Source organism: Phyllostomus discolor, chromosome 3, assembly GCF_004126475.2.
Source record: "Phyllostomus discolor isolate MPI-MPIP mPhyDis1 chromosome 3, mPhyDis1.pri.v3, whole genome shotgun sequence".
In the NCBI taxonomy this organism is placed as follows: domain Eukaryota; kingdom Metazoa; phylum Chordata; class Mammalia; order Chiroptera; family Phyllostomidae; genus Phyllostomus; species Phyllostomus discolor.
In genome coordinates this window covers 213,348,824-213,415,429 of record NC_040905.2, presented here as the reverse complement: position 1 = coordinate 213,415,429, position 66,606 = coordinate 213,348,824, and the positions used below count along the sequence as shown (strand labels likewise).

Below are 66,606 nucleotides of genomic sequence, written 5' to 3'. Positions count from 1 at the left end.
CCGCTGCCTCTCCCTCCAGCCTCCCTCTCCCATGCCCCAAATCTCTTTCCTTCGTTCCATGACAGTTTATCGACTGCCTGCTCAGTGTCGGGCACTGCACCCCCCCAAAAACTGAGGGACGGGGGCCTCACATGGGCACAACTGGGAAGTGCTGGTGTGCAAACGTGGACACGTGGACACGCGCAGTGAGGACATGTGTCAGGGCTCCTAGCCTCACCCCACGCCTGTGCCCCCAGCAGGCCCCCCGGCCCACAGCGAGAGAGGGGACATGGACCCGGCAATAGAGGTCCTCCAGACGGGCACGCTCAGGGAACACGGCCTGGCCGGCACGTCCTGAGGCCTGGATGACCCCCCTCAGGCCCAGCTGTGTGGCCACTCCCCTCGCTCCTCAGCCTGAAGGCACTGACGGGGCCTGGGGCCTCCTTCCCACTCGCCCTCCACGGCAGGGGAGGGCTTGCAGCTGGCGGCGCTGCCGCGGTCCACCAGCTGGTCCGGGCACGAGGCCCGTGTTTGTGTCCAGCCAGGAAACAGTCACTTTCCAGTGACCCCCAGGGCAGATGCTTCAACAAAAACCACCTGCACAAAACAACCTGTTTTTTCTCATCTTCCCTTTTTTACTCGACAAATGGGTATCACGTGGACCTCGGGGACGCCTAATGATTCTCCCGCACACGTGGGGAGCACCGGCGTTTGAGGGTGCGGGGGCGTCGCTGCCCTTTGGGGCGCCCTCTGACCTGCTGGAAATGAGACACCCCCAGGCCGAGGGGCCTTGGTGGCCGGGGGCATCACACTCACTTTCACGGGGGCCACGTCAGCCTGCGGGGGCCCTCAAAGGGCCGAATGTAACTTCAGGGCTGTGTACATGTAACAACCACCCCGTAACTAGGGGCAAGGAGCTCGGCCCTGCCGCCGGGTAGGAACCAGGTGCCGGGCGGATAAACCAGGTGGAGGGCATGACTCGGCCCACGGGCCTTGTACTTGCCACCCGTGCTTTAAAGGGCTCATTAAGGGAGCAGACGGAGTAAAAAAACCTGCCAGTGCCCGTGTTACGTGTTGCTGCAAAACAAGGTACTCGAAAACAGAGGCTCAGAAGGACCCACACCTGTTACCTCACGTGGCCGTGGGCGGGGAGGTGGGACACACATCACCTGGGTCCTCGCTCAGGGCGTCTCCCGAAACTTCCAGCAAGGGGTCGCCTGGCCAAGGTGCCATCTGGAGACCGCACTGGCCAAGCACGCTCGATGAGACGAGCGTGCGTGAGTGCGTGTGTGTGTGCGAGCATGCATGAGCGTGTGTGTGCACAGTTGCATGTACAATGAGGGGTGATGCTCCCCCCGGCTCCGAGCCTTCGGCACGTTCCCGGCCGCTGCGCTCGGGCAGGCCGGAGTGAGGCGCCAGGACCCTGTGAGCGCCACAGAGATGTGCTCTGCACGGGGCCTCTGCCTCTGAGTCCTGGGAGAGCTCTGCGTCCCCAGTGTCCAGCGACCCCGTGCCGCCCCCACGGTGCCGGCGCCCCACCTCTGCCGCAAAGCATCATGGAGCAGCCTGCAGTGGGGAGCGCCCGCTGGGCGTGCGGGTGGGCCGGGAGGGAGGCACCCTGGGTGGGGTGGCACGCCCAGAGCCCGGGTCGCATGCTCAGGCTGGGGGCCGCGAAGGCTGGAGTGGTGGGGGAGGGGCAGGCAGCAGGCAGGCCAGGGATGGGGGGCGGGGCATGTGGAGACGCACGGAGACGTCTGGGGAACGCGTCCGAGCCCTACTTGGCATCAAATTCCCTCCGGGACTCTGAGAGATAAGGAAAGGCTAAAAATAAAAATAAAAATAAAGCAGTGACTGTAAATGTGTGAAATAAAAAGCTCTTTGGCTGGACCACACGCGAGGACTAGCGACTGTGAACGCGGGCCGGCGCGGTCCCGGGCTGAGGGTGGCACACGAAGTTTATGTAAAACGGGGAGGAAGCCTTCGTGACCAAGGGGAAGGCGTCGCGCCGACTCCAGGGCCCGGCGGCTGCCCAAAGGCAGCGAGGCAGCAGGGGGAGGCGAAGCGGAGGCACGTTGCCCCAGAGCGTGTCTAAACGCGCCCGGAGCGTGGCCCCGCGGGGCCGAGCAGCGCCCCGGGGAAGGAAGGCGCGGGAGGAAGCGTGGGGGCGTGGCCGAGGGGGCGGGAGCCCGAGAATGGGACGCACCTGGGACACCAGGCGCGGCTCCCGACAGCGCCCCCTCCTGGAGCCTGGGCCGCAGGGCTCCGCAGCACCGGGGCCCCTCCCCAGTCACCAGCAGGCGGCCCTCCCCAGGGTCCTGGGGTCACTGGGGCTGAGTCCAGGGCCGGCCAAAGGGAAGTGGGGAGGGCAGGACAGAGCAGGGCAGTGACTGCCAGCCCCGGCCGCCCCTGCAGGTCTCCAGGCCTTGGGCCCCTCGGGCGGGCCGGATGGCTGGCATGTGGCTGGCCCTGAGGACAGGGCCGGGAGCCCACACCCGGGCCCGCTGGGGCCTTCACACGGGAAGTCACAGAGTAGGTTTCAGGTCCGGGCCTGCGGGGCCTGGGCTGGGACCCTCTGCTGCTGTCCCGAGCTGGGGCTCTCTCACCCGGCCATGCCGCATCTTATCTCCATTCGGCTCTGCATCTGCCTTCCCTCGGTGCAGTCGGCCCCACGGGCTCGGGCCCTGTCTGCTCCGTCCCCCACACGTCACCGGGCACTGCCCCGTGCCGGGCACCCAGCGGGTGCTCAGAAAACACCCCCCTCTTGCTCATGAGGCCGGCACGTGAGGACGCTGGGTCACCGTGCCTTAGCCCTGGGGATGTTTTTGGAGTGCCCGAGGAGAAGAAACCCTGAAATTCGGGAGCAGGGACACCCCCATGTGCAAGGCAGCCGAGGACAGGCCTGTCCTTTTGGGTCACCGTCCCCTAGTTGGCCCTTCACCTGCTCCATGAGCCGTCTTTCAGCTCCAGGGGACCCTCCCGAGGGCTGGAGGGCACGTCTGATTCCCGCTCCCGCCCGTTAGAGATGACCTCGGGACCTGGACTCCATCTCCGGGGGCGGGGGCGGGGGGTGGCCAGCGGGCAGGTGTGGGCGGCGAGGCAGAGGGAGGGAGGGGACAGAGGGCGGCCCGAGCGCCCCGGGGAGCTGGGCTCCGACCCTGCCCCCCGAGTCCAGGCTGTGAGGCCCCGCTGCCTCCCTCCTTCTCCGTCCCCCCAACCCCGTGACCCCATCAGTAACCTGCGGTGCCCCCAGGGACACCTGAGCTGGGCTGGGCCCAGTTCTGGTCCACCCCTCCCCGCCCCCCGGCATGTCCTCCCCCAAGTCTTGTTCTGCTCGGGGCTCAGAGAAGACTCCTCGGCCCATCACCGTCTTTTTAAACGAATTCAAATGCAGCCCGTTCGGTTGATTGAAACGTTAACTTCAAAAGTCCGGCGATCCCTTCCCTAAGCTTTTCAGTCTGACGTGTAAACTTCAATCCACACAAAACAGGCAGACTCTAATCACCTCCTTCCAGAGGCCTGTGAATAATTCTTGTTCTGCTCGCTGACACAGTCCGTGCAGCAGCTACAAGCATGTTAACTGCACTGACGAAACGAGCAGATTGAGACCAGTGTCCCACATTCCCCCTGGGTCACCCGGCGACTGCTCTCAGGGGCCCCTGAAGCAGTGTCAACCCTCGAAACACCAGACCCGACCCCCCCCACCCACGGGTGCAGGCGCACCTGCCTGCCGCCTCAGGGGCAAGTCCCCAGAAGATGGGGGCCAGTGGGAGGAAAGGGGCTCTATTCCCCCACCGGCAGCCTGAGAGATGGGGGGGCGGGGGCTCTCGTCCCCTAAGACCATCTTAACCACAGGAGCGAGGGCGGGCAGTCGTGAGGAGGAAGGAAAAAACACAGCAAAGGTCTGGGAAGGAGGGCGTTGGCACAGTCCGTTCAAATAACCCGTTGGGGGCGAGCAAACATCTCAGAGCCAGAACATCTGTAACACAGAGCTGGATTCTTTGGAAGTCACTGCCCCTAAGTAAGGCTTGAGCAAACAGGCGGTTGTCACCACTTCCAACAGATGGTTATCGCCCGTTAAAACCAGCGGTTATCTCCACTTCCAATCGGCGGTGAGCAGGTCGCCGTGGACGGAACCAACGTGAAAGAGAGTGCGGGGTGGGGTGGGCTTCGGACCCCTTCAGGCTAAAGCTGTCACCCTGCGAATTCCAGGCTCCGGACCCGTCCTCCCCCCACCCCCACGGTGGGAAGTGCGGGAGCAGACAGACAGACTGCCACCGACCGTCTTCCTGGTCCTGCGAGGCCCTCGCCCCCTCCCTGTGAGGAGGGTGTCATCCTGAGTTCTGTACCACCCAGGGGTCCCTGGGACCCCCGAGCGTGTCCTGTGGGCACGCAAGCCAGGTGTGTCAATAAGCTTCTTTGCTTTCTTTGCTAGTGTCAGGCAACCGGGTCTCTGCTAAGCACTCGGTGGGGACAGGAAATTACTTGTCCTCTCTCCGATGTCCAGCTGTCCCTTTCTCAGGCCCCCTTATCACTGGTAAGAAGGTGTTTCGGTCAAGGGGGAGCCACAAGGAAGCTCGTTACGTGGGGCGTGGGGTGTGGCCCCTCAGGGTCCCATGAGGCCACGCCACCTTCGGGGGACACCACGGGAGGGGCAGGAGGTGCCATGCCCCCGAGGGTGACAGACGGAGCCAGGGGTGGGGCTCTGAGCTCCCCATAAAGGCGGGAGCTGCCCACAGTGGCCAGGACCCAAGATGCAGGTGAGCCGAGCAGCTGTGGCCTTGGGGCCCGTCATCCTGGCCATGGCCTTCCTGTGCCCTGTGGCCTCGACGGAAGACACCTGTCCAGGTGAGTGAGACTGCAGGCGAGTAGGACCCGACAGCCTCCGCTCACCGCCCCTCAAGGCGTGCCCTCGAGAATATTCTTCTCCAGACGGTCCCCCCCTCACTGTCTGCGGGGGGACCTGCCTCACAGCCCTGGGGGGGGGCGGCAGCATCCCATCCCAGTGCACAGGGAGTGCGGGGTGAGGAGGGTACCCCTGCAGGGCCCAGTTTTGCAGTACCACCAGCCCTGGGAGGCGGCCCAAGGACTCGCACCCAGCACTGTGGGACTTCCGAGGCTTCCAGCCTTGGGGACAGGCGGACCCTGCTGTGCCCCAGGGGTGGCAGAGGGAGGGACTCGTCATTCCCTCCCGACCTCCTTCCCTCACCCAGCAGGGCCTGCCGAGGGTCGGCCTCTCCACCCCTGGGGGGCTTTCCAATCAGGTGTGCCTTGACCGCCCCCCCAGGGGGAGGGCACAGTGCCCTGAAGCCAGGCACCGCCTCCCAGGGTCCCAGGTGTCCTGCGGTGACACACCTGGGCAAGGTGGGACTGGGAGAAAGAATTCCGCCCTGTGCATGGACAAGGGCCCGGAAAGAGCCCGGAGGGGGCACCCGGGGGCCCCTCCCCGGGAACAGCGCGCTCGGGGGGTTCACCGTCTTCTCGAATGTGCCTCGTCTCCGGACTTCAGCAGTGACCGACGGCTGGCTTTGATGAGCGAAACCTAGGCACAGGTGAACGTGCCGTCCGCACCGGTTCCGGCCGGCGAGGCGGGGGCAGACAGGCCACCCTCAGGGTGAGGGCCTGCGTCTCCCCGAGTCCCAGGCTGTCTCTTCTGAGATGGACTCGGTTTCGGGACCCACGCACTTCAACGCGAAGGAGCAGACGGACCTCCCTCTCCAGTTCCGCCGGGCTGGCCCTGCGTCCTGGGAACCCAGGGCGCTACGTGGACCCCTTCCAGCTCAGGCAGGAGGCTGAGGCCACCGGCCCAGAAATGGGGTGACGCAATCCCCTCACTTCCTAATAAGTGTTTGCTAGTTACTGAAAGAACCCGCCGTGCATGAAGCTCTGTCTAAAGGTCGGGAGCGGCGCTGACACTTGGGACGCTTCCAGGTCTAGCCCGCTCCTCCCCAGGGCCTGGTTCCCACGCCGCAGCCCAGGCCAGAGGCCCAGGGGCAGGGCGACGAGTCCGACAATGCCGCCCTGCACCACTGCCCTGCCCACCTGCACCCCAGGGTGGGAAGGGCCCTCAGCGGTCTGCTGGGGCCCGAGGTCGCCGTGCTGGCAGGTTCCCTCGGGGGTGGGGGGGGCACGCACTGACAGACAGGTGTGCTTGTCCGCAGAGGTGAAGCTGATAGGACTGCAGGGCTCCGACAAGCTCAGCATCCTCCGGGGCTGCCCGGGGCTGCCCGGGGCCGTGGGGCCCAAGGGAGAGGTGGGCGCCGATGGAGTGAGAGGTGAGTGCTCCGGGTGGGGGCAGGGTGGGGCACTGGGCTCCCACCCTCCCCTGGTTGGACCTCCAGTTGGTCCGAGGCCCCTCGGGTCTCGGGGGGACCTGCACAGCGCTGGTGTCCACCCAGGCCTGAAAGGAAGAGCCATCCCCTAAGAATGTCCTGAGCTCACGCCTGGGCCTATTTTCACGGAGTATCTGAGCCCGTGCCGACTCACCGGGCCCGGGGTGAGCACGTGAAAAGCAGCTGGGTGGTGGTGGGGGGGGGGCATCACCTTGGAGGCAGGACGCATGTGTCAAGCGTATCCAGGCTCAGGGGCCTCCGTGCAGGTGACCCGGGAGGCCAGGGGCCCCGACATCTCTCTGGAGATGGAGTACAGCCGGCTTGGAGGCCCAGCCCAGGGGATTGGACACAGTGCAGAGTGGACTCCTCCCGCGGGGGACCACGGCGTGGGGGAGTCACCGTGTCCTGTGGAGACCTGGCGACAGGGTCTCCGAGGACATGGAACTTGTCCCAGGCCCATGACTAGGTAGAGGAGCTCCGTGCAGGCTCCGTGCAGGCTGGGCCGGCTGCCAGCATCAAAGGCTGGAACCCAGGAGGTACCCCAAGGAACCTGAGTTCCAGGTGCCACCCTGCTCTGCACCACACAGCTGGCCGCGGGGTCACCACCAGCCACGGTCACCACTGGGCTGTCCCGGGCGGTGATGCTGAGGACCACTGGGGCTGAAGGGACGGGTCAGGACTGCACCCCGGGAAGATCCCCAGTGAGAAGTGTGGGGGTGCATTTTCCTCAGTGCCATGTGTTTGGAATTCACAGGAGAACGGGGTGTCCCAGGAACACCTGGGAAGGCGGGGCCAACGGGGCCAAAAGGTAACCACGTGACAGAGAGCAAAGACCCCTGGGCAGGCCCCAGGTCTGCCTGCAGGGAAATTAGAGAGAAAGGGGGGGGGGGCTGGGGGCGGGGAATGAATGAGCAAAGGGAGGGGCAGGCGGAGGGAGGCGGCCAGAGAGACAGAGGGACCCAGAGGGCTCCTGCCACATTTTCCATTTCTGAGGCGCCTGGGGTGGGGGGTGGGAGAAGGAACCCGTGCTGAGCCCTGGGCCCAGGGACTGGGTGCCAAGCCAGCTCCCCTCACCGGGCGGCCCCCGGGCCCCAGAGTGCCCTCCCCTGCAGGAGGTGCCCGCACGTTCCCGCCTTCCTGAGCCCACGGCAGAGCGATGAGTCCCACGGCCCTTCCACGCACCTGCTGGAAAGCAGAGCAGTTGGGTGGGTTCCGGAGCAGGCGGTCCGTGCCCCACCGACCCGGTGTCCTGGCATCAGGGTCCCGTTGTCCCGTCTTCTCCAGGAGACCGCGGGGAGACCGGGGCGCGCGGAGAGAAGGGTGAACGCGGACAGAAGGGTAAGTCCCTCCCACCGTCCGGGGGCTCCCGGGCAGGCTCTGTGCCCAGCGAGGTCTCCGCAGAGGCCTCCGCGACGCCCAGCACGGTCCCCTGGGGGAGGGTCTCCTGTCCCTGCCCCTCCAGGCAGCCGGAGGGGGGCTGGGGGGCGTCTGCACCACGTGGTGTGGTCGCAGTCGGGGAGGGCCCCGAGCCCAGCGAGGACCCACGTGGTGGGCAGGCTGCGCTGCTGCATGAACCTGGACGATGACCTGCTTGTTTTCTGATTGACGCTCATCCTAAACATATTTATAAAAAAATCTAAAACACCAATCCAGAAGAACCTGTGCACCCCGATGTCCACAGCAGCACAATTCACAATAGCCAAGTGCTGGAAGCAACCTAGATGCCCATCAGTGAGTGAGTGGACCCCAAAACTAGGGTACATTTACACAATGGAATTCTATGCAACTGAGAGAAAGAAAGGAGCTCCTTCCTACCCTTCCCAACAGCGTGGATGGAGCTGGAGAGCATTGTGCTGAGTGAAACAAGCCAGGCAGTGAGAGACAAATACCACATGATCTCACCTTTAATAGGAACCCAGTCAACAAAACAGAGAAACAAGCAAAATATAACCAAAGACACTGAAATAGGGGACAGACTGTCAGTGACCACAGGGGAGAGAAAAGGGAGTTTCAGGGGAGAATGGGAAGGGTTTACGGGAACAAACTTAAAGGACACATGGACAAAAACTAGGGGGAGGGTGGTAATGGGAGGGAAGTGGGGAGGGTGGGAGGGTGGGCTGCAATGGGAGTAAAAGGGAGAAAACTGTACTTGGACAAGGATTAAAATAAAATTTTAAAAAATCTGAAAAGGCAACAGATCTGCCCACAAGTACAAAGTGCAAGGCCGGGGCACAGAGCCACATGCCCGCCCCCGGCACTGTCCCCCCCACAGACTCTGGGGGAGACGGGGCTGAGCTCGGGTGGACCGGGACAGCCCCGGACGAGACGGCCGTACCGAGGTCCGGTCCCTACCTTGAGGGGCAGGGCTGACCGTCAGCCCCAGTCCACCTGGGACTCGGTGGCGCCGAGCTCACGCAGGCGTGGTGGCCTGACACCCCGGAGACAGCGTCTGAGACCCGCTTGCTAGGACAGGGGCTGCGTGTCCGGGAAGAGCTTTGTCTGTTTGGGGTCCGTGGAGCCACGAGGGCAGAGGAGGACGGGGACCTTGATTTGTAGGCGTGTGACATGCGTGTCCTCTCTCACAACCCACAGGAGAGTCCATACAAGCCCTGTCCTGTGCCACAGGTGACTGACCCGGCCCTCACCTGGTATCTGAGCTGGACCTGCTCCCGGCTGGGGGCGGGCGACCAGAAGGCAGCCTCGCAGGGGGGCGGGGCAGGACCCGGAGGGCCCACACTCACGTTCACTCCTTGGCCACTCGAGGGGCAGGCAGCTCGTGCTTAGAGAACCTGGTGTAGCCCAGGGAGTTTTCCTGGTGGTAGGGACCCCGTTCCCTGGAAGGTCCAGACCCTGGGGACCAAGATGGGGGCGCCTGGGGGTAGGGGTGCCCTTGGGTGCCAGGCTACATCAGTCCCAGGCCTTGGAGCCCTCCCCGCCCGTGCAGACACCCACCCCCCCTGTTTCTCCCCCCGCCTCCGTCCCCCAGCCCCACCCTGCCGGGGCCCTGCCCCAGCACCCACCTCCCAGTCCCCTCCCAGGACCTCGGAACTGCAAGGAGCTGCTCACCAGGGGGCACCTCCTCAGCGGCTGGCACACCATCTACCTGCCCGACTGCCAGCCCCTGGTCGTGCTCTGTGACATGCACACGGACGGCGGGGGCTGGACGGTGAGTGTCCTGCGTCAGGGCGGCTGCACAGGCCGGGGTGGGGGGCCGCTGTGTTGGGGGAACTCCCGCTCTCTAGCCTCCGTCCCACTGTCCAGCTCCCAGCTGTCTCGGCTGCTGCCGCCTATTCACCAAGGACGAGAGAGCCAGACAGTGGGGCGAGGCCCGGGAGAGGCCCCAGCTGCTCCAGCTGTGCAGCTTGGGGCGTGCTCCCCACCCTCTCTGAGCCTCCACTTCCTCCTGAGTCACCAGTGGGCACCGTGTGAGCGCCCCGGGTCTGTGCTGAGGCGCAGGTGGCCTCTTGGTGGCGGTGGGCGGCACCGACCAACTGCGGGCCGCCCCTGCCCTCCCGCCCCACAGGTGATCCAGCGCAGGAGTGACGGCTCCGTGGACTTCTTCCGGGACTGGGCCGCATACAAGCAGGGCTTCGGCAGCCAGCTGGGGGAGTTCTGGCTGGGCAACGACAACATTCACACCCTGACCGCCCAGGGTAGGCCCGGGGCCGGCCCTTCGAGGGTCTGGGGCCCCGAGACCCCCCTGCCCCTGCCCCTCAGGCCACCTGGAGCGGGGGACAGCCGCTCCCCCGACACACGTGCCTGCTGGGATCCGCTGGGGCCCACGTTGTCTTAGACGCTGAACGCCCACGTCAGAGCAGGTGGATTATCGGGGTTCAGCCCGACACCCAGCCCTGACCTCACCCCTGCTGCTGCATCAGGTCCCCTGAAGTCGGGGCTCAGGCTCGGGGAGGCTGCCCCCATCCCGTCCTGCCAGCCCCCAGGCGACCCACCTGCCCGGTCTGGGGCCAGGACAGCGCCTTGGCCCGCTGGCTTACCTGCTGGGGCCACCCTGTCGCTGGGCCCGCCCTCTGCTCCCTCCCTGCCGCCCCGCGGCCCTGTCCCAAGCCGGCGCTCCCACACAAAGGGTAGAGGAGAGAGTGATGTCACAGCCCGCTGCTGGCCGGACGGGGGTCGGCCCGAGCCGTGAGCCCGAGTAGGGCCCTGGGGGATGGACGAAGGACCTGTGGGAAGGGCGTTTCCATGCCCCTGACTAGCCCAGGACTTTCTCTGTGACCCTGAGGAGCTTCCCCTCGGATGCCGAGTGCCCAAATTCCCTAAAAGCGTAGCCAAGGCCCCAAGGCAGAGGGTCCCCGCTGCTGGCGCCTGACCGCCTCTGTCCACAGGAACCAGCGAGCTCCGCATCGACCTCGAGGACTTCCAGGGCGGCTACCAGTTTGCCAAGTACCGGTCGTTCCAGCTGGGGAGCGAGGAGGAGAAGTACAAGCTGCTGCTGGGTGCCTTCATCGAGGGCAGTGCCGGTGAGCGCCGGCCGGGCAGGGGCGCTCGGGGGTGGGGGGGGGGGGTGGGCCTGCTCACTCTAGAGGCCCCGGTCCTCCGGGCGATGAGGGGCGGTGGCTTGTCCTCACCGCGGTTCCTTCACCCACACGTTGGGACAACACGGCCCCCACCTGCTCATCCCCACGAGGACGACACAGGTGGGGAGCCCAGTGAGTGGGGGTGCCGTTCTCAGCCACCGTCGGGGTGGCGGTGGGAACGGACCAGGAGTCGGCCCATTCTGTGGTGGTCTCGGGCAGTGTGGCCCCTCCTTTAAAGTGGCAGGGTGTCCACCAGCCGGCGGGAGGTCGGGCTGGGGGGCTTGGAGGCCGCCGTGTCAGCAGAGCGGGGGGATCCCTGGGGCCACATCAGCGGCCCCCTTGGACTTTGTGGGGCTCGGCCCGGTGCCCAGGAGGCCCCTCCCACCCCAAGCTGTGTGTGACACCCCCGCCCTCCCCTCTCACAGGCGACTCCCTGACGCAGCACAACAACACGGCGTTCACCACCAAAGACCAGGACAACGACGAAAATACTTCGAACTGCGCCCAGCAGTACCAAGGAGCCTGGTGGTACAAGAACTGCCACGTGTCCAACCTGAACGGCCGCTACCTCGGGGGTGGGCACAGCAGCTTTGCGAACGGCATCAACTGGCACTCGGGAAAAGGGTACAATTACAGCTACAAGGTGTCGGAGATGAAGGTGCGGCCCGCCTAGGGCCAGGGGCCGCCCAGCGCGGCTTCCACCGGGTCCCACACCCGCACGAGGGAGGGGAGACGCATCCCTGGTCATTATCCACGCAGAAACGAAGAGCTTCGTCCCGTTCCCCGGCCCCCCTCGGGGACCCTCAGCCTCGCGCCTTCAACCAGCGCCCAGCCCTTCTCCCCCGCCTGCCTGCATCAGAGCGGCCGGTACAACCCCCCCGCCCCCCCGCCACCCCGCGGGCTCGCCCACAGCACCAGCCCTCAATAAAGGCATTGGCTCCCTGCACCGGCCCCGTCGTGCATTGCATCGGCCGGTCCCTGGTCATGGGTCCCTCTCTGCGTACCTATCCACGCCCCTCTGTGACGTGGCCTAAGGCCAGGTGGTCTCAGCAGGAGGTATCTGGTGGTCTAAGGCAACAGCACAGCAGGCCCCGTGGTACCTGCGTGCCAGTGAAGTTCAAGGACACACAGCCACCGTTGCTACACTGTGGCCTGCGGCTGCCTTCCAGCTGAGGGCAGAGCAGAGCTGCAGACACAAGGCTGATGTGGCCATCGGACTGGGGTCCCCACTAGCCTGGCGTCCAGTCCCCGGCCCAGCCTGCCAGCCATGCCCGCTCTTCCCGTGGACCCCCGCGCCCAGGCCCTGCTTCCCCGGGGGGCCATTGGGCAAACACAGTCACTCCACGAGAAAGGGTGGGCTGCGTGCAGCTGCCTGAGATGTCGGCTCACGGTGGTGGGCTTGATCTCCAACCTCGAGTCAGGGCAGGATTGGCCCTGCTGAGGCGGGCCTGGCGGTGGGTGGGATGCATAAAACCAGTCCTAGTCGGGCGTTGCTAGGGGAGGACCGCTGGGCGGGAGGAACAATTTACCGCATGCAAGCACCTTCTCCTACCTCCCCCACCCCGGGGCTTCGCCTGGTGCACCAGGTTCTCTGCCCGGTGGAGGGGACACGGGGCCCGGACACACGGAGCTTCCTTCCACCCTCCCAGCACCCCGGATCCCCGTCATCCCAGGGACAAGAGGCGGCCGAGGGCAGGTGGGTGGGTTTGCAGGCTTTTTCCATCATGGTCCCCACTGGGTTCCTTCTCACCTTTTACAGAGGACAGCTGTCAGGCAGGCAGGGAAACCCAACCACAGTCTCAGGGGAGTCCCTGCCACCCTGCCCTGTGACTGGGGAGACGAGAGAGCACGACCCAGCAACTGCGAGCAACGAATCCCAGGGAAGCTCCTGATTGGCTGGGCACTAACCAATCATGATGGAGGGAAATGGGGGTGGTGCTGCCGGGCCAGCACAGGGCACCTTGAGCAAGGCTCAAGCAGGCCGGTCGACAGGTCCCTTCTGCCTGGAACTGTCCCCACGTCAGCAAAGTTCCACGTCCCAGAAACCCTTCGGTCCTTTGCAAACCAGATGGTGGGTCACTGGACAACTCAAGGCTCCATCTAGAAACTTCCAAGTTGAGCGAGTCGGGTGGGGAAGTTAGAACCTGCGTCTCCAGCATTTCACCGGGTGGTTCCCCACGCGGCGCCGTGAGAAGAGCCGCTGCAGGAAGGAAGGACCAGAAGGAGGTGCCACAGGGTCAGAGGGCGGCCCGTGGTTTCTCCGCAGCGTGGGAACCCGCCCGAGTTCCCGGTGAACCAGGAACCGCCGCGGGGGAACCGGAGCCCCTGCCGGCCTGGCCTCTCAGGGGCGCCAGCTTCCTCGTTCCAGGGCAGCCGGCCCCGGGCAGCCCAGCTGACATTTGAGGCCACACATGCTTCGATATCGGCCACCGCAGTGTCCCCACTCCGACATCCTGCTAAGGGAAGTGGGGAGCCGTCACAACAGCCCACCCCCCACCCAGGGGAGGTGGTCCCGGGTCCAGGGCAGCCCCGATGCCGGGCGCCTCAGTTCCTCCCCCGCCGGACCGGGACCCCGCAGGCCCCGGCTCCCCTCGACCTGCACAGACAGCAACGGGAGGACGTCTCGGCCGCCCTGGTCCCCGGGAGCTTGCTCATGGCAGGAGTGGCCCCGGGGGTCAGCTGGGTACGCTTCGGACACGAGGGGCTGCGGAACCAAGGCCCCCCCAATCCCACCGACCGCACCATCCACAGGCAGGTGTCGACCCCGCAGCAGAAGGAACACCCACAATGACGCGGCGGCATGAGCTCTCCGCCCCCCGAGTGCCGGCTGGGGCGGCACCGATACCCTCACCGTTTCCTCGTCCTGGAAAGCTGGGGGGTGAGGGGGGGTCTTCTTTCTTCCTTGTTCATTCGAGGGGCCTGAGACAAGGGAAGGGCTCCGACTGCAGCTTTGCAGGAGGAAGACCCTGCCTTCTCCAGGTCGAGGCGCTGTCCCCCCACCCAGCACCCAGCACCCAGCACCTTCCACCCTCACCGGGCGCTCTCCTGGGAGGCTCAGATTTCAAATTCGTCTTGCTTCCTCCAGCGAGATCTCTCTCGTGTGGCTGGGCTGAGGGGATGCCAGAGGTCACTTGATCAAAATAATTTGCATTCCCTCTCAAAGATCGCTGAGCTTCACCATCCTGGGAGGGCTCCCCCTCCTTTGGAAGGCACATCGCCACTAAATGGGGGGAGACGATGGGGGATGCCCCCCCCCAGGCCGATGGCCCCTCCCCTTCAGCTGGGACAGCAGGGCCTGCAGGGGGTGTTCGGGGGTCTGGGACGCCGCCCGGCCTCATCCTGCAGTGTGAGCTGGGGGTGTTGCTGGTGGTCCCGGCGGGGTTGGTCCTGGGGGGCCCTCCCCGTGGTCTCCCCGGTCTCTCTAGGGTGGGCCACTGTGGGTGGGGACCTGGGCCGCACTGAGCTACCCCGGGTTGACAGGGACGGATGCCGTCGGAGCTCGCACCGGACGGGGACCAGCTGAGGCCCCGCCCATCACTTCAGTGCCTCCCCGCCCCGCCCACGGCGGCCAGTCCGGTCCTGGAGCCTCTTCAGCTGCCACGGGTCCACCTGCCCCGGGGAGGCCCCCGGCCCTCCGGAGAGGGGGCGGAGCAAACTCACAGGGTCGCCCCGGGTAGTCAAGTCCCCGCCCAGCCGGGGAGCAGACGTCCTGGGGCGGTTCGTCTCGGGGGTGGGAAGGTACTGCTCATTGTCAAAGCTCCTCCTGGCTGACGGTTAATCATCTCTGCCCCCTGCACCCACCAAGCCGGAAGTGCCGGCCCAGGGAAACTGAGTCAGGCGTGCCTCCCGGCCCCGGCCCCCAGTGCAGACCAGCAGCAGCCAAGTGAGACCCTCCTGGTCGCCTTCGGCGTGCAGCCTCATGGGGCCAGACCGCCGCAGCCATGGACAGGTGGGCTGGGCATGAAAGGAAGTTCTCCTTTCCTCCGTCCCCCCATCCCCGCGTGCCCGCTGGCCGCTCGCACCCTCGGACGCTGACCGCCTCGCTGAGCAGGAGAAGCCCAGACCGCTGGGCCCCAGCCCCGCCCTTCCCGGGGGTGGGCAGAGGGCGGGTGACCCACGCGGCAGGTCCTGCTCAGCGTCCACACGGGGCGGCCGGGTGAGGCTGTAACTAATATTGTCCCCCGGCACGAGACGGGATTCTTACTACCCGTCCCCCCAGTTCTGGGACCCGGCGACAGAGCAAACGTTTCCTTTGCTCCCCCCGCCCACCAGCTGACACGGAGGGCGGGGCGCACACCCTGCACTTGCCGCCAGGGGGACCTGTGTGGGTGGCCAGGAGGGAAGTTGGGTGCCGGGGGAGGCACCCCGGGGTGGGGGTGGGGGTGCGGGGAGCCCGGTCTGAGGCAGGCCTCTCTCTGCCGGCCCCTGGGGGTCGTGTCCCAAACACGAAGAGCTCACCCTCCCTCCGTGCCCGGAGGTGGGGTCAGTCAGGCTGGGGCGGGGAGGGGCTTTCTGGGTGGGCCTCTCTCCTCCCGCACTGCGCCCCGCCGCAGCCGGCCGCGGGCGGACCTGGACACCCCCCGCCCCCCCGCCGGCCCACCCCGGGTCCCGGGGTGCTGCAGGAGGCTCTCCGGGTGGGCGCAGCGCCGGCCCCAGGCCCCTGCCAGGGAAACAGAGGCCGTGGGCAGGCCTAAGGTCTCATCTGGACCTCAAAGAACAAGGAGGTCCTCCTGCACCAGGGGGAAACTGAGGCACAGGGTGAGACAGGGACTGACCCAGGCCCCCTGGCGGGCGGAGTCTGGCGCTCCTCACTTCCGCCGGGGTCCCCTCCCTCCACTCCCTCGACGGCTGAGGAGCCGGCCACCAGCGGGTCCAGCACCAGCACAGCCCGGTCCCCAGGTGCCCACAGCCCCCCACTCGGCCCCTGGTCCAGGGACCCTCCTCCAGGCCCGCAGCGGCAGGGCCCTCCCCTGCAGAAGTCCGACGCGGTCCCGACGGCCCTTCACTCTGAGGCCCCGCCTCCATGGTGGTGCTAAGACGTCCCGACCAACGACCAACGGAGGGACAGGTGGGAACACCGCCCGGACTTCCCCTGGGCGGTGGGTTCGAGCCCGCCAGCACCAGCGGGGGGCGGGGCGTTGTCCTGGGGTGGGCGGGGCCTGTTGCCGGGCTAAGGCTCCGCGGCCCCTCCCACAGGCAGGGCCCTGGCCCGGGGGCGGGGGCGGCGCCCTGCAGGGCAGCCCGGTCCTCTGAACTGCACGGGGAGGGGGGGCCCTCGCCCGTCTCGTTCAGTGGCGGGTCCGGCCGGCCGCGGACAGTGTCACCACCCTGCTGGGGACCGCCGCGCAGCACAGACGCCTTCTCTGTTGTCCTTGGCCCGGGGACGGGGCCTCGCTGCGCGGGGCCCAGGCTGGCTCGCGGCTTTGATCAGGGAGCAGCGCCGCCAGGGATGGACTTAAAGAGCTGGTTACAGGGGCCGGCCTGGCGCGGTGGCTGGAGCCAGCCGCACGGTCCGCGGGAGCCCGCCGCTCCTGAGCCCGCCGCGGAGCCTGAGGTCAGCCGGGCAGCCGGCAGGTCGGGAGGGAGGGCCGGACAGCAGGAGCTGCTGGGGCCGAGGCTTCGCCCCACAGCCCGTAGTTCCCACTCGGGCCATCCTGCCGGTGCTGCCTGGCCTCTCGTCGGGGGCACGCCCAGCCCAGGAGGGGGAGACCCTGGGACGGAGCCCGGCGGGTGACGCAGCTGCAGCCCACGCGACACGCCAGCGGACAGGTGACAGCGGGCCTGAACTGCCACCCCACCCGTGCCGGTCCCGGGCATCAGCAGTCACCCCACGGCCTCCTGCCTCCCAGCCGCCCACACAGCCCCCCTGGGAGGCCCGACTGACCCAGGGCCCGGTGCTGGAAGGCCGGTTCCGGTCAACGACTCGGCCTGGCAGGTCGCCGACAGAACCCCGCCACAGCCCGCCCCGGGCAGCCCGGCAGCGCTGTCAGGCCCGTTTAAACCAGCTCGGAGCCCCAGGAAATGCAGAGTCCCGGTGTGGGCCCCACGTGGGGCCCTGTCCTTTTCACCAGGGGACACCCTCGCCCTCCGTCCTCCCTCCCAGAGCAGTCCCAGGGCCCCTGGATCCCGGGTGGGCCTGAGGGCTGCGCTCCGGCCAATGGAAGGTGGACGCCACGCCCAGGATCGGGGGTGTGGGCTGGGAGTGATGAGGCTCCTGCCAGCCCCCGTCCTTCCAGAGATCGCGTGAGCGCCCCAACTTCTCTGTCCACACAGCCCCCCAGAGCCTGCGAAACCCGCTCCTCTAGACCCCCAGAGACCCTCACACGCCAGCACTGGCAGCAGGGGGCTTGGGGACAGACCAGCTGTGTGGCCAGCGTGGGGGAAACTGAGGCAGGTGTACCAAGGGACACCGGGGGGGTTACCCAGGCGGCCAGACCCTGGGGAGGGCCTGTGTTCCCCCCACCCAGCCAGGCCTGTGCCGGGCTCAGAGCCTCCTCCTTGGGTGGAAGTAAGAGGTGAAGGGGCGGGAAGAGGCCCTGACCCTCCCGGGGACCCTGTTCCTGGGCCTGGCCCCGAGGGGGAATAGCTCTCCAGCCTGCCGGGGGCCTTGAGAGCCGAGGAAGGGAAGGGCCTGCCCACACGGGGCCACGGAGGAGCCACGGGCTCTCCCCCTCCTTCCCCTGGCAAGGCGGGGTGGAGGCCGCCACGCTGCAGGATGAGGACTCCGGCCCACGGAGCCGGCTTTAATCAGTAATTGGGCCTTTTGTGCAGAGCACGCTGAGCAGGCAAGGGCACGGCGACCTTCCTCCCGCGAGGCCCGGTGACACGGCCCGGTTCGCCCGCCAGCCCGCCCCAGGCTGCCGTCACAGCTGCCTGACGGACCGGACACTGACCAGCGTCTCCGCTCCCGGGCGCGGCCCCCGACGGGGGTCCTGCTGACCTCTGCTGCCCGCCTGCTTCCCGCCCGCGTCACCCTGCACCGCGGACCCATCCACGTCCGGGAGGTGGACACCGAGGCAGCCTCCCCGGAGCCAGCGCCCAGCCGATGCCGTGACGAGCTGCCTGGAAAGTGCTCGGAGCCTCAGAACAACCTCCCTGACCCTGACCCTGACCCTGACCCTCCCTGGCATGCAGGGAGCCAGGGAGAGAGCCGCCAGCAGCGCCCACCCCCCCTCCAAAAAACCAGGGCTGGGCTGCCCTGTCCTGTCTAGCGCCTCCCCCACCCCGTGTCATCCAGCTATAGAACTTTCCATCTGGCCCACCCTCAGGGCCCACTGCCCCAGCCTCCTGGTCTCCTCCGTGGGCAGGTGAGGCCTCGGGTGGCTGCGGCCAGGGTCACCCAGAAGAGGCTGGTGGCCGAGCTGAGTCACAGCGCTTGCCAACAAAGACAGGAGAGAGATTTTCCAAGAGGATGTCTTTGTGGCTTTTAAAACAGTGATGTTCAGCCCTGGCTGGCGTAGCTCAGTGGATTGAGCGCGGGCTGTGAACCAAAGTGTCGCAGGTTCGATTCCCAGTCAGGGCACATGCCTGGGCTGCAGGCCACGACCCCCAGCAACCGCACATGAATGTTTCTCTCTCTCTCTCTCCCCCTCCCTTCCCTCTCTAAAAATAAATAAATAAAATCTTTTTAAAAAGACATGATTTATAGCAAAGATACACTATATTCAGTGTTTAAAAAAATTAAAAGAAAAAAACAACCAATGTTTGTAACACCCAGAACCCAGTCCAGGCTAGCAGCCGTGAACGTCCCAGGGACGCCGCCCTCGCTGCCACCACAGCCCCACACAGCCCCACGCAGCGGCTCGCCACTCAGCCCCAGGGGTGGGGCGGTGCCCAGCTCCGGGGCCCCTCCTGCAGGCTGCCCGGGCCTCTGGACCTGCCTCCTTCCCTCTGCCCCCGGCACCTGCCCGTGGACACGCAGTTCCTGGGTGGCCTGCCCGGCCCGGCGGCAGGCCCCAAGGACAGGCCTGGACCTTTGTCTTTTGTGTGCACCTCGCAGGGGGCTCCACCCGTTGGGGGGGCCCTGCTAGCTCCCCCCCCTTTACAGGGAGGGGCCTGCCGCCTGGGCCGGCTCCCGGATGAGGTGCAGCTCAACGGCGTCGGGGCCTGTTGTGTGAGCCGAGTGAGTGCCAGGGATGGGGGTGCGCCCGCCGTGCCCAGCACATGCGTGCTCTTCGCAGTCCGTGACGGCGCAGCTCCCGCGTGGGGTGTTCTCGCAGGCACAGGAGAACACAGAGAACTGCACAGCACACACCCAGTCTCACATGCTTGCACACACATCCTGTGGTCTCACACACAGGCAGTGCACACACCCAGTGTCACATGCTTGCACACACATCCTGTGGTCTCACACACAGGCACTGCGCACACCCAGTCTCACATGCTTGCACACACACCCCACAGCCTCACCCACGTGCGCTCCACACACCCACAGCCCCAGACGCGTGCACCACGCTCTCCCCCTGACTCACCCTGGGGCACACCCCTGCCCGCGGTGCCTGAAATGGACCGAGGAGCGTTCGGCACGAGGCCCTCGTGCTGAGAACTGCACTCCACGTGGGGCGCCACTGGCCGCGCGGCGCCGGGTGCTGGCGGCGGAAGGGAGCACGCCGCTGTGTCAGGTGCGGGAATGAAACTGCTGAAATGTTTTGTCACCGGGCACTGCCCCGTGCCGGGCACCCAGCGGGTGCTCAGCAAACACCCCCTCTTGATCGTGAGGCCGGCACGTGAGGACGCCGGGCACCGTGCCTTGGCCCCAGGGATGCTGTCGGAGTGCCCGAGGGGAAGGAACCCTGAAATTCAGGAGCAGGGACACCCCCGAGTGCAAGGCAGCCAAGGACAGGCCTGTCCTTTTGGGTCACTGTCCCCTAGTCGGCCCTTCACCTGCTCCGTGAGCGGTCTTTCGGCTCCAGGGGACCCTCCCGAGGGCCGGAGGGCATGTCTGATTCCCCCTCCCGCCCGTTAGAGATGACCTCGGGACCTGGACTCCATCTCCAGGGGCCGGGGCAGGGGTGGCCAGCGGGCAGGTGTGGGCGGCGAGGCAGAGGGAGGGAGGGGACAGAGGGCGGCCCGAGCGCCCCAGGGAGCTGGGCTCCGACCCTGCCCCCCGAGTCCAGGCTGTGAGGCCCCGCTGCGTCCCTCCTTCTCCGTCCCCCGCCCCCTGTGTCCACATCTGTAACCTGCGGTGCCCCCAGGGACACCTGAGCTGGGCTGGGCCCAGTCCTGGTCCACCGTCCCCCCCCCCCCGCCCCCGGCGTGTCCTCCCCCAAGTCTTGTTCTGCTCGGGGCTCAGAGAAGACTCCTCGGCCTGTCCCGTCTTTTTAAACGAATTCAAATGCAGCCCGTTCGGTTGATTGAAACGTTAACTTCAAAAGTCCGGCGATCCCTTCCCTAAGCTTTTCAGTCTGACGTGTAAACCTCAATCCACACAAAACAGGCAGACTCTAATCACCTCCTTCCAGAGGCCTGTGAATAATTCTTGTTCCGTTCGCTGACACAGTCCGTGCAGCAGCTACAAGCACGTTAACTGCACTGACGAAACGAGCAGATTGAGACCGGTGTCGCAGCGTCCCAGGTGCGTCCCTGTCTGAGACGATCCTGCGTGTGAGCGGGTTTCTAGAAACTGCGGAACGCAGGCCTGGGATGAACTCAGGGGTCCCCCAAACGATCCACACAGCGGGACCCGCACAGAAGTCACCCCCTTGTTCCGAGACTCATGCCCACATGCCCCCTGGGTCACCCGGCGACCGCTCTCAGGGGCCCCTGAAGCAGTGTCAACCCTCGAAACACCAGACCCGACCCCCCCCACCCACGGGTGCAGGCGCACCTGCCTGCCGCCTCAGGGGCGAGTCCCCAGGAGACGGGGGCCAGTGGGAGGAAAGGGGCTCTATTCCCCCACCGGCAGCCTGAGAGACGGGGGGGCGGGGGCTCTCGTCCCCTAAGACCATCTTAACCACAGGAGCGAGGGCGGGCAGTCGTGAGGAGGAAGGAAAAAACACAGCAAAGGTCCGGGAAGGAGGGCGTTGGCACAGTCCGTTCAAATAACCCGTTGGGGGCGAGCAAACATCTCAAAGCCGGAATGTCTGAAGGTCAGAGTTGGCCTCTTTTGAAGTTACTGCCCATAAGGCTTGAGCAAACAGGCGGTGAGGTAGCAGGTCACCGCGGACGGGACCAACGTGAAAGAGAGTTCGGGGTGGGGTGGGCTTCGGATCCCTTCAGGCTAAAGCTGTCACCTTGCAAATTCCAGGCTCCGGACCCGTCCTCCCCCCACCCCCATGGTGGGAACCGTGGGAGAAGACAGACAGACTGCCACCGACCGTCTTCCTGGCCCTGCGAGGCCCTCGCCCCCTCCCTGTGAGGAGGGTGTCATCCCTGGGACCCCCCAAGCTTGTCCCGTGGACACACGAGCCAGGTGTGTCAATAAGTCTTTGCTTTCTTTGCCAGTGTCAGGCAACCGGGTCTCTGCTAAGCACTCGGTGGGGAGAGGAAATGACTTGTCCTCTCTCCGATGTCCAGCTGTCCCTTTCTCAGGCCCCCTTATCACTGGTAAGAAGGTGTTTCGGTCAAGGGGGAGCCACAAGGAAGCTCGTTACGTGGGGCGTGGGGTGTGGCCCCTCAGGGTCCCATGAGGCCACGCCACCTTCGGGGGACACCACGGGAGGGGCAGGAGGTGCCATGCCCCCGAGGGTGACAGATGGAGCCAGGGGCGGGGCTCCGAGCTGCCCATAAAGGCGGGAGCTGCCCACAGTGGCCAGGACCCAAGATGCAGGCGAGCCAAGCAGCCGTGGCCTTGGGGCCCGTCATCCTGGCCATGGCCTTCCTGTGCCCTGCGGCCTCGACGGAAGACACCTGTCCAGGTGAGTGAGACTGCAGGCGAGTAGGACCCGACGGCCTCCGCTCACCGCCCCTCACGGCGTGCCCTCGAGAATATACTTCTCCAGACGGCCCCCCCACTCTGTCTGCGGGGGGACCTGCCTCACAGCCCTGGGGGGGGCGGCAGCATCCCATCCAGGTGCACAGGAGTGCGGGGTGAGGAGGGTACCCCTGCAGGGCCCAGTTTTGCAGTATCACCAGCCCTGGGAAGGGGCCCAAGGACTCGCGCCCAGCACTGTGGGACTTCCGAGGCTTCCAGCCTTGGGGGACAGGTGGACCCCGCTGTGCCCCAGAGGTGGCAGAGGGAGGGACTCGTCATTCCCTCCCAACGGGCTCCCGACCTCCTTCCCTCACCCAGCAGGGCCCGCCATGGGTTGGCCTCTCCACCCCTGGTGGGCTTTCCAATCAGGTGTCCCTTGACCTCCCCCCCCAGGGGGAGGGCACAGTGCCCTGAAGCCAGGCACCGCCTCCCAGGGTCCCAGGTGTCCTGCGGTGACACACCTGAGCAAGGTGGGACTGGGAGAAAGAATTCTGCCCTGTGCACGGACAAGGGCCCGGAGGGAGCCTGGAGGGGGCACACGGGGGCCCCTCCCCGGGAACAGCCCGCTCGGGGGGGTTCACCATCTTCTCGAATGTGCCTGGTCTCCGGACTTCAGCAGTGACCGACGGCTGGCTTTGATGAGCGAAACCTAAGCACAGGTGAACGTGCCGTCCGCACCGGTTCCGGCCGGCGAGGCGGGGGCAGACAGGCCAGCGCGAGGGAGCAGACGGACCTCCCTCTCCAGTTCCGCCGGGCTGGCCCTGCGTCCTGGGAACCCAGGGCGCTACGTGGACCCCTTCCAGCTCAGGCAGGCCCAGGCCACCGGCCCAGAAATGGGGTGACGCAATCCCCTCACTTCCTAATAAGTGTTTGCTAGTTACTGAAAGAACCCGCCGTGCATGAAGCTCTGTCTAAAGGTCGGGAGCCGCGCTGACACTTGGGACGCTTCCAGGTCTAGCCCGCTCCTCCCCAGGGCCTGGTTCCCACGCCGCAGCCCAGGCCAGAGGCCCAGGGGCAGGGCGACGAGTCCGACAATGCCGCCCTGCACCACCACCCCGCCAGCCTGCACCCCAGGGTGGGAGGGGCCCTCGGCAGAGGCAGGTAGCAGCAGCTGCAGCGGTCTGCTGGGGCCTGAGGTCACCATGGTGGCAGGTTCCCTCGGGGGTGGGGGGGGCACGCACTGACAGACAGGTGTGCTTGTCCGCAGAGGTGAAGCTGATAGGACTGCAGGGCTCCGACAAGCTCAGCATCCTCCGGGGCTGCCCGGGGCTGCCCGGGGCCGTGGGGCCCAAGGGAGAGGTGGGCGCCGATGGAGTGAGAGGTGAGTGCTCCGGGTGGGGGCGGGGCGGGGCACTGGGCTCCCATCCTCCCCTGGTTGGACCTCCAGTTGGTCCGAGGCCCCTGGGGTCTCGGGGGACCTGCACAGCGCTGGTGTCCACCCAGGCCTGAAAGGAAGAGCCATCCCCTAAGAATGTCCTGAGCTCACGCCTGGGCCTATTTTCACGGAGTATCTGAGCCGGTGCCGACTCACCGGGCCCAGGGTGAGCACGTGAAAAGCAGCTGGGCGGTGGGGGGGGGGCATCACCTTGGAGGCAGGACGCATGTGTCAAGGGCGTCCAGGCTCAGGGGCCTCCGTGCAGGTGACCCGGGAGGCCAGGGGCCCCGACATCTCTCTGGAGACGGAGTAGAGCCCGCACGGAGGCCCAGTCCAGCGGCTTGGACGCAGTGCAGAGTGGACTCCTCCCGCGGGGGACCACGGCGTGGGGGACTCACCGTGTCCTGTGGAGACCTGGTGACAGGGTCTCCGAGGACATGGAACTTGTCCCAGGCCCATGACTAGGTAGAGGAGCTCCGTGCAGGCTCCGTGCAGGCTGGGCCGGCTGCCAGCGTCAAAGGCTGGAACCCAGGAGGTACCCCAAGGAACCTGAGTTCCAGGTGCCACCCTGCTCTGCACCACACAGCTGGCCGCGGGGTCACCACCAGCCACGGTCACCACTGGGCTGTCCCGGGCGGTGATGCTGAGGACCACTGGGGCTGAAGGGACGGGTCAGGACTGCACCCCGGGAAGATCCCCAGTGAGAAGTGTGGGGGTGCATTTTCCTCAGTGCCGTGTGTTTGGAATTCGCAGGAGAACGGGGTGTCCCAGGAACACCTGGGAAGGCGGGGCCAACGGGGCCAAAAGGTAACCACGTGACAGACAGCAAAGACCCCTGGGCGGGCCCCGGGTCTGCCTGCAGGGAAAGGAGAGAGAAACACCTGGGGGGTGGGGGGGGGATTGAATGAGCAAAGGAAGGGGCAGGCGGAGGGAGGCGGCCAGAGAGACAGAGGGACCCAGAGGGCTCCTGCCGCATTTTCCATTTCTGAGGCGCCTGTGGTAGGGGGTGGGGGGTGGGAGAAGGGACCCGGGCTGAGCCCTGGGCCCAGGGACTGGGTGCCAAGCCAGCTCCCCTCACCGGGCGGCCCCCGGGCCCCAGAGCGCCCTCCCCTGCGGGAGATGCCCGCACATTCCCGCCTTCCTGAGCCCACGGCAGAGTGATGAGTCCCACGGCCCTTCCACGCACCCGCTGGAAAGCAGAGCAGTGGGGTGGTTTCCGGAGCAGGCGGTCCGTGCCCCGCCGACCCGGTGTCCTGGCATCAGGGTCCCGTTGTCCTGTCTTCTCCAGGAGACCGCGGGGAGACCGGGGCGCGAGGAGAGAAGGGTGAACGCGGAGAGAAGGGTGAGCCCCTCCCACCGTCCGGGGGCTCCCGGGCAGGCTCTGTGCTGGCCAGGTCTCCGCAGAGGCCTCGGCGACGCCCAGCGCGGTCCCCTGGGGGAGGGTCTCCTGTCCCTGCCCCTCCAGGCAGCCGGACGGGGGCTGGGGGGCGTCTGCACCACGTGGTGTGGTCGCAGTCGGGGAGGGCCCCGAGCCCAGCGAGGACCCACGTGGTGGGCAGGCTGCCCTGTTGCGTGAACCTGGACGATGACCTGCTTGTTTTCTGATTGACGCCCATCCTAAACATATTTATAAAAAATCTAAAACACCAATTCAGAAGAACCTGTGCACCCCGATGTCCACAGCAGCACAATTCACAACAGCCAAGTGCTGGAAGCAACCTAGATGCCCATCAGTCAATGAGTGGACCCCAAAACTATGGTGCATTCACACAATGGAATTCTATGCAGCAGAGAGAAAGCAGGAGCTCCTTCCTACCCTTCCCAACAGCGTGGATGGAGCTGGAGAGCATTGTGCTCAGGGAAACAAGCCAGGCAGTGAGGGACAAATACCACGTGATCTCACCTTTAACAGGAACCTAAACAACAAAACAGAGAAACAAGCCAAATATAACCAAAGGCACTGAAATAGGGGACAGACTGTCAGTGACCAGAGGGGAGAGGGGAGGGAATTTCAGGGGAGAATGGGAAGGGTTCACAGGAACAAGTATGAAGGACACATGGACAAAAACTAGGGGGGGAGTGGTAATGGGAGAGAGGTAGGGAAGGAGGGGAGGGTGGGCTGGATTGGGAGTAAAAGGGAGAAAACTGTACTTGGACAAGGATTAAAATAAAATTTTAAAAAATCTGAAAAGGCAACAGATCTGCCCACAAGTACAAAGTGCAAGGCCGGGGCACAGAGCCACATGCCCGCCCCCGGCACTGTCCCCCCCACAGACTCTGGGGGAGACGGGGCTGAGCTCGGGTGGACCGGGACAGCCCCGGACGAGACGGCCGTACTGAGGTGCGGTCCCTCCCTTGAGGGGCAGGGCTGACCGTCGGCCCCAGTCCACCTGGGACTCGGTGGCGCCGAGCGCACGCAGGCGTGGTGGCCTGACACCCCGGAGACAGCGTCTGAGACCCGCTCGCTAGGAGAGGGGCTGGGGGTCCGGGAAGAGCTTTGTCTGTTTGGGGTCCGTGGAGCCACGAGGGCAGAGGAGGACGGGGACCTTGATTTCTAGACGTGTGACATGCGTGTCCTCTCTCACAACCCACAGGAGAGTCCATACAAGCCCTGTCCTGTGCCACAGGTGACTGACCCGGCCCTCACCTGGTATCTGAGCTGGACCTGCTCCCGGCTGGGGGCGGGCGACCAGAAGGCAGCCTCGCAGGCGGGCGGGCAGGACCCGGAGGGCCCACACTCACGTTCACTCCTTGGCCACTCGAGGGGCAGGCAGCTCGTGCTCAGAGAACCTGGTGTAGCCCAGGGAGTTTTCCTGGTGGTAGGGACCCCGTTCCCTAGAAGGCCCAGACCCTGGGGACCAAGATGGGCGCGCCTGGGGGTAGGGGTGCCCTTGGGTGCCAGGCTACATCAGTCCCAGGCCTTGGAGCCCTCCCTGCCCATGCAGACGCCCACCCCCCCTGTTTCTCCCCCCGCCTCCGTCCCCCAGCCCCACCCTGCCGGGGCCCTGCCCCAGCACCCACCTCCCGGTCCCCTCCCAGGACCTCGGAACTGCAAGGAGCTGCTCACCAGGGGGCACCTCCTCAGCGGCTGGCACACCATCTACCTGCCCGACTGCCGGCCCCTGGTCGTGCTCTGTGACATGCACACGGACGGCGGGGGCTGGACGGTGAGTGTCCCGGGTCAAGGCGGCTGCACAGGCCGGAGTGGGGGGCCGCTGTGTTGGGGGAACTCCCGCTCTCTAGCCTCCGTCCCACTGTCCAGCTCCCAGCTGTCTCGGCTGCTGCCGCCTATTCACCAAGGACAGAGAGAGCCAGACAGTGGGGCGAGGCCCGGGAGAGGCCCCGGCCGCTCCAGCTGTGCAGCTTGGGGCGTGCCCCCCACCCTCTCTGAGCCTCCACTTCCTCCTGAGTCACCAGTGGGCACCGTGTGAGCGCCCGGGGTCTGTGCTGAGGCGCAGGTGGCCTCTTGGTGGCGTGGGCGGCACCGACCAACTGCGGGGCCGCCCCTGCCCTCCCGCCCCACAGGTGATCCAGCGCAGGATCGACGGCTCCGTGGACTTCTTCCGGGACTGGGCCGCGTACAAGCAGGGCTTCGGCAGCCAGCTGGGGGAGTTCTGGCTGGGCAACGACAACATTCACGCCCTGACCGCCCAGGGTAGGCCCGGGGCCGGCCCTTCGAGGTCTGGGGCCCCGAGACCCCCCTGCCCCTGACCTTGGCCCGGGGCCACCCTGGAGCGGGAGACAGCCGCTCCCCCGACACACGTGCCTGCTGGGACCCGCTGGGGCCCACGTTGTCTTAGACGCTGAACGCCCACATCAGAGCAGGTGGATTATCGGGGTTCAGCCCGACACCCAGCCCTGACCTCACCCCTGCTGCTGCATCACGTCCCCTGAAGTCGGGGCTCAGGCTCGGGGAGGCTGCCCCCATCCCGTCCTGCCGGCCCCCAGGCGACCCACCTGGCTGGTCTCGGGCCAGGACAGCGTTTGGCCCGCTGGCTTACCTGCCGGGGCTACCCTGTAGCTGGGCCCGCCCTCTGCTCCCTCCCTGCCGCCCTGTGGCCCTGTCCCAAGCCGGCGCTCCCACACAAAGGGTAGAGCATTGAGCGACGTCACAGCCCGCTGCTGGACGGACCATGCCATGAGCCCGGGTAGGGCCCTGGGGGATGGACGAAGGACCCGTGGGAAGGGCGTTTCCGTGCCCCTGACTAGCCCAGGAATTTCTCTGTGACCCTGAGGAGCTTCCCCTCGGATGCCGAGTGCCCAAATTCCCTAAAAGCGTAGCCAAGCCCCCGAAGCAGAGGGTCCCCGCTGCTGGCGCCTGACCGCCTCTGTCCACAGGAACCAGCGAGCTCCGCATCGACCTCGAGGACTTCCAGGGCGGCTACCATTTTGCCAAGTACCGGTCGTTCAAGCTGGGGAGCGAGGAGGAGAAGTACAAGCTGCTGCTGGGTGCCTTCATCGAGGGCAGTGCCGGTGAGCGCCGGCCGGGCAGGGGCACTCAGGGGCGGGGGCGGGGGGGGCCTGCTCACTCTAGAGGCCCCGGTCCTCCGGGCGATGAGGGGCGGTGGCTTGTCCTCACCGCGGTTCCTTCACCCACACGTTGGGACAACACGGCCCCCACCTGCTCGTCCCCACGAGGACGACACAGGTGGGGAGCCCAGTGAGTGGGGGTGCCGTTCTCAGCCACCGTCGGGGTGGCGGTGGGAACGGACCAGGAGTCGGCCCATTCTGTGGTGGTCCCGGGCAGTGTGGCCCCTCCTTTAAAGTGGCAGGGTGTCCGCTAGCCGCCGGGACATCGGGCTGGGGGGCTTGGAGGCCGCCGTGTCAGCAGAGCGGGGGGATCCCTGGGGCCACATCAGCGGCCCCCTTGGACTTTGTGGGGCTCGGCCCAGTGCCCAGGACCCCCCCCCCCACCCCGCGCTGTGTGTGAACGGCCGCCCTCCCCTCTGTGCAGGCAACTCCCTGACGCAGCACAACAACACGGCGTTCACCACCAAAGACCAGGACAACGACGACTGTTCTTCGAACTGCGCCCAGCAGTACCAAGGAGCCTGGTGGTACAGGAACTCCCACTGGTCCAACCTGAACGGCCGCTACCTCAGCAGCGGCATCTACTGGTACTCGGGAAAACGGTCCTACAAGGTGTCGGAGATGAAGGTGCGGCCCGCCTAGGGTGTGCGGCTTCCACCGGGTCCCACACCCGCACGAGGGAGGGGAGACGCATCCCTGGTCATTATCCATGCAGAAACGAAGAGCTTCATCCCGTTCCCCGGCCCCCCTCGGGGACCCTCAGCCTCGCACCTTCAACCAGCGCCCAGCCCTTCTCCCCCGCCTGCCTGCATCAGAGCGGCCCGTACAACCCCCGCCCCCCCCCCCGCCACCCCGTGGGCTCGCCCACAGCACCAGTCCTCAATAAAGGCGTTGGCTCCCTGCACCGGCCCCGTCGTGCATTGCATCAGCTGGTCCCTGGTCGTGGGCCCCTCTCTGCGTACCTATCCACGCCCCTCTGTGATGTGGCCTAAGGCCAGGTGGTCTCAGCAGGAGGTATCTGGTGGTCTAAGGCATCAGCACAGCAGGGCCCGAGGTACCTGCGTGCCAGTGAAGTTCAAGGACACACAGCCACCGTTGCCCCGCTGTGGCCTGCGGCTGCCTTCCAGCTGAGGGCAGAGCAGAGCTGCAGACACAAGGCTGATGTGGCCGCTGGACTGGGGTCCCCACTAGCCTGGCGTCCAGTCCCCGTCCCAGCCTGCCAGCCACGCCGGCTCTTCCCATGTACCCACACGCCCAGGCCCTGCTTCCCCGGGGGGCCATTGGGCAAACACAGTCACTCCACGAGAAAGGGTGGGCTGCGTGCAGCTGCCTGAGATGTCGGCTCACGGTGGTGGGCTTGATCTCCGACCTCGATCAGGGCAGGATTGGCCCTGCTGAGGCGGGCCCGGCGGTGGGGGGGATGCACAAAACCAGTCCTAGTCGGGCGTTGCTAGGGGAGGACCGCTGGGCGGGAGGAACAATTTACCGCATGCAAGCACCTTCTCCTACCTCCCCCACCCCGGGGCTTCGCCTGGTGCACCAGGTTCTCTGCCCGGTGGAGGGGACACGGGGCCCGGACACACGGAGCTTCCTTCCACCCTCCCAGCACCCCGGATCCCCGTCATCCCAGGGACAAGAGGCGGCCGAGGGCAGGTGGGCGGGTTTGCAGCCTCTTTCAAGCACGGTCCCCACTGGGGTTCCTTCTCACCTTTTACAGAGGACAGCTGTCAGGCAGGCAGGGGAACCCAACCACAGTCTCAGGGGAGTCCCTGCCATCCTGCCCTGTGACTGGGGAGACGAGAGAGCACGACCCAGCAACTGCGAGCGAAGAATCCCAGGGAAGCTCCTGATTGGCTGGGCACTAGCCAATCATCATGATGGAGGGAAATGGGGGTGGTGCTGCCGGGCCAGCACAGGGCACCTTGAGCAAGGCTCAAGCAGGCCGGTCGACAGGTCCCTTCTGCCTGGAACTGTCCCCACGTCAGCAAAGTTCCTCGTCCCAGAAACCCTTCGGTCCTTTGCAAACCAGATGGTGGGCCACTGGACAACTCAAGGCTCCATCTAGAAACTTCCAAGTTGAGCGAGTCGGGTGGGGAAGTTAGAACCTGCGTCTCCAGCATTTCACCGGGTGGTTCCCCACGCGGCGCCGTGAGCAGAGCCGCTGCAGGAAGGAAGGACCAGAAGGAGGTGCCACAGGGTCAGAGGGCGGCCCGTGGTTTCTCCGCAGCGTGGGAACCCGCCCGAGTTCCCGGTGAACCAGGAGCCGCCGCGGGGGAACCGGAGCCCCTGCCGGCCTGGCCTCTCAGGGGCGCCAGCTTCCTCGTTCCAGGGCGGCCGGCCCCGGGCAGCCCAGCTGACATTTGAGGCCACACATGCTTTGATATCGGCCACCGCAGTGTCCCCACTCGGACTAACTCCTAAGGGAAGTGGGGGAGCCGTCACAACAGCCCACCCCGCCCCCCCGCCTGGGGAGGTGGTCCCAGGTCCAGGGCAGCCCGGACGCCGGGCACCTCAGTTCCTCCCCCGCCGGACCGGGACCCCGCGGGCCCCGGCTCCCCTCGACCTGCACAGACAGCAAGGGGAGGACGTCTCGGCCGCCCTGGTCCCCGGGAGCTTGCTCATGGCAGGAGTGGCCCCGGGGGTCAGCTGGGCACGCTTCGGACACGAGGGGCTGCGGAACCGAGGCCCCCCCCATCCCGCCGACTGCACCATCCACAGGCAGGTGTCGACCCCGCAGCGGAAGGAACACCCACAATGACGCGGCGGCAGGAGCTCCCCCACCCTGAGTGCCAGCTGGGGCGGCACCGATACCCTCACCATCTCCTCGTCCTTGAAAGCTGGGGGGTGAGGGGGGGTCTTCTTTCTGCCTTGTTCATTCGAGGGGCCTGAGACAAGGGAAGGGCTCCGACTGCAGCTTTGCAGTAGGAAGACCCTGCCTTCTCCAGGTCGAGATGCTGTCCCCCCACCCAGGACCCAGCACCCAGCACCCAGCACCCTCACCGGGCGCTCTCCTGGGAGGCTCAGATTTCAAATTCGTCTTGCTTCCTCCAGCGAGATCTCTCTGGTGTGGCTGGGCTGAGGGGATGCCGGAGGTCACTTGATCAAAATAATTTGCATTCCCTCTCACAGATCACTGAGCTTCACCATCCTGGGAGGGCTCCCCTCCTTTGGAAGGCGCATCGCCACTAAATGGGGGGGAGATGATGGGGGACGCCCCCCCTCCTGGCCCCAGGCGGATGCCCCTCCCCTTCAGCTGGGACAGCAGGGCCTGCAGGGGGTGTTCGGGGGTCTGGGACGCCGCCCGGCTTCATCCTGCAGTGTGAGCTGGGGGTGTTGCTGGTGGTCTGGGGGGGGGGGGTGGTCCCGGAGGGACCTCCCCGTGGTCTCCCCGGTCTCTCTAGGGCGGGCCACTGTGGGTGGGGACCTGGGCCACACTGAACTACCCGGGGTTGACAGGGACGGATGCCGTCGGAGCTCGCACCTGACGGGGACCAGCTGAGGCCCCGCCCATCACTTCAGCGCCTCCCTGCCCCGCCCACGGCGGCCAGTCCGGCCCTCGAGCCTCTTCAGCTGCCATGGGTCCACCTGCCCCGGGGAGGCCCCCGGCCCTCCGGAGAGGGGGCGGAGCAAACTCACGGGGTCGCCCCTGGGTAGTCAAGTCCCCGCCCAGCCGGGGAGCGGACGTCCTGGGGCGGTTCGTCTCGTGAGTGGGAAGGTACTACTCATTGTCAAAGCTCCTCCTGGCTGATGGTTAATCATCTCTGCCCCCTCCCCCCACCAAGCCGGAAGTGCCGGCCCAGGGAAACTGAGTCAGGCATGCCTCCCGGCCCCGGCCCCCAGTGCAGACCAGCAGCAGCCAAGTGAGACCCTCGGGGTCGCCTCCAGCCCGCAGCCTCATGGGGCGGGACCGCCGCAGCCATGGACAGGTGGGCTGGGCATGAAAGGAAGTTCTCCTTTCCTCCGTCCCCCCGCCCCCGTGTGCCCGCTGGCCGCTCGCACCCTCGGACGCTGACCGCCTCGCTGAGCAGGAGAAGCCCAGCCCGCTGGGCCCCAGCCCCGCCCTTCCTGGGGGGGGACAGACCACGGGCGACCCACGCGGCAGGTCCTGCTCAGCGTCCACACGGGGCGGCAGGGTGAGGCTGTAACTAATATTGTCCCCCCGCACGAGACGGGATTCTTACTACCCGTCCCCCCAGTTCTGGGACCGGGCGACAGAGCAAACGTTTCCTTTGCTCCCCCCGCCCACCAGCTGACACGGAGGGCGGGGCGCACACCCTGCACTTGCCGCCGGGGGACCAGTGTGGGTGGCCAGGAGGGAAGTTGGGTGCCAGGGGAGGCACCCCGGGGTGGGGGTGCGGGGAGCCCGGTCTGAGGCAGGCCTCTCTCTGCCGGCCCCTGGGGGTCGTCTCCCAAACACGAAGAACTCACCCTCCCTCCGCGACCGGAGGTAGGGTCAGTCAGGCTGGGGCGGGGAGGGGCTTTCTGGGTGGGCCTCTCTCCTCCCGCACTGCGCCCCACCACAGCCGGCCGCGGGCGGACCTGGACACCCCCCGCCCCCCCGCCGGCCCACCCCGGGTCCCGGGGTGCTGCACGAGGCTCTCCGGGTGGGCGCAGCGCCGGCCCCAGGCCCCTGCCGGGGAAACAGAGGCCATGGGCAGGCCTAAGGTCTCATCTGGACCTCAAAGAACAAGGAGGTCCTCCTGCACCAGGGGGAAACTGAGGCACAGGGTGAGACAGGGACTGACCCAGGCCCCCTGGCGGGCGGAGTCCGGCGCTCCTCACTTCCGCCGGGGTCCCCGTCCTCCACTCCCTCGACGGCTGAGGAGCCCGCCACCAGCGGGTCCAGCACCAGCACAGCCGGGTCCCCAGGTGCCCACAGACCCCCACACGGCCCCTGGTCCGGGGACCCTCCTCCAGGCCCGCAGCGGCAGGGCCCTCCCCCGCAGAAGTCCGACGCGGTCCCGATGGCCCTTCACTCTGAGGCCCCGCCTCCATGGTGGTGCTAAGACGTCCCGACCGACCGACGGAGGGACAGGTGGGAACACCGCCCGGACTTCCCCTGGGCGGTGGGTTCGAGCCCGCCAGCACCAGCGGGGGGCGGGGCGCTGTCCTGGGGTGGGCGGGGCCTGTTGCGGGGCTAAGGCTCCGCGGCCCCTCCCACAGGCAGGGCCCTGGCCCGGGGGCGGGGGCGGGGGCGGGGACGGCGCCCTGCAGGGCAGGCCGGTCCTCTGAACTGCACGGGGAGGGGGGGCCCTCGCGACTCTTTCAGTGGCCGGTCCGGCCGGCCGCGGACAGTGTCACCACCCTGCTGGGGACCGCCGCGCAGCACAGACGCCTTCTCTGTTGTCCTTGGCCCGGGGACGGGGCCTCGCTGCGCGGGGCCGAGGCTGGCTCGCGGCTTTGATCAGGGAGCAGCGCCGCCAGGGATGGACTTAAAGAGCTGGTTACAGGGGCCGGCCTGGCGCGGTGGCTGGAGCCAGCCGCACGGTTCGCGGGAGCCCGCCGCTCCTGAGCCCGCCGCGGAGCCTGAGGGCAGCGGGACGGCCGGCCGGTCGGGAGGGAGGGACGGACAGCGGGAGCTGCTGGGGCCGAGGCTTCGCCCCACAGCCCGTAGTTCCCACTCGGGCCATCCTGCCGGTGCCGCCTGGCCTCTCGTCGAGGGCACCCCCGGCCCAGGAGGGGGAGACCCTGGGATGGAGCCCAGCGGGTGACGCAGCTGCAGCCCACGCGACACGCCAGCGGACAGGTGACAACGGGCCTGAACTGCCACCCCACCCGTGCCGGCCCCAGGCATCAGCAGTCACCCCACGGCCTCCTGCCTCCCAGCCGCCCACACAGCCCCCCTGGGAGGCCCGACTGACCCAGGGCCCGGTGCTGGAAGGCCAGTTCCGGTCAACGACTCGGCCTGGCAGGTCGCCGACAGAACCCCGCCGCAGCCCGCCCCGGGCAGCCCGGCAGCGCTGTCAGGCCCGTTTAAACCAGCTCGGAGCCCCAGGAAATACAGAGTCCCGGTGTGGGCCCCACGGGGGGCCCTGTCCTTTTCACCAGGGGACACCCTCTCCCTCCGTCCTCTGTCCCCCATCCCAGAGCAGTCCCAGGGCCCCTGGATCCCGGGTGGGCCTGAGGGCTGCGCTCCGGCCAATGGAAGGTGGACGCCACGCCCAGGAGCGGGGGTGTGGGCTGGGAGTGATGAGGCTCCTGCCAGCCCTGGTCCATCCAGAGATCTCGTAAGCGCCCCAACTTCTCTGTCCACACAGCCCCCCAGAGCCTGCGAAACCCGCTCCTCTAGACCGCCAGAGACCCTCACATGCCAGCACTGGCAGCAGGGGGCTTGGGGACAGACCAGCTGTGTGGCCAGCGTGGGGGAAACTGAGGCAGGTGTACCAAGGGACACCGGCGGGGTTACCCAGGCGGCCAGACCCTGGGGAGGGCCTGTGTTCCCCCCACCCAGCCAGGCCTGTGGCGGGCTCAGAGCCTCCTCCTTGGGTAGAAGTAAGAGGTGAAGGGGCGGGAAGAGGCCCTGACCCTCCTGGGGACCCCGTTGCTGGACGTGGCCCTGAGGGGGAACAGCTCCCCAGCCTGCTGGGGGCCTTGAGAGCCGAGGAAGGGAGGGGCCTGCCCACACAGGGCCACGGAGGAGCCTCGGGCTCTCCCCCCTCCTTCCCCTGGCAAGGCGGGGTGGAGGCCGCCACGCTGTAGGATGAGAACTCCGGCCCACGGAGCCGGCTTTAATCAGTAATTGGGCCTTTTCTGCAGAGCACGCTGAGCAGGCAAGGGCACGGCGACCTTCCTCCCGCGAGGCCCGGTGACACGGCCCGGTTCGCCCGCCAGCCCGCCCCAGGCTCCCGTCACAGCTGCCTGACGGACCGGACACTGACCAGCGTCTCCGCTCCCAGGCGCGGCCCCCGACGGGGGTCCTGCTGACCTCTGCTGCCTGCCTACTTCCCACCCACGTCACCCTGCACCGCAGACCCACCCACACCCGGGAGGTGGACACCGCGGCAGCCTCTCCGGAGCCAGCGCCCAGCCGATGCCGAGGCAAGCTGCCTGGAAAGTGCGCGGAGCCTCAGAATGACCTCCCTGACCCTGACCCTGACCCTGACCCTCCCCTGGCGCGGAGGGAGCCAGAGAGAGAGCCGCCAGCAGCGCCCCCTCCAAAAAACCAGGGCTGGGCTTCCCTGTCCTGTCTAAACGCCTCCCCCGCCCCCCCCCCCCCCCGTGTCATCCAGCCATAGAACTTTCCATGCAGCCCACCCTCGGGCCCACTGCCCCAGCCTCCTGGTCTCCTCCGTGGGTGGGTGAGGCCACGGGCGGCTGCGACCAGGGTCACCCAGAAGAGGCTGGTGGCCGAGCTGAGACCAGGCCCCGGGGCTCTTGGTTCTCTGTCTGGAGCCCTTCCTGGCGCTCCAAATAAGGTGCTAATCGTCACAGCGCTTGCCAACAAAGACAGGAGAGAGATTTTCCAAGAGGATGTCTTTGTGGCTTTTAAAACACCGATGTTCAGACCTGGCTGGCGTAGCTCAGTGGATTGAGTGCGGGCTGTGAACCAAAGTGTCGCAGGTTCGATTCCCAGTCAGGGCACATGCCTGGGCTGCAGGCCACGACCCCCAGCAACCGCACATGGATGTTTCTCTCTCTCTCTCTCTCCCTCCCTCTCTCTCTCTCTCTCCCCCTCCCTTCCCTCTCTAAAAATAAATAAAATCTTTTTAAAAAGACATGATTTATAGCAAAGATACACTATATTCAGTGTTTTAAAAAATTAAAAGAAAAAAACAACCAATGTTCGTAATGCCCAGAACCCAGTCCAGGCGAGCAGCCGTGAACGTCCCAGGGACACCGCCCTCGCTGCCACCGTAGCCCCACACAGCCCCACGCAGCGGCTCGCCACTCAGCCCCAGGGGTGGGGCGGTGCCCAGCTCCGGGGCCCCTCCTGCAGGCTGCCCGGGCCTCTGGACCTCCCTCCTTCCCTCTGCCCCCGGCACCTGCCCGTGGACACGCAGTTCCTGGGTGGCCTGCCCGGCCCGGCGGCAGGCCCCGAGGACAGGCCTGGACCTTTGTCTTTTGTGTGCACCTCGCAGGGGGCTCCACCCGTGGGGGGGGGCCTGCTAGCTCCCCCCCCTTTACAGGGAGGGGCCTGCCGCCTGGGCCGGCTCCCCGTCAAGGTGCAGCTCAACGGCGTCGGGGCCTGTTGTGTGAGCCGAGTGAGTGCCAGGGATGGGGGCCCGCCCGCCGTGCCCAGCACATGCGTGCTCTTCGCAGTCCGTGACGGCGCAGCTCCCGCGTGGGGTGTTCTCGCAGGCACAGGAGAACACAGAGAACTGCACAGCACACACCCAGTCTCACATGCTTGCACACACATCCTGTGGTCTCACACACAGGCACTGCGCACACCCAGTCTCACATGCTTGCACACACATCCTGTGGTCTCACACACAGGCACTGCGCACACCCAGTCTCATGTTTGCACGCACATCCCAGTCTCACCCACATGCACAGCACACACCTAGTCTCACATGCTTGCACACACACCCCACAGCCTCACCCACGTGCGCTGCACACACCCACAGCCCCAGACGCGTGCACCACGCTCTCCCTCTGACTCACCCTGGGGCACACCCCTGCCCGCGGTGCCTGAAATGGACCGAGGAGCGTTCGGCACGAGGCCCTCGTGCTGAGAACTGCGCTCCACGTGGGGCGGCACTGGCCGCGCGGCGCCCGGTGCTGGCGGCGGAAGGGAGCACGCCGCTGTGTCAGGTGCGGGAATGAAACTGCTGAAATGTTTTGTCACCGGGCACTGCCCCGTGCCGGGCACCCAGCGGGTGCTCAGCAAACACCCCCTCTTGCTCGTGAGGCTGGCACGTGAGGCCGCCGGGGCACTGTGCCTTGGCCCCAGGGATGCTGTCGGACGGAGTGCCCGAGGGGAAGGAACCCTGAAATTCGGGAGCAGGGACACCCCCATGTGCAAGGCAGCCGAGGACAGGCCTGTCCTTTTGGGTCACCGTCCCCTAGTCGGCCCTTCACCTGCTCCGTGAGCGGTCTTTCGGCTCCAGGGGACCCTCCCGAGGGTCAGAGGGCACGTCTGATTCCCGCTCCCGCCCGTTAGAGATGACCTCGGGACCTGGACTCCATCTCCGGGGGCGGGGCAGGGGTGGCCAGCGGGCAGGTGTGGGCGGCGAGGCACAGGGAGGGAGGGGACAGAGGGCGGCCTGAGCGCCCCAGGGAGCTGGGCTCCGACCCTGCCCCCCGAGTCCAGGCTGTGAGGCCCCGCTGCCTCCCTCCTTCTCCGTCCCCCCAACCCCGTGTCCACATCCGTAACCTGCGGTGCCCCCAGGGACACCTGAGCTGGGCTGGGCCCAGTCCTGGTCCACCCCCCCGCCCCCCGGCGTGTCCTGCCCCGAGTCTTGTTCTGCTCGGGGCTCAGAGAAGACTCCTCGGCCTGTCCCGTCTTTTTAAACAAATTCAAATGCAGCCCGTTCGGTTGATTGAAACGTTAACTTCAAAAGTCCGGTGATCCCTTCCGTAAGCTTTTGAGTCTGACGTGTAAACCTCAATCCACACAAAACAGGCAGACTCTAATCACCTCCTTCCAGAGGCCTGTGAATAATTCTTGTTCCAACCGCTGACACAGTCCGTGCAGCAGCTACAAGCACGTTAACTGCACTGACGAAACGAGCAGATTGAGACCGGTGTCGCGGCGTCCCAGGTGCGTCCCTGTCTGAGACGATCCTGCGTGTGAGCGGGTTTCTAGAAACTGCGGAACGCAGGCCTGGGATGAACTCAGGGGTCCCCCAAACGATCCACACAGCGGGACCCGCACAGAAGTCACCCCCTTGTTCCGAGACTCACGCCCACATGCCCCCTGGGTCACCCGGCGACCGCTCTCTGGGGCCCCCTGAAGCAGTGTCAACCCTCGAAACACCAGACTCGACTGCTCCCCCCACCCACAGGTGCAGGCGCACCTGCCTGCCACCTCGGGGCAGAGTCCCCAGGAGACGGGGGCCAGTGGGAGGAAAGGGGCTCTATTCCCCCGCTGGCAGCCTGAGAGACGGGGGGGAGGGGACTCTCGTCCCCTAAGACCATCTTAACCACAGGAGCGAGGGCGGGCAGTCGTGAGGAGGAAGGAAAAATCACAGCAAAGGTCCGGGAAGGAGGGCGTTGGCACAGTCCGTTCAAATAACCCGTTGGGGGCGAGCAAACATCTCAAAGCCGGAATGTCTGAAGGTCAGAGTTGGCCTCTTTTGAAGTTACTGCCCATAAGGCTTGAGCAAACAGGCGGTGAGGTAGCAGGTCACCGTGGACGGGACCAACGTGAAAGAGAGTGCGGGGTGGGGTGGGCTTCGGATCCCTTCAGGCTAAAGCTGTCACCTTGCAAATTCCAGGCTCCGGACCCGTCCTCCCCCCACCCCCATGGTGGGAACCGTGGGAGAAGACAGACAGACTGCCACCGACCGTCTTCCTGGCCCTGCGAGGCCCTCACCCCCTCCCTGTGAGGAGGGTGTCATCCCTGGGACCCCCCAAGCGTGTCCCGTGGGCACCCGAGCCAGGTGTGTCAATAAGCTTCTTTGCTTTCTTTGCCAGTGTCAGGCAACCGGGTCTCTGCTAAGCACTCGGTGGGGACAGGAAATTACTTGTCCTCTCTCCGATGCCCAGCTGTCCCCTTCCCTGGCCCCCGGGGACCCTGACATGGTGCTTGATCCTCACGGGTTTCGTCGGACTCGGGCTCAGAATTCTGATGTCACACCCGGACAGGAACTGGGGCTGGGACCACACACCTGCCCCCTCCATCTCTAACTGGGCTGGCCACCAGGTGAGAGCTTCTAGAATTAGCCATAGCCTCTGGGGTGTGGAGGGGCCCAGGCAGCCGGGTCCCTGCTGGGGGCAGCTAGTGCCACGCCCACCAGCCCCCCCGGACGAAGCTGCCTCTGTCTAGCTCCCAGTCTGGCCCCTCGGCAGTGCTGGCTGGGACAGCAGGCCTCAGCGTCCCCGGCGGCCGCCCCCTCGGCCTGCCCCGGGCCTGGCTGCGGTCGGAAGCCACCCCACCCCTCCCCTCCAACCACCCTGGACCCCAGGGGATGCTTCCAACCCGCTGCAGACTTGAAGCCCCCTGTATGCAGACGGCACCCCCCCCCGTACCCTCCCTGGTCCCGCCAACCCTGCCGCCCTGGGACATCCATGCAGAACCTTCTCAACAGACACCGGCAGGCAGGCGGGCCCGGCCGCTTCTCGCTAGGAAGGTGTTTCGGTCAAGGGGGAGCCGCCAACGAGGTCATTACGTGGGGCGTGCGGTGTGGCCCCTCAGGGTCCCATGAGGCCACGCCACCTTCGGGGGACACCACGGGAGGGGCAGGAGGTGCCATGCCCCCGAAGGTGACAGACGGAGCCGGGGGCGGGGCTCCGAGCTGCCCATAAAGGCGGGAGCTGCCCACAGTGGCCAGGACCCAAGATGCAGGTGAGCCGAGCAGCTGTGGCCTTGGGGCCCGTCATCCTGGCCATGGCCTTCCTGTGCCCTGCGGCCTCGACGGAAGACACCTGTCCAGGTGAGTGAGACTGCAGGCGAGTAGGACCCGACAGCCTCCGCTCACCGCCTCTCACGGCGTGCCCTCGAGAATATTCTTCTCCAGACGGCCCCCCCCCTCTGTCTGCGGGGGGACCTGCCTCACAGCCCTGGGGGGGGGCGGCAGCATCCCATCCAGGTGCACAGGAGTGCGGGGTGAGGAGGGTACCCCTGCAGGGCCCAGTTTTGCAGTATCACCAGCCCTGGGAAGGGGCCCAAGGACTCGCGCCCAGCACTGTGGGACTTCCGAGGCTTCCAGCCTTGGGGGACAGGTGGACCCCGCTGTGCCCCAGAGGTGGCAGAGGGAGGGACTCGTCATTCCCTCCCAACGGGCTCCCGACCTCCTTCCCTCACCCAGCAGGGCCCGCCATGGGTTGGCCTCTCCACCCCTGGGGGGCTTTCCAATCAGGTGTCCCTTGACCGCCCCCCCAGGGGGAGGGCACAGTGCCCTGAAGCCAGGCGCCGCCTCCCAGCGTCCCAGGTGTCCTGCGGTGACACACCTGGGCAAGGTGGGACTGGGAGAAAGAATTCCGCCCAGTGCACGGACAAGGGCCCGGAGGGAGCCTGGAGGGGGCACCCGGGGGCCCCTCCCCGGGAACAGCGCGCTCGGGGGGTTCACCATCTTCTCGAATGTGCCTGGTCTCCGGACTTCAGCAGTGACCGACGGCTGGCTTTGATGAGCGAAACCTAGGCACAGGTGAACGTGCCATCTGCACCGGTTCCGGCCGGCGAGGTGGGGGCGGACAGGCCAGCGCGAGGGAGCAGACGGACCTCCCTCTCCAGTTCCGCCGGGCTGGCCCTGCGTCCTGGGAACCCAGGGCGCTACGTGGACCCCTTCCAGCTCAGGCAGGCCCAGGCCACCGGCCCAGAAATGGGGTGACGCAATCCCCTGACTTCCTAATAAGTGTTTGCTAGTTACTGAAAGAACCCGCCGTGCATGAAGCTCTGTCTAAAGGTCGGGAGCGGCGCTGACGCTTGGGACGCTTCCAGGTCTAGGCCGCTCCTCCCCAGGGCCTGGTTCCCACGCCGCAGCCCAGGCCAGAGGCCCAGGGGCAGGACGACGAGTCCGACAATGCCGCCCTGCACCACCACCCCGCCAGCTTGCACCCCAGGGTGGGAGGGGCCCTCGGCAGAGGCAGGTGGCAGCGGCTGCAGCGGTCTGCTGGGGCCTGAGGTCACCATGGTGGCAGATGCCCGGGGTGGGGAGGGCGGCGCAGGCACTGACAGACAGGTGTGCTTGTCCGCAGAGGTGAAGCTGATAGGACTGCAGGGCTCCGACAAGCTCAGCATCCTCCGGGGCTGCCCGGGGCTGCCCGGGGCCGTGGGGCCCAAGGGAGAGGCGGGCGCCGATGGAGTGAGAGGTGAGTGCTCCGGGTGGGGGCGGGGCGGGGCACTGGGCTCCCATCCTCCCCTGGTTGGACCTCGAGTTGGTCCGAGGCCCCTCGGGTCTCAGGGCGACCTGCACAGCGCTGGTGTCCACCCAGGCCTGAAAGGAAGAGCCATCCCTTAAGAATGTCCTGAGCTCACGCCTGGGCCTATTTTCACGGAGTATCTGAGCCGGTGCCGACTCACCGGGCCCAGGGTGAGCACGTGAAAAGCAGCTGGGCGGTGGGGAGGGGGGCATCACCTTGGAGGCAGGACGCATGTGTCAAGGGCGTCCAGGCTCAGGGGCCTCCGTGCAGGTGACCCGGGAGGCCAGGGGCCCCGACATCTCTCTGGAGACGGAGTAGAGCCCGCACGGAGGCCCAGTCCAGCGGCTTGGACGCAGTGCAGAGTGGACTCCTCCCGCGGGGGACCACGGCGTGGGGGACTCACCGTGTCCTGTGGAGACCTGGTGACAGCGTCTCCGAGGACATGGAACTTGTCCCAGGCCCATGACTAGGTAGAGGAGCTCCGTGCAGGCTCCGTGCAGGCTGGGCCGGCTGCCAGCATCAAAGGCTGGAACCCAGGAGGTACCCCAAGGAACCTGAGTTCCAGGTGCCACCCTGCTCTGCACCACACAGCTGGCCGCGGGGTCACCACCAGCCACGGTCACCACTGGGCTGTCCCAGGCGGTGATGCTGAGGACCACTGGGGCTGAAGGGACAGGTCGGGACTGCACCCCGGGAAGATCCCCAGTGAGAAGTGTGGGGGTGCATTTTCCTCAGTGCCGTGTGTTTGGAATTCGCAGGAGAACGGGGTGTCCCAGGAACACCTGGGAAGGCGGGGCCAACAGGGCCAAAAGGTAACCACGTGACAGACAGCAAAGACCCCTGGGCGGCCCCGGGTCTGCCTGCAGGGAAAGGAGAGAGAAACACCTGGGGGGTGGGGGCGGGGAATGAATGAGCAAAGGGAGGGGCAGGCGGAGGGAAGCGGCCAGAGAGACAGAGGGACCCAGAGGGCTCCTGCCACATTTTCCATTTCTGAGGCGCCTGTGGTAGGGGGTGGGGGGTGGGAGAAGGGTCCCGCGCTGAGCCCTGGGCCCAGGGACTGGGTATCAAGCCAGCTCCCCTCACCGGGCGGCCCCCGGGCCCCAGAGCGCCCTCCCCTGCGGGAGGCGCCCGCAGGTTCCTGCCTTCCTGAGCCCACGGCAGAGCGATGAGTCCCACGGCCCTTCCACGCACCTGCTGGAAAGCAGAGCAGTGGGGTGGTTTCCGGAGCAGGCGGTCCGTGCCCCGCCGACCCGGCGTCCTGGCATCAGGGTCCCGTTGTCCCGTCTTCTCCAGGAGACCGCGGGGAGACCGGGGCGCGCGGAGAGAAGGGTGAACGCGGAGAGAAGGGTGAGCCCCTCCCACCGTCCGGGGGCTCCCGGGCAGGCTCTGTGCTGGCCAGGTCTCCGCAGAGGCCTCTGTGACGCCCAGCATGGTCCCCTGGGGGAGGGTCTCCTGTCCCTGCCCCTCCAGGCAGCCGGTGGGGGCTGGGGGGCGTCTGCACCACGTGGTGTGGTTGCAGTCGGGGAGGGCCCCGAGCCCAGAGAGGACCCACGGGGTGGGCAGGCTGCCCTGTTGCGTGAACCTGGACGATGACCTGCTTGTTTTCTGATTGACGCCCATCCTAAACATATTTATAAAAAATCTAAAACACCAATCCAGAAGAACCTTTGCACCCCGATGTCCACAGCAGCACAATTCACAACAGCCATGTGCTGGAAGCAACCCAGGTGCCCATCAGTGAGTGAGTGGACCCCAAAACTATGGTACATTCACACAATGGAATTCTATGCAGGAGAGAGAAAGGAGGCGCTCCTACCCTTCCCAACAGCGTGGATGGGACTGGAGAGCATTGTGCTCAGCGAAACAAGCCAGGCAGTGAGAGACAAATACCATGTGATCTCACCTTTAACAGGAACCCAGTCAACAAAACAGAGAAACAAGCAAAATATAACCAAAGACACTGAAATAGGGGACAGGCTGACAGTGACCACAGGGGAGAGACAAGAGGGAATTTCAGGGGACAGTGGGAAGGGTTTGCAGGAACAAGTATGAAGGACACATGGACAAAAACTAGGGGGAGGGTGGTAATGGGAGGGAAGTGGGGAGGGTGGGAGGGTGGGCTGGAATGGGAGTAAAAGGGAGAAAACTGTACTTGGACAAGGATTAAAATAAAATTTTAAAAAATCTGAAAAGGCAACAGATCTGCCCACAAGTACAAAGTGCAAGGCCGGGGCACAGAGCCACATGCCCGCCCCCGGCACTGTCCCCCCCACAGACTCTGGGGGAGACAGGGCTGAGCTCAGGTGGACCAGGACAGCCCCGGACGAGACGGCCGTACCGAGGTGCGGTCCCTACCTTGAGGGGCAGGGCTGACCGTCGGCCCCAGTCCACCTGGGACTCGGTGGCGCCGAGCGCACGCAGGCGTGGTGGCCTGGCACCCCGGAGACAGCGTCTGAGACCCGCTCGCTAGGAGAGGGGCTGGGGGTCCGGGAAGAGCTTTGTCTGTTTGGGGTCCGTGGAGCCACGAGGGCAGAGGAGGACGGGGACCTTGATTTCTAGACGTGTGACATGCGTGTCCTCTCTCACAACCCACAGGAGAGTCCATACAAGCCCTGTCCTGTGCCACAGGTGACTGACCCGGCCCTCACCTGGTATCTGAGCTGGACCTGCTCCCGGCTGGGGGCGGGCGACCAGAAGGCAGCCTCGCAGGCGGGCGGGCAGGACCCGGAGGGACCACACTCACGTTCACTCCTTGGCCACTCGAGGGGCAGGCAGCTCGTGCTCAGAGAACCTGGTGTAGCCCAGGGAGTTTTCCTGGTGGTAGGGACCCCGTTCCCTAGAAGGCCCAGACCCTGGGGACCAAGATGGGCGCGCCTGGGGGTAGGGGTGCCCTTGGGTGCCAGGCTACATCAGTCCCAGGCCTTGGAGCCCTCCCTGCCCATGCAGACGCCCACCCCCCCTGTTTCTCCCCCGCCTCGTCCCCCAGCCCCACCCTGCCGGGGCCCTGCCCCAGCACCCACCTCCCAGTCCCCTCCCAGGACCTCGGAACTGCAAGGAGCTGCTCACCAGGGGGCACCTCCTGAGCGGCTGGCACACCATCTACCTGCCCGACTGCCGGCCTCTGGTCGTGCTCTGTGACATGCACACGGACGGCGGGGGCTGGACGGTGAGTGTCCCGGGTCAGGGCGGCTGCGCAGGCCGGAGTGGGGGGCCGCTGTGTTGGGGGGACTCCCGCTCTCTAGCCTCCGTCCCACTGTCCAGCTCCCAGCTGTCTCGGCTTCTGCCCCCCATTCACCAAGGACAGAGAGAGCCAGACAGTGGGGCGAGGCCCGGGGGAGGCCCCGGCCGCTCCAGCTGTGCAGCTTGGGGCGTGCTCCCCACCCTCTCTGAGCCTCCACTTCCTCCTGAGTCACCAGTGGGCACCGTGTGAGCGCCCGGGGTCTGTGCTGAGGCGCAGGTGGCCTCTTGCTGGCGGTGGGCGGCACCGACCGACTGCGGGCCGCCCCTGCCCTCCCGCCCCACAGGTGATCCAGCGCAGGAGTGACGGCTCCGTGGACTTCTTCCGGGACTGGGCCGCGTACAAGCAGGGCTTCGGCAGCCAGCTGGGGGAGTTCTGGCTGGGCAACGGCAACATTCACGCCCTGACTGCCCAGGGTAGGCCCGGGGCCGGCCCTTCGAGGTCTGGGGCCCCGAGACCCCCCTGCCCCTGACCTTGGCCCGGGGCCACCCTGGAGCGGGAGACAGCCGCTCCCCCGACACACGTGCCTGCTGGGACCCGCTGGGGCCCACGTTGTCTTAGACGCTGAACGCCCACATCAGAGCAGGTGGATTATCGGGGTTCAGCCCGACACCCAGCCCTGACCTCACCCCTGCTGCTGCATCACGTCCCCTGAAGTCGGGGCTCAGGCTCGGGGAGGCTGCCCCCATCCCGTCCTGCCAGCCCCCAGGCGACCCACCTGGCTGGTCTCGGGCCAGGACAGCGTTTGGCCCGCTGGCTTACCTGCCGGGGCCACCCTGTAGCTGGGCCCGCCCTCTGCTCCCTCCCTGCCGCCCTGTGGCCCTGTCCCAAGCCGGCGCTCCCACACAAAGGGTAGAGCATTGAGCAACGTCACAGCCCGCTGCTGGACGGACCATGCCGTGAGCCCGGGTAGGGCCCTGGGGGATGGATGAAGGACCCGTGGGAAGGGCGTTTCCGTGCCCCTGACTAGCCCAGGACTTTCTCTGTGACCCTGAGGAGCTTCCCCTCGGATGCCGAGTGCCCAAATTCCCTAAAAGCGTAGCCAAGCCCCCGAAGCAGAGGGTCCCCGCTGCTGGCGCCTGACCGCCTCTGTCCACAGGAACCAGCGAGCTCCGCATCGACCTCGAGGACTTCCAGGGCGGCTACCATTTTGCCAAGTACCGGTCGTTCAAGCTGGGGAGCGAGGAGGAGAAGTACAAGCTGCTGCTGGGTGCCTTCGTCCAGGGCAATGCCGGTGAGCGCCGGCCGGGCAGGGGCGCTCGGGGGGGGGGCGGGGGGGGGGCCTGCTCACTCTAGAGGCCCCGGTCCTCCGGGCGATGAGGGGCGGTGGCTTGTCCTCCCCCTGGTTCCTTCACCCACACGTTGGGACAACACGGCCCCCACCTGCTCATCCTCACGAGGACGACACAGGTGGGGAGCCCAGTGAGTGGGGGTGCCGTTCTCAGCCACCGTCGGGGTGGCGGTGGGAACGGACCAGGAGTCGGCCCATTCTGTGGTGGGGGGCGCGCAGTGTGGCCCCTCCTTTAAAGTGGCAGGGTGTCCACCAGCCGGCGGGACATCGGGCTGGGGGGCTTGGAGGCCGCCGTGTCAGCAGAGCGGGGGGATCCCTGGGGCCACATCAGCGGCCCCCTTGGACTTTGTGGGGCTCGGCCCGGTGCCCAGGACCCCCCCCGACCCTGCGCTGTGTGTGACACCCCCGCCCTCCCCTCTCGCAGGCGACTCCCTGACGCAGCACAACAACACGGCGTTCACCACCAAAGACCAGGACAACGACGAAAATACTTCGAACTGCGCCCAGCAGTACCAAGGAGCCTGGTGGTACAAGAACTGCCACGTGTCCAACCTGAACGGCCGCTACCTCGGGGGTGGGCACAGCAGCTTTGCGAACGGCATCAACTGGCACTCGGGAAAAGGGTACAATTACAGCTACAAGGTGTCGGAGATGAAGGTGCGGCCCGCCTAGGGCCAGGGGCCGCCCAGCGCGGCTTCCACCGGGTCCCACACCCGCACGAGGGAGGGGAGACGCATCCCTGGTCATTATCCACGCAGAAACGAAGAGCTTCGTCCCGTTCCCCGGCCCCCCTCGGGGACCCTCAGCCTCGCGCCTTCAACCAGCGCCCAGCCCTTCTCCCCCGCCTGCCTGCATCAGAGCGGCCGGTACAACCCCCCCGCCCCCCCGCCACCCCGCGGGCTCGCCCACAGCACCAGCCCTCAATAAAGGCGTTGGCTCCCTGCACCGGCCCCGTCGTGCATTGCATCGGCTGGTCCCTGGTCGTGGGTCCCTCTCTGCGTACCTATCCACGCCCCTCTGTGACGTGGCCTAAGGCCAGGTGGTCTCAGCAGGAGGTATCTGGTGGTCTAAGGCATCAGCACAGCAGGGCCCGTGGTACCTGCGTGCCAGTGAAGTTCAAGGACACACAGCCACCGTTGCTACACTGTGGCCTGCGGCTGCCTTCCAGCTGAGGGCAGAGCAGAGCTGCAGACACAAGGCTGATGTGGCCGCTGGACTGGGGTCCCCACTAGCCTGGCGTCCAGTCCCCGGCCCAGCCTGCCAGCCATGCCCGCTCTTCCCGTGGACCCCCGCGCCCAGGCCCTGCTTCCCCGGGGGGCCATTGGGCAAACACAGTCACTCCACGAGAAAAGGTTGGCTGCGTGCAGCTGCCTGAGATGTCGGCTCACGGTGGTGGGCTTGATCTCCGACCTTGAGTCAGGGCAGGATTGGCCCTGCTGAGGCGGGCCCGGCGGTGGGTGGGATGCATAAAACCAGTCCTAGTCGGGCGTTGCTAGGGGAGGACCGCTGGGCGGGAGGAACAATTTACCGCATGCAAGCACCTTCTCCTACCTCCCCCACCCCGGGGCTTCGCCTGGTGCACCAGGTTCTCTGCCCGGTGGAGGGGACACGGGGCCTGGACACACGGAGCTTCCTTCCACCCTCCCAGCACCCCGGATCCCCGTCATCCCAGGGATAAGAGGGGGCTGAGGGCAGGTGGGCGGGTTTGCAGCCTCTTTCAAGCACGGTCCCCACTGGGGTTCCTTCTCACCTTTTACAGAGGACAGCTGTCAGGCAGGCAGGGAAACCCAACCACAGTCTCAGGGGAGTCCCTGCCATCCTGCCCTGTGACTGGGGAGACGAGAGAGCACGACCCAGCAACTGCGAGCGAAGAATCCCAGGGAAGCTCCTGATTGGCTGGGCACTAGCCAATCATCATGATGGAGGGAAATGGGGGTGGTGCTGCCGGGCCAGCACAGGGCACCTTGAGCAAGGCTCAAGCAGGCCGGTCGACAGGTCCCTTCTGCCTGGAACTGTCCCCACGTCAGCAAAGTTCCACGTCCCAGAAACCCTTCGGTCCTTTGCAAACCAGATGGTGGGTCACTGGACAACTCAAGGCTCCATCTAGAAACTTCCAAGTTGAGCGAGTCGGGTGGGGAAGTTAGAACCTGCGTCTCCAGCATTTCACCGGGTGGTTCCCCACGCGGCGCCGTGAGCAGAGCCGCTGCAGGAAGGAAGGACCAGAAGGAGGTGCCACAGGGTCAGAGGGCGGCCCGTGGTTTCTCCGCAGCGTGGGAACCCGCCCGAGTTCCCGGTGAACCAGGAACCGCCGCGGGAGAACCGGAGCCCCTGCCGGCCTGGCCTCTCAGGGGCGCCAGCTTCCTCGTTCCAGGGCGGCGGCCCCGGGCAGCCCAGCTGACATTTGAGGCCACACATGCTTCAATATCGGCCACCGCAGTGTCCCCACTCGGACTAACTCCTAAGGGAAGTGGGGAGCCGTCACAACAGCCCACCCCCCCCCCGCCCGGGGGAGGTAGTCCCGGGTCCAGGGCAGCCCGGACGCCGGGCACCTCAGTTCCTCCCCCGCCGGACCGGGACCCCGCGGGCCCCGGCTCCCCTCGACCTGCACAGACAGCAAGGGGAGGACGTCTCGGCCGCCCTGGTCCCCGGGAGCTTGCTCATGGCAGGAGTGGCCCCGGGGGTCAGCTGGGCACGCTTCGGACACGAGGGGCTGCGGAACCGAAGCCCCCCCATCCCGCCGACCGCACCATCCACAGGCAGGTGTCGACCCCGCAGCAGAAGGAACACCCACAATGACGCGGCGGCAGGAGCTCCCCGCCCCCCGAGTGCCGGCTGGGGCGGCACCGATACCCTCACCGTCTCCTCGTCCTGGAAAGCTGGGGGGTGAGGGGGGGTCTCTTTCTGCCTCGTTCATTCGAGGGGCCTGAGACAAGGGAAGGGCTCCGACTGCAGCTTTGCAGGAGGAAGACCCTGCCTTCTCCAGGTCGAGGCGCTGTCCCCCCACCCAGCACCCAGGGCCCAGCACCCAGCACCCAGCACCCTCACCAGGCGCTCTCCTGGGAGGCTCAGATTTCAAATTCGTCTCGCTTCCTCCAGCGAGATCTCTCTCGTGTGGCTGGGCTGAGGGGATGCCGGAGGTCACTTGATCAAAATAATTTGCATTCCCTCTCAAAGATCGCTGAGCTTCACCATCCTGGGAGGGCTCCCCCTCCTTTGGAAGGCACATCGCCACTAAATGGGGGGAGACGATGGGGGATGCCCCCCCCCCAGGCCGATGGCCCCTCCCCTTCAGCTGGGACAGCAGGGCCTGCAGGGGGTGTTCGGGGGTCTGGGACGCCGCCCGGCCTCATCCTGCAGTGTGAGCTGGGGGTGTTGCTGGTGGTCCCGGCGGGGTTGGTCCTGGGGGGCCCTCCCCGTGGTCTCCCCGGTCTCTCTAGGGTGGGCCACTGTGGGTGGGGACCTGGGCCGCACCGAGCTACCTGGGGTTGACAGCGACGGATGCCGTCGGAGCGCAAACCTGACAGGGACCAGCTGAGGCCCCGCCCATCACTTCAGAGTCTTCCCGCCCCGCCCACGGCGTCCAGTCCGGCCCTCGAGCCTCTTCAGCTGCCACGGGTCCGCGTGCCCCGGGGAGGCCCCCCCACCCTGCTTCCTTCTCACCGCTCGGGGCGGGAGGGGCGGGCCTGGACTTGCTCACAGGAGGGCGGGATTGGGCGCTGGGCTCTGTCACAGGCCAATGGGGAGGACACAGGGGCCCCACGGGCGGTCACGCACCGGGTCTCCGCCCACCTTTCAAGCAGGTGCTACCATCAGCCCCACTTTGCAGGCGGCAAAACCGAGGCTCCAGCCGGGGAGGCTGTTTGCCTGGCGCCCCCTGAAATGCAGCCGCCACGGAGCTCAGGGACCCGGTGTGGGGGCCAGCTCGTGCGGCCGGTCTGGGAGGCACCTGCCTTGCCTCCCTGGGCCTCCGGCCGGGTGACGGGACAGTGGACAGGGGAAGGGCCCCAGTGGGACCCCGGTGACTCGGAGTGTCCACCAGCACAAGCGGGGACTGTCCCGCACGCTCTGGGGGCCCTTCTTGTCCGCGGATCATGTGGCGGGAGGTCACTCGCTTGTCAGTGACCATGTCAGGACCTTGGCCGCACGTACCTGTGACAGCCCCAGACGGGAAAGAGTGGGGGCCCCAGGACATGTCAACAGGGCCGGGTCCCCGTCACCCCGCCCCCCACCGATTCCCTGTGGGACTCCCTGCCAGGAGTGAGCAGGAACTCCCCACCGAGACAAGTCTGGGGGCATCCACAGGACCCCTCCTTTGGGACAGGTTTCCGGAGGGGCTGAGCACACTGGGCCGCCGGCCAGGGAGGAGACAGACAGTTTCCGTCCCTCTGGGCAGCGGCCTGAGAGCCTTTGGGTGCCCCCAGGCCCCACCCCACCCTGTCGGGGCCACAAGGCCTCGGCCGGCAGAAGAATCGCTTTTCCACGCCCACCCTTCCACTCCCCGTCCGGCGTGCGCGCCGGGTCCGGCCCTGCCTGAGGGGCTGCAGGCACCGGGAGCCGGCCGGCCCTGCCCCGCGGTCCCCGGCCAGGTCTTGGTGAGCAGTGGCACTGGAGGTCTGGGCGGGGACCCCACCGCCGGGGGACCTGGACCTGAGTTTTTGTCTGGGGGGGGAGGAGGCTGCGGCAGTCCCGGGGGCTCCGGAGAGGCCCCGTGAGGACAGGTCCAGGGGACAGCCGCGGAGCCAAACACGCCGACGGGACAGCGGCCGCTGTGCCCGGCGCTTCCCAGCTCCGGAAGGGCAGCAAGGGGTCACCCGCTGGAGAAGGACAACGGGGTGCAGGCCGCCCCCCCGCACCGAGCCGAAGCCCAAGTCCGGGCCTCGGGGACAACACAGGGCCCCTCCCAGAGCCCCCGCCAGGGTGGGGGAGGCGCTGATGTGACCCAGCTGAGCGTCCCCACCGGGGGGGGGGGCGGGGGGGGGGCAGCAGAGCTCCGAGCTTGCCCTTCCCGGCGAGCACGCCGCCGTCCTCTCCTCCACGTTCAGCGACCAACGAAAGCACCGGCTCTCCGGGGCTCGCCCCAGCGCACGCCTGGGTGCCGGAGGGGAGACCCCCTCGTGGGGGCCGAGGCTCCGCTCCCCGAGTCCCAGGACGAGAGAGAGCTTCTCCTGCAGTTCTGAAAAGCGTGCCTGCGGGCAGGCACCGGGCCTGCCGTGGGCAGCCCCTGACGGCTTCCCGGAGGCAGGGACGGCGGACTGGCCAGCCCCCCAGCGGGACCATGCTCCCTGCCCACTGGGCGCCCCCATCACGGCACCCCATCCCACCCCGCACACCAACCAGGCTGCTCAGATGACCCCGTGGTTCGGCCGCTCATGGGAGGGAGGGCCGCGGGGAGGAGCCTTATTTTTGCCAGTCCTGCTTTCTCGTATTTTATCGTTCTGCGGCGTCGGATTCCAGTTCCTTTTTCTTGCAAATAGAAGACACCATCGGGACAACCCTGTGTCCCTCGGCCCCAGAGGTCGACTTCTCAACAAGCCAGCGTTTGCTCCGTCGTGGGCAGGGCGCGAGGGAGAGAGGACAAAGTCCAGCTTTCGGCAGGACATCGGAGCCTGGCTGGTCCCCGAGGTAGGAGGGGCGAGGCTGCGTCCCGGCCCCAGAGCCGCCGCCCTGCCCGTGCGGGGATGCAACCCCTGCCCCGGCCCGAGCCCTGCCCAAGTTCACTGCCGTGGGTGCCTCCCCCGTGCAGACCAGATGGGACCTGCTGGGCCCCGGGGCTGGGCAGGGGGGCTGTGCACCCGCCAGCTTCCGCTCAGTGACGGGGACCGAGGATGGGACACTCGAGTTGTACAGAAACACCAAGTGGAGGGGGCTGCCGGAAGCAGGGCCCCCCGGACCGCTGCAGGGGCTGGGGGTGGGTGACGGAGCTGCCCTGCATCCCCCCCGCCCCACCCGTGAAGGCGTCTCCCGCCATCGCCCCGCACCCCCTGCCGTCCGGGCCCCTGGGCCTCCCCGCACGGCGTCCTCTGCCGACTGTCCTCCAGCCTCAGCTGAGCGCGCTGCTGGGGGCGGGGGCGGGGGCGGGCTGCGCCTGCCCTGAGCCCACCTGCACTCACTGATCGCGAAGGAGCGAACAAATGAACGAACAAACGCCGGCCAGAGGGACGCCCCTCCCTGGGCCCTGACAGACCGGGCGTCCGCTCCGCCGGGGCAGAGGCCACCCTGAGCGCTCGGGCCCGGGAGGGGCGTCTCCTGCCCTCGGCCCCCATCGGCCCCCCATCGGCCTGTGTCCCACAAGGAGGCGACTCTGAGCCGCACACAGCGTCTGATTAAAACCAGAATTCGGGTTTTCACGGAGACACTGAACGCGCCCTCAGCTCTCGGCCGCTGGGCGTGGGCCCGTGGCTCCGGGAGGCTGGGCGGCCTGGCCGGGCGCCTTTGGCCCCCACGCCTGCCCTCCGGACTCTCCCGACCCTCAGCGGGGAGGGCCGGCCTATGGTGGTCCCAGAGCAGGTCCGGTACTGACTCCAGGAGCCAGGGCGGAACCGTTTATCAAACAATTAACGGTGTCGGCAGGGCCATTATTGAAATGGCCAGCCACACGTGTAATCAATCCTTAATGCAACAATAATTGGACTTCCCAGTCGATGATTGCCCAGCCTCGCCCAAAGCCTCCCTGGAACAGATGATGCGCAGCCCGGCTCCCGCCCGCAAGGCCCAGCGAGGCGGCCGGTCCTGGCCCAGGCGGTCCCGGGGCAGGCCCCGCAAGGCTGTGGGGAGGAGCGCCAACCACGCACACGGCGCCCGGCGTGCCCACGGCTGCCCGCCTACCCGCCGAAGAGCACGGAGCCCTCCCAGACCCACGCCTGCCCCAGGACCGCCCTGGCCGCCTGCAAGGGGTAGGGGGGGCGCTTGGGACAAGGCCTCAGGGCACCAGAGCACCGAGTTCGCCCCCCCCCCCCGTGCAACCAGCGCTGATTCTTGGCTGCCCCACCTGAAGGGAGGGCGTGGGGGGCACTAGGCCCCCCGGGCGGCTTCCCTCCCATAGTCGGGTCTGGGCTAGGAGAGGGAGGAAGTAGCCGGAAAGGGATCCGAGCCCAAGGGTGCTCACGCTGCTTCCCTCCTGGGCGCTCCTCTGGACCACAGCCCTGCCGTGGCTCGCCATGGCCGTGACTCACTGTGGCTCACCGTGGCCCTGGCTCCCTGTGCGAGAGGGAGCCTGGCGCACCCTCAGCCGTTTCCTGACTCTGACACCCTTACCCACCTTGGCGCTCCTACTCCCTCCCGGGAGAGAGCTTCCTGGGCCTCTTTAGATCCTGGGGGCGTGTCTTGTCCATCTGTCTGTCTTGTCTGTCTGTCTCGTTCTTGAGCTCTCAGCACGCAGCTGCCTGGCTACACGGGGAGGGGCAGACAGCACCTCCCTGGAGGACTCGTGCAGGGCGGGGGCGCGGAAGCCCCGCCCCCTGCCCACCGGGGACCGCCTCCCACCCGGAGAACCCAGGGCCGTTTGGACCTGCTCCCCCTTCTCTCTCCACAGGACCCTGCAAACACACCGCTCACAACCCAGCTTCCAAAAGTGTGCATACACCTCGCGGATAATCGCAGTGACGGGACCCCAGCTGCTCGGGCCCAGGCAGCGGTGAGCGCCCCGCAGCACGTCACGGCTGGAATCTACGAGCTGATTGCGAGGCGCGCCTGGGGTCCCTCCGCCGGGGAGGGCGGCGGCCGGGGCCACTTTCCGCTCCGCCCCGCCCCCCGGGCTGAGCCGCCGCCGCGGGCGCCGGAGGTGGTGGAGAGCGTGTTTCCAGAGGAACGTTCTCCAGGCCGGAGCAAATTAAAAACTCATCTGGCTTCCGGCCAGGAGGAAGCAATAAGAGCCTCCCGAGACGACCAGCAAAAAACACCCTCCACAAAACACAAAGACACACTGTAGCAACCGTGGCCTAACGCCGTCTCCGACTTCTCGCAACAAAATCAACCTGCCCCGAAGGAGGTGAACAAAGGAAGCAACAAGCCCTGTAGGTGTCCGGCTTGTTCTAGAAAGCTCCCAGGCTGCAGCGAGAGAGGCCGGGGGGAGCCGAGGTCTCACAATGCCAGGGGAACACTAGGGCAATGCTGGGGGCTCCGGGAGGCCCAGGGCCGAGTCCACGGAGAGTTCCGGAAGCCCACGTGACTCAGCGCCCACCTGTGTGGGACCCACCGGAGCCCAGGGAGATGCCGCCACCAAGAAGGCAGGTCCGGGGACAGTCCCGGGAACCTGCCCAGGGCCGGGCCGTTCGCACCAGCCAGAGCGTGAGGCCTCCGGCGTCAGAGCCAAACCCCCCCAATGAGAAGCCCACCTCGCTTTGGGTGGGCAAACAGGCCGCACCCGGCAGACCCCGGCTTCCGACAGGCGCCCGTGAGCCCGGAGGGCAGGAGCAGCGAGAAGGAGGGGGACAGGGAGGGGCGCACCGGGCTCCCCTTGTCCAGAGAGAGCTGGTCTGGCCGCATCACGTACATGACAAAGACGGTCGCGAGGGAACTCTCCCCAGGGACAAACGGGACGACTTCTCTCGTTCCGACGCTGGAGTCGGTTCCTGGTGGCAGCGACAGCCCAGCACCGCCGCCACCGAGCGAAGACGCAGCCTCGGAGGCACACGGAGCCAGTGGGGGGGCCCGCGGGGGCGGGGGGCCAGGGGCCGTGGGCTGGCCGCTCCCTGGAGCTGGGCAGCCGGCCGCCCACAGGGGTCTGTCCGGGGCAGCCTCAGGCCCACCTCGGCTGGCGACAGAGGGGCCCCTGGCCCACCGTCCAGGGGCGGGCAGGGACGGCGCATCAGCAGCTGCTTCCCCCTCCCCCTGGGCAGCATTTTGGAGCAGGCCAACACCCCCACCCGGCTGGAGTCCTGGAGCCCCGAGCGCCACCTCCCCTGGGGTGAGGAGGGTGTGAGCAGGGGTCACCTGTGGGGGCGTCACGGAGAGGGGGACCCTCGGATGGGCGTGGGAAGGGGCTGGCGACTGCGTTGAGGTGGGTGGTGCCGACTCACCAGGACAGGGTGCGGGGGGGCAGGGGGGCTGTCCCCTGACCACGTGGTTCGGCCAGAGTCTCCGGAAGTTTCCATCCGATGCTGACGGTCCTCATCCCGAGTTTTCCCCAGAGTGTCCGACTGTTCGTGCAGACAGACCCGATTTCTCCCGAGGCCCCCCTTCCAGTGGCCTTGCGGCTCCCTCCTTGAGGGGTGTGTGCTGCTTCCCAGCCCCCCACTTCTGGGGGGGCCTGGAGACCTGCCCTGACCAGTAGGAGGCGGGGGACCAGCTGTGGGACGAGTGGGTCTCTCCCTCATCTCGCTGACCGGAGACATGGAGGGCCCAGCTAATGGCCAGTCCCCCCGCCGGGGGTGACAGGCTGACCGGGGCCCTCCGGACCACCAACGGCCAGGAGCCTGCGGATGCTGAGGGGTCCCCGGGTGGGGCCAGCAGAACCACCCGGCTGACCCACCACCACACTGCGAACAAGCAAAATGATCTCTGTTTCAAACCCTGGCATGAAAGCCACCTCCTCCAGGAAGCTTTGCTGGACTTGCCCCTGCCCGCCCCAACACGCTGTCTCTCCTCCCCCTCGGCTCCTCTGCGTCCTGGTGAGACCCGCACTGTTTGCTGGTGAATTCCTTCTCGCCCGAGTTGCCTTCGCTCCCGCTCCCGGGGCCTGCGTGTCAACTCCACGCTACCCTCAGAACAGCCCCGGGTGGGCCACTTCTGCAGAGCGGGGACTCGGGGGATGGCTGCTGGCCCTGGCTCGCCCTCTCTCCAGCCCCGGGGGGGCCCACCTGAAGCGCGGGGGTGGGCGTGCCCTCGCTGCAGGAATGCAGCAGTGGGAGGTGCAGCTCACACGGTCCGTTTGTTTGCACGCGAGGTGAGCGGGGGGGCCCGACACGGTGCGTGTGGGCGGTGCCCCTGTGTTTCGCGCGTGGCTTCCCGGGGCGGGGTGGGGGGGGGCAGGGGCCCCGGTTCTCACTGCTCCCAGCTGTCACTGCAAATCATCCCGGCACTCGGCTTCCGCGGTGACATTTCAGCTCCTTCACCAAACGACGCCTACGGCGCCCTGGCACGCACAGCCCCGGCTGGCAGAGACGCCGCGCAGAGCTCCGGGGAGAGTGACAGAATGAGGGTCCCCAGAGAAAGAACAGAAGGGCGTGGGCAGAGGCCCCGGGGTCAGAAGGGCAGTCTCTGGAGGGAGCCGGCTGCCTCCGCCAGGGAAGAGGGGCCGCCTCCTCCTGGTGTGGCGTGGCCCCCCGGGCCTGCCCCCGCTCCAGGACAGCCCAGGAAAAGCCGCGGGAGCCCAGAGGGGCGTGAGGAGGCGGGAGAAGGCACGGGTGCGCAGCTGCAGCGGCGGCCCCGCGGGGAAGGGGCTGTGATGTGCCTGCCCCGCCTCCATCCGGGCCCGGGGTGTGAGCCCTGTGGCCGGCAGTGGCGGCAGGTGTGGGCATCATGCCACCTCTGCCCCCGGGGGCCCTGCCGGGTCGGGGCCGCCGCACACAGGGGCAAGGCGGGCATTCCGTGCTCTGGGGCCAGTCTGTGCTCCCCGCCGGCCAGGAGGCGGCCCCCCCCTTCCCCACCAGGAGGGGCAACTCCCAAACCCGACTTTTGGGGAACCGCTGACCCCCAAGTCCCCAGCCCGAGGGGCCACCCCCGGGGTTTCCAGGAGCTGGGTGGCTGGCTTTCTCCACAATGCTGCAGACCACCGGAGACCCCAGCAGGCCCCTCTGCCGCCACTTCAGAAAGACGCGTGCCCTCGGCCGGTGGCACCCAGTGCCCCAACACGCCAGGCTGTCCCGGATCAATCCCCCGGATGCGCCCGCTTTACGAGGAGGAGGGGCTGGGGCACAGAGGAGTTCAGTCACAGGCCAAGGACGCGCAGTCGGAAGGGACAGGGCCCTCACCCCCCCCCCCCCTCGCTGAGGCCTCCTCTCCGGCAGCTTCTCGCTGTGACATCCCGGCACCGGGCCGGGCGGAAGGCAGCGAGCATTTCTGGGCCCCGGCCCCTCCCTCGCCCCCCGTAGTGGGGGGTCGGGGGCCCAGAGGCGTCCCTTGCCGGTCCTCTGAGCTCTAACGCCGCGAAGAAGGAGCGCCGGCGAAGGTTTGCGCCGACCGTCGTTTTGCCGTTGCAGCCGAGACTTTTGGAACCTCCGACCTGCTTCGTCCTGCTCGGGAGGCGGCACAGCTGAGCGCCCGACACGCAGCAGCGTTGGCCGCCGTTCTGATGAGCAGGGACTGGGGACGGCCCGGGGGCCGCTGTGGGGGCTACAGGGGCTCGCCTGCCGGCCTCCCGTCGGCGGGCGCCGCCTTGTGCAGGGGCCACACGCCTGCCCCTGCTCGGTGGACCCCGAGTCGGGGGAGGTAGCGATGGGAGATGGGAGGGAGGACGGGGCTGCTGCTTCAGGGGCCTCCCCAGGGCCCCGGGGAGTGGACGGGCCCTGAGCGACAGCCCATGAGGCCAGCCTAGGGGTCATGGTCCTTGTCCGGTTGCCCAGGACAGTGGCTCTGAGAGGCACGGGACTCCCGGAGGCCACAAGCCAGGGGGACAGAGGCCAGGTGGGCCCACGCCAGGGCTCGGCTAACCCTTTGCTCCCCCGCCAAGGGGCCTGGCACGCGGCCTGGGAGCAAAGGCAGGCTGGCATCTGCGGTGTCTTGGCTGATCCGCAGGAACCAGGTGCCACCCAGAGCTTCCCAGCACAGCTGTCCTTGGCTGAGGCCAGGGGGGCCTGGTGCAGGGGACGCAGCCCTGCTGGGTGGGACATCCCATCCCTCCGGCCCTCGACCCCCCCTCTTCTCACGGCGGACCCTCACTGAGGACCGGCCGGGCGCGGGCACCGCGGGGACGCCGAGTGGCCAAAGCCTACTGAGTCCTGGGCACCCCTTCCTGGACGGAGTCAGTGGTTGGCTTATTTCACAGACGCCCCCCACCCCCAGGGGCCAGGCACTGTGCCCAGGGCACAGGGTCCCCGCCCTCCCAGGGTGGACGGCTGGCGCACAGGCCGGGGCCGGGGGGGAGGACGGGGGCCAGGAAGTGCCGGTGCAGCTGAGGCGCTCGGGCGTCTGAGTCGGACCCGGGCTGAGCGGAGGTCAAGGCTGAACACGTGACCAGGGCTCAGTTAGACCAGAGACGGCAGAGGGCCCCGCCCTGCGCAGCTTTGGGGGCAGCCCCGGAAGTGGGTCAGCACGCGGGCCTGACCACCCGCCAGCCGTGTGAACTTGGCCCTTCCCGTCCCCACCTCCTGCCACTCACAGGTGCGGTGGCGTGCCCCGAGGGCCCAGGCCGCCGTGAGCATCGGACGGAATCCCAGCTGACGAAACTGTGTGGGTGTGGCCCCCAGGCGTGGGGAGCCCCTGATGGGTGGAGCCGGGGCCCTGAGGTGCCAGCAGAGGGGTGCCTTCCCCGGGGCTGGGGAGTGGGTGAGCCTGACCTGATGCAGGTCACACCTGGACCCTGACCCTTCCTCCGCCGGCCCAGCCAGGGTCCAAATCACCAGCAAGGTGCCCACACAGAGAACCCTGTGCCCTCCCCGGGGCCGCTGTGGGGTCCTCCCGGCTTCCCGCTGGGCCTCCTCAGTAACTTCACGGTGATGACTTTGGAGAGAAAAAAACGGAGCTGCTAATGTTTGCAAAATTCATCTCCAACTGTATTAGGAGGTGTTAATTAGAATGGCTCGGGCCCGTGCCGCAGTGAACGGAGCCAGATCAATCGGGTTTCTCAGCGAATTAAAGCCTCCCCTCCCCAATCCGTCCCCCCCCTCCTCCGGCTCCGCACTCCGGGAGCAGAGGGGCGGAGGAGGGAGCCCAGCTGTGTCCCCTGCAGGGGGGGGGCCTGGGCAGGGGGCTGATCCCCCGCAGACCGGCACAGGGGGCCTCCCCGAGGCCTGACCCCGGGGCCCGCCCTGGCCCCCTGCAGCCGGCACTTGGGAATGCCGGTTCTGTTCGTTTCCGGGGAACCCTAAAGACTACAGGGGTTCACCACATCCCTACCAGGTGCCCAGTGGTTGAGATCGAGGTGGATGGATGGGACACCTTGGGGGTGGGGTGGGGTGGGTGGGAGACGGGAGGATGGGAGGTGGGGGGCAGGTAGAAACGGGGCCGGGGCGGGGCGGGGGGGGAGGAGGGAAAGAGGCGGGAACAGTAAAGAAATGGGCGGGAGCTCACTTTCCAGGAAGAAGGCCTGTGAGGCCCATGGGGGACCACAAGCTGGAGGTGGGGTGGGGGGCCCGAAGAGGTGGGGGACGGGAGAGCTTTGCACAAGTGAGGGACCCCAGAGCACACTGGGTGGGGGCCGCCCAGCAGGCAGGGCCGGAGGGAGGGGCGGGGTGGAGCTGGGGGGTGGAGCCTCCCTAAGAAGCCGGGTGTTCCGGAGCTGGGGCGGAGCCTTCCGCAGGGGGGGCGTGGCCAGCCCCATGGTCAGCCCGCGCTGGGGGCTGTGCGCGAGGACAGCGCACCCCGCCCCCGCCATCCAGGCACTAGCTCCGGACGGCGGCCTGCTAAGGAGGGTGACGGGCCCGCATCCTGGAGATGGGCCGGCCGATAAGGACACTCAGGGCGTCGGCTGTGGGCTCGGGCACCGTCTCGCTGAGACAAGGAGGATGGCGTCCGACGGGGGAGGACAGCCAGGAGCAGGGATGGCCGGGAACAGTGGGAGCAGAGGGCATGGGGCCTGGCGATGCGGCGGCCACCGGGCAGCTTGTCACAGGCGGCGCGGACGGTGGAGGGGACAGAAATCCCGCCGCAACCACCGGTGCATCCCGGCCATGTGCTCGGGACACGGGCAGCTCCGAGACCCCGGCCCCAGCTGGCGCTGCTGCCTGTGCAGAGGCCTGGCGTGCGGTTCCCACGCGTGTGGAGGGAGGAGCCCCGGGGATCCAGACTGGAGGGGCCGACCGCACCCGCAGGGACTGGGAGCCCCGGCCGGGCAGCTCAGGTGGCTGGCGCGTCATCCGACACACCACGGCTGCAGGTTCGATCCCCGTCAGGGCACGTACCAGAGGCGACCGGCGAATGCATGGATAAGTGGGACGACTCGTGCTTCTCCCGCCCTCAGATCAATCAATAAATTAAAAAATTTTTACGAAGAGGGAGAGACTGGGAGGGCTTCCCCCGGGAGGGCGGCGGTGAGAGTGGAGGCTCAGGGCCTGTGGGGGTCTTCTGGGTCAGGAACTCCCAAGTGGCAGGACCCTCCCCCGGGGCCTCCGGCAGGAGCGCGGCCCTGGGACACCTGGACTTGGGATTTCCGGCCACCGGAACTGGGCGACAATAAGCTTCTGCTGTAAGTCACCCGTGACGGCGGCCCCAGGACACTGACACAGGGGAGAGAACCGGAGTGATCCCCCCCACAGAGCGCTCGGGACCCCCACGCGGTCATGGTCCCTTCCCTGGGGGTTCCTGGGAAGAGGAGCGCTTGACCTCACGCCGTGTCTCTGGATCCGGGCACAGCCCTGGGCTGCCAGGCAGGTGGGGGGGAGGGGCCAGGCCTCCCCTGCGTGGGGGAGGGGCTGCTCCTGCCCCAGCCCAAGCCCCAGCACCACCGGCCAGGCTCACAGGGAAAAGACCCCCTCCTCTCCCCGCCCCGCCCCCCACTGGGCCGGAGCAGCGCTGGGTGGGCGAGGGGGCCGGAGGGGCGGGGCCTACCCCCAGCCGAGGGCTGGCTTTCAAACGCTGTCATGTCATAACTGAGAAAATAATTTCCCCGGAGAAGCGTCCCGTCTACAGGGTACAGAATAATTTGTTATTTTGAAACTCCCTGCAAGATTTATTTGATTAAAAAACCATCAACGGGAGTTTTTAATCTGCACATTTGCAGAGAATTCTCGAAGCTTCCGTCTTAATAAAGCGGAGAGACGAGCTCGCCGCGGGCCTCGGATGGCGCCGTCCGCGCCCCCACCGCGTCCAGCCAGCCCCGCGGCCCCGCCACACGGCCCGTGCGCTCGGGACGGACCTGAGATGAATTCCTCACGGGGCACTGGACTGCGAGTGGTTTTTCTGTTTACTTATTCGGCTCTTATGTAAAAGACGGTGGTATTCAATCAAACCCCGGCCCACTGCAAATTACACTAGATAAACAGTGTGAAAATTCAATATGCTGTTGACTGTTTGTGTACGCACGCATATGCATGACTGATACATGTGTTTAAGAGTGGCAACCTAACTCATACTGTTAACTCTTTGTGGGCCGTCTCGTATTTCCAAGGGGTTGGCTTGGGGTTCAATTTTCTTTTTTTTTTTTTTAAGATTTTATTTATTTATTTTCAGAGAGGGAAGGGAGGGAGAAAGAGAGAGAGAGAGAAACATCAGTGTGCGGTTGCTGGGGGTTATGGCCTGCAACCCAGGCGTGTACCCTGGCTGGGAATCGAACCTGCAACACTTTGGTTCGCAGCCCGGGCTCAATCCACTGAGCCACGCCAGCCAAGGTAGAGGTTCAGAAAATTTTCGTGCGGTTGCAGTGGGGGGCGTGCCTTGTGGTGGGCTGTCCTCCGCTCGCTCCGCCCCCTCATCGCTGAGCCTCCGGGAAGGATATAACCTCCCCCTTCCGGGACCTTCCTAGCATCTAACGGGGGTGGCAGAGCCCCCCCAGGGCCACCCGCCACGTCCAGAAATCGTTCTGGTTGTCGCAGCGTCTGCTGGCGTCCGCGGGGCAGAAGCCAGGGCTGCGGCCAAACCCGGAAAAGGTCAACGAAGCAAAGCCAGCGGCGCAGCCGACTCCGGCGGCGAGGAACGGAGTGCTCGCCGCGTCTCGACTTGTCGCAGCACGAGCTCCCCGCCGCTCCCGCGGCCTGGAGGGTCTTGCCGCATGCTTGTTCCGTAGCCAGCAGCACCCCGTTCTTCCTCAGGACAAACCCCGGGGCCACCAGAGGAGGACTCCCCGCAGGGCTCCCGGGGCCCCCCGCCGCCCCTTCGGCGAGAGCGCCCTCCCAGGACGCGCCAGTGGGGCTCGGACGAGGCTCCAGTCTGCTCCTCCGATTGCTCCTGAGCCCCCAGGAGGCGTCAGCTCCGCCGTGTTTACTTCTGGCTCCCCAGGAGCCGTGCGAGAGCCAGAGCCTCGTGGGTCTGAGTGAAGGTTTGCTGGCTGGGCACACGGGTGGATGGGTGGTGGGTGGATGGGTGGTGGGTGGATGGTGGATGGGTGGATGGGTGGTGGATGGTGGATGGACACAGGATGGATACACTGAGGGACGCAGGAGTGGCCGGATGGGTAGTGCGCAGGTCAGGAGACCCAGCTGTATTCTTTTTCTGCCACCAAAGGGCTGTTGGACTCTTGAAAGCTCAAGGAGGCCCTCTGGGGCCCCTTCCTCACTGGACAGCCCATCTGGCGAGGGCAGGCGGTGTTCCCAAGCCGAGCTGCGCGGCCCCAGGGAGCTCCCTGGCGGTGACCGCAGGGCTGTCAGGGGGCGCGCCGGGTCCCGGGGGAAGGGCTGCCCCATCATACACAGAACTCCTCACTCACGCTGACTCACGTGTCAGATTGCCTTAGTTGCTTCGTGTGGGTAAACATTATACGGAACACACGCACACTGAAGAATTATATGTTGTTTTCCTAGGATTAAATTTTGAACAGACTCCCTGTAGTCTCCTGCGCTGGACCGGGAGACCCGAGGGAGGGAGAGGGAGGGTTTTCTCCGTCCTGTGCTGAGCCAGCCTCTGATGCAGGAATAGAACACCGCTGGAGGAAAGGACCCCCAGTCCCTGCGGCCGCCCCCCGCCCCCGGGGTCCTGTGAAGCTGGCAGAGGCACCGCCACGCAGGCCCCTCCTGCCCCAGATAGGGAGCCGCGCCCGGCTGGGCCTGATCCCTGAGGGTGTGACCCCAGCGCTGCGGCCCGCCGCCCCGTCCTGGTTCTCGGCTTCCTTTCACCAGCAGGCTCCCGCAGGCAGAGGAGGGGCCCCCGTCCAGGCCTTTTGAGGACAATCCCAGACCCCGTCTCCTGCAGCCGCCGCAGCGCGGCTTTGAGACGCAGAGCCGGTGACGAAGGGCCAGGCACACAGCACGATGCTCCTGGCGCGTCACGCTTTTCTGTGGGTTTTTACACGCCCCAGGAAACTGATGATTAAAGGCTGCCGGGGAAATCGCTGGCCCCCAGAAAGAGTTCCAGATGGAAGGTCAGGCGTGTGGGGAGCCAGCCGAGGCGTAGCAAAGGTGGCCGCCCGGGGCCGTGGCCGTAAGTGTGGCCGTAAGCATGGCCGGGAGGGGCTCAGCCTCCAGCACATCTATAGGAAACAGGGGATAGGCTGGCCCTCCCGCCCGAGTCTGAGGCTTCCCTACCCCACCTCGCAGCCACCCCTGGGTTTCTGGGGTCCGACTTTGCCCACTGGGGCTCGTCTCCTGTCCACCCAGGAAACGTCCGGTCCCTGCCCGACGCTGGAAGACACTGCCAGGGACAGCGGGATTTTCCCTTGGGTGGGAGGGCTGCGGGGGCTGGCCACTCCGGGGCAGGCGGCTCTGGGGTTCACCGGGACAAGGTGCACAAGTCCATCAAAGCCGTCCCCCCGAATGTCCTTCCCGCTTCGTGGAGGCAGCGGCAGTGCCGCCTGTGGTGGGGGCGGTGGCGGCAGAGACGGAAGGCACCAAACCCGGACGGCAATGTCCCGGCGGACGACTGGGACCGAATCCAGCTGGTTGGTGGCTCAGAGCCAGGGTGGGTGGGTGTGAGGGTCCCTCTGAGCCCCCTAAACATGCAAGTTCCTGGACCGCAGTGCTGGGTTGGAGGGCTGGGTGGACCAGGAGCCGTAGGTCATCCAGCGTGAGCTCGCCCAGGGACACTGCATCCCACGGCCCTCGGGGCTGAGGACCAGGCCCTCCAGCTGTGCCTCGGGGCCCTGCCCACTCTGTAGGTCTGAGCCCCTGGCAAACCCTCCCATGGGTGGGGGGCACCCGGCGCTCACCTGCAGGAAGCTGTCGACACCCGTGCCTCAGTGTGTCCAATGGGAATCTGCCCAATGGGGATCACGTGAGCACCTGCCGAACCGTGAGCATTGAACTTGGGGCCGGCGCGAGCACTCGCTCCATGCCACGGGACGACGGTGGCTGGGGCGCCGAGCCGGCTGCTGCGTGGGGTACGGCTCGGCCACGACGGGAGTGAAATCCCGCAGCAGGGGCGGTCCCCAAGGGCGTCACGCTCGGTGAGACCCTCAGGCGGAGACACACTGGCACCTCGAGGCCTCCCCGCGCCGTGGAGCCCAAAAAGCGAGACCATCGAGGACACACAGCGAAGGGACACGGGCCCACAGGACCCAGGCGGCCGGTGGTCGGAGCGGAGGGCCGGGGACGAGGGCCAGGAGGAAAACTAGAGGCTGAAGGAAAACACCCACCCGTAAGCAAGAACCAGCTCTCCTTTGCAGGAGAGACGTCTTGCGAGGGAGGAAGTGCTCATTTCTCAAAGGCGGTGGAAGTTTTACAAATACTGAATCCATCAATGGACGGGGTCGACGCAACGCTCCACCTTGCAGGCATGTAATTAAGTGTGCGCGTTAGAGAAACAAAGCGTTTCAGGCCCCGCGTGTGAGTGTGAGGAGACGCCCGGGGCGTGACGGGGAGCGGGAGAGGGGGCAGTGGGGGGGACGTGCCCCTCGGGGGCCCGCCGCCCTCGGGTGGGGGCGCGGGGGTGGGCGTGGATGGATACGAGCGGGGCTTTAACGACGCGCTTCAGACTAGTCTCAGAGTTTCAGAAGAGTCACACACACGGTGCAGAGTCCCCGCGGACCCCTCGTGGGGCCCCTCACGGGCCCTCTGCGAGCAGCTTGGGTGGCCCTGGTCCACGGGTCACGAGGAAGAAGCCACCCTAATACAAGGCACCTGGGGACCCGACTTCAGACGTCAGTGGGGACCCCCTGAAGCCCTTCTCTGTCCCAGGAGCCGCTCCAGGGCCCGCCAGGGGACCCACCGGGAGTCCCCGTGGGCTCGTCCGGGCTGGCACTGTGTCTCAGGCTGTCCTTGTTTCCGATGACCTTGTCGGGGATTTCACAGAGCACCCCTCCACTGACACGGGTCTGACCTCGTTCTCGGGTCGGTGGCTTTGGGGTGCCGCCCCGTCTCCTCAGTCCCCAGAGTGTCCGGGAGCGGGGTGTTGGGCGGAAGACCGGAGGGGAGGGGCCTGCCTCGTCACACCCTGTCAGGCCTGGCTGCAGTCCCCTGCGGCCACCTCTGCTGTGGACCCCGGCCACCTGGCCCAGGCCGTTGTGCCCCGTGTCCCCTCCTGTATCTCCCCACAGGGGTGCACTTCGGGGTCAGCGCTTTGTGCAGGCCCAGACCCTCGGGGCCCTCCCCCGGCCGGGAGTCCCCCGGAATGCCGCGTGTGTGAGACCCACTTCCTGCCTGTTGCCTCCTCACGAGATTGCACACGGGAGCGCACGTGGGACCACCGCCCACGAGGACCCTCTGAAGGGTCCGGGAGCCCCTCCCGAAGAATAGTGAGGAAGTGGCGGCATCAGCATCCTGGGCGGCTGCTGCCAGCTGACCTCGCCCTGGCCACTGCGGCCGCCTGTCCCTCGGGCCCCAGGCCTCCCTCAGGGGCACGGGGGTGAGACCCATGGGGCTCGGACCCCGGCTTGGGAGGCCCAGGCCTGGACTCCACAGCCGCCCTGCTCTCTCCAGGGTCGATATCCCAGCGCGGCCGCTCTGCACCGTCCCAGGGCCCGGGTCTAAGGCCAGTGATTTGGAGCCGACAATGGTGACCATCTAACCCTGGTGGCCCAGCTGTAGTGAAACCGGCAAAGGGGGGCCAGGCCGACCCACGGGGGGGGGCACATCTTCCCCCCCCCGTGGCCCTTCCTTGGAGAAGGGCGGGCGGTGAGCCGCCGGCACCTGTCACTGGTGCCCTGGATTTGGGAGCCGCCCCGAGGGCCCCGCTCGGAAGCCGCACCGGGGCACACAAAGCCAGGCCGCCCCCTTCCGGGCTCCACACTTCCGACGGCCGGGCTGCCCAGCCTCCTCCCTCACGCCCTTGGCCCGGGCTTGGCGACTCTGAGCCTCCCTCCCACCCCCTCCCCCCTCACAGCTGGGTCCCAGGAGGGGGAGGGAGCTTGCACAGCAGCCCACAGAACCGGACACGGTAAGGGCAGAGACCCAGGTGGCTGGGAATCACCGTGGGCCCCGGTGTGCGCTCAGGGGCACAGGCGTTCAGGAAGCAAAGCCACCTGCCGCGGCGCATGCGTGCCGGGAGAGAGCCAGAGGCCGAGCCAGGCTGCTCGTCCCCGGCCCCGGGGCTCGCGGAACCGCGTCACCCGGGGGATAAACTCCTGGGAAACGACGAGGGCATTTACCCCTCCATTTCTCAACGTCCTGGACCTCCGCAGGGCAGGACTTGGCACCCAGATCCCCATCGTCGCTGTCAACTGAGCCCGGGCCAGGGCTCCGGGTGCTGGCACATGGGTGCCACCCCTCTCTGGGCCAGACCCTTCCGTTCTTTGCATCTTCCAAAGTGCCCCATGTCACCGGCCGTCCCTGAGTGGCGTGACTTTGTGGGGACCAGGGAGCTTGCCAGCTGTCTGGGGTGGGACCAGGGACTCCCCTGTGTCCTGCCTGCACTGGCCAGCCACAGTGCCCTGAGCTGGCACAATCCTCTCGTGCCCCCCACACGGGGAGGCGTGGGGAGCCCGGTGACGGGGGCGCTTGGACCCCGGGAGGAGAACGGCAGAGCCCAGCGCCAGGACGGGCAGCGATGCCCAGGGCCCGGGGGTCGGGGGCGGTGTAGCCGTGTGCACAGCGGCAGCTGCCTGAGCCCCGGCCACATGGGTCTCTCACAGCCCCGAGCGCCCACCGTGCTCCTCCCACGCCACCCAGGCTCCTTCGCTCGACCCGCGTCTGCTGGGCAACGGGGCTCCCGGGCCGCACACTCCACCGGGAGAGGCTCATGTTCTCCAGTTCTCAGCTGCCTGCACCCCGGTGTGGGGCCCTGCCGACCCTGCCGGGACCCCCGGCTCCTGCTCCAGGCCCGTGGGCCTGACCCTCCAGCCAGCCTCGGCTGGACGCCCACGAGCACCCAAGGCAAGGAGGGGGACAGCCGTGTACACTCCCCGGCACCCCTGCTCCGTCCTGTTAGGCCCAGAATCTCCAGAGCGCCTCTTTCCCGTCGGATCCCGCACTTTCGTCACTGAAGCCCCTGCGGGGGAGTGGCCGGCGAGGGGGGGAGCCCACCTAATTTCTCGTGGGTGAGGGTCTTCCTCATGGGCCAGGTCTCCCGCGGGTGCACTGACTCCCACACAATGACACCCGAAGGCCCTCGGTGGGAAGCCGCTCCCCTCCGTGGGTTTCAGAGCATTTGGGGGCTGAGGTGCGAGGCCCCCCGGCAGGCTGGCCCCTGCCGCAGCCGCCCGCCGTCTCTGTGCCCGTGGTTACAGCGATAACGATGGTGTTAGCCCGTGTCCGTGTGGGCTTGTCGGCTTACTGGCCCACCCTTCATCGCATTTCACCCAGAAGAGGCCCCAGAGACGGGGTCGGGGGGGAGG

General features: G+C 66.9%; 3 protein-coding genes across 6 annotated transcripts; all 3 read left to right on the top strand.

The window, feature by feature from the left end:
• The first annotated feature begins 4,679 nt into the window (after positions 1 to 4,679).
• Positions 4,680 to 11,721, top strand: LOC114509085 (ficolin-2-like). 2 transcript variants are annotated; one of them, XM_028527144.2, is made up of 9 exons: positions 4,680 to 4,824; positions 6,138 to 6,251; positions 7,063 to 7,116; positions 7,593 to 7,628; positions 8,901 to 8,933; positions 9,347 to 9,474; positions 9,832 to 9,961; positions 10,652 to 10,786; positions 11,269 to 11,721. In XM_028527144.2, the coding sequence occupies exons 1-9, from the start codon at positions 4,731 to 4,733 to the stop codon at positions 11,514 to 11,516; spliced, it is 972 nt and encodes a 323-aa protein (XP_028382945.1). In that variant the 5' UTR covers positions 4,680 to 4,730; the 3' UTR covers positions 11,517 to 11,721. The 2 variants fall into 2 exon arrangements, with proteins under 2 accessions (XP_028382945.1, XP_035878337.1); XM_036022444.1 differs by having other exon boundaries at positions 7,593 to 7,646.
• Positions 11,722 to 21,554: 9,833 nt separating this feature from the next.
• LOC114509210 (ficolin-1-like) lies at positions 21,555 to 28,302 on the top strand. Of its 2 annotated transcripts, none has more exons than XM_028527409.2 (9): positions 21,555 to 21,699; positions 22,963 to 23,076; positions 23,884 to 23,937; positions 24,419 to 24,454; positions 25,725 to 25,757; positions 26,170 to 26,297; positions 26,656 to 26,785; positions 27,469 to 27,603; positions 28,085 to 28,302. In XM_028527409.2, exons 1-9 carry the CDS (start codon positions 21,606 to 21,608, stop codon positions 28,300 to 28,302), a joined length of 942 nt encoding a protein of 313 aa, XP_028383210.1. In that variant the 5' UTR covers positions 21,555 to 21,605. The 2 variants fall into 2 exon arrangements, with proteins under 2 accessions (XP_028383210.1, XP_035878334.1); XM_036022441.1 differs by having other exon boundaries at positions 24,419 to 24,472.
• A 10,775-nt stretch (positions 28,303 to 39,077) lies between these two features.
• Positions 39,078 to 46,032, top strand: LOC114508966 (ficolin-2-like). 2 transcript variants are annotated; one of them, XM_028527074.2, is made up of 9 exons: positions 39,078 to 39,197; positions 40,462 to 40,575; positions 41,385 to 41,438; positions 41,920 to 41,955; positions 43,222 to 43,254; positions 43,665 to 43,792; positions 44,151 to 44,280; positions 44,964 to 45,098; positions 45,580 to 46,032. In XM_028527074.2, the coding sequence occupies exons 1-9, from the start codon at positions 39,104 to 39,106 to the stop codon at positions 45,825 to 45,827; spliced, it is 972 nt and encodes a 323-aa protein (XP_028382875.1). In that variant the 5' UTR covers positions 39,078 to 39,103; the 3' UTR covers positions 45,828 to 46,032. The 2 variants fall into 2 exon arrangements, with proteins under 2 accessions (XP_028382875.1, XP_035878336.1); XM_036022443.1 differs by having other exon boundaries at positions 41,920 to 41,973.
• Positions 46,033 to 66,606: the final 20,574 nt, after the last annotated feature.

Coding starts and splice junctions, on each gene's coding strand:
- LOC114509210 (XM_036022441.1), top strand. CDS start 21,606: ATGCAGGCGAGCCAAGCAGCCGTGGCCTTGGGGCCCGTCATCCTGGCC. Junction 23,938..24,418: donor GGGGCCAACGGGGCCAAAAG/GTAACCACGTGA, acceptor TGTCTTCTCCAG/GAGACCGCGGGGAGACCGGG. Junction 26,786..27,468: donor TCACGCCCTGACCGCCCAGG/GTAGGCCCGGGG, acceptor CTCTGTCCACAG/GAACCAGCGAGCTCCGCATC.
- LOC114508966 (XM_036022443.1), top strand. CDS start 39,104: ATGCAGGTGAGCCGAGCAGCTGTGGCCTTGGGGCCCGTCATCCTGGCC. Junction 40,576..41,384: donor GGGCGCCGATGGAGTGAGAG/GTGAGTGCTCCG, acceptor TGGAATTCGCAG/GAGAACGGGGTGTCCCAGGA. Junction 41,439..41,919: donor GGGGCCAACAGGGCCAAAAG/GTAACCACGTGA, acceptor CGTCTTCTCCAG/GAGACCGCGGGGAGACCGGG.
- LOC114509085 (XM_036022444.1), top strand. CDS start 4,731: ATGCAGGTGAGCCGAGCAGCTGTGGCCTTGGGGCCCGTCATCCTGGCC. Junction 7,647..8,900: donor GGGTGAACGCGGACAGAAGG/GTAAGTCCCTCC, acceptor CACAACCCACAG/GAGAGTCCATACAAGCCCTG. Junction 9,962..10,651: donor TCACACCCTGACCGCCCAGG/GTAGGCCCGGGG, acceptor CTCTGTCCACAG/GAACCAGCGAGCTCCGCATC.